Source organism: Papaver somniferum, chromosome 6 (assembly GCF_003573695.1).
Source record: "Papaver somniferum cultivar HN1 chromosome 6, ASM357369v1, whole genome shotgun sequence".
Lineage (NCBI taxonomy): Eukaryota > Viridiplantae > Streptophyta > Magnoliopsida > Ranunculales > Papaveraceae > Papaver > Papaver somniferum.
In genome coordinates, this window is record NC_039363.1 from 44,262,959 (window position 1) to 44,335,047 (window position 72,089).

At 35.8% G+C, this 72,089-nt stretch overlaps 2 protein-coding genes and 1 pseudogene across 3 annotated transcripts; 2 read left to right on the plus strand and 1 right to left on the minus strand.

Moving 5' to 3' along the window:
- Nucleotides 1-12,886: 12,886 nt before the first annotated feature.
- On the plus strand, nt 12,887-21,457 carry LOC113287426 (tobamovirus multiplication protein 1-like). 2 transcript variants are annotated; one of them, XM_026536187.1, is made up of 14 exons: nt 12,888-13,156; nt 13,270-13,323; nt 13,466-13,516; nt 15,741-15,774; nt 16,622-16,708; nt 16,842-16,893; nt 17,955-18,132; nt 18,260-18,355; nt 18,990-19,050; nt 19,931-19,995; nt 20,208-20,282; nt 20,383-20,458; nt 20,697-20,878; nt 21,032-21,457. In XM_026536187.1, the coding sequence occupies exons 4-14, from the start codon at nt 15,753-15,755 to the stop codon at nt 21,053-21,055; spliced, it is 918 nt and encodes a 305-aa protein (XP_026391972.1). In that variant the 5' UTR covers nt 12,888-13,156; nt 13,270-13,323; nt 13,466-13,516; nt 15,741-15,752; the 3' UTR covers nt 21,056-21,457. The 2 variants fall into 2 exon arrangements, with proteins under 2 accessions (XP_026391971.1, XP_026391972.1); XM_026536186.1 differs by lacking the exon at nt 13,270-13,323 and having other exon boundaries at nt 12,887-13,156.
- Nucleotides 21,458-24,428: 2,971 nt separating this feature from the next.
- Nucleotides 24,429-31,714, minus strand: LOC113290773 (annotated as a pseudogene).
- Nucleotides 31,715-47,077: 15,363 nt separating this feature from the next.
- On the plus strand, nt 47,078-53,069 carry LOC113287427 (conserved oligomeric Golgi complex subunit 5-like). The gene is made up of 3 exons (XM_026536188.1): nt 47,078-48,316; nt 50,026-50,499; nt 51,728-53,069. The coding sequence occupies exons 1-3, from the start codon at nt 47,150-47,152 to the stop codon at nt 52,676-52,678; spliced, it is 2,592 nt and encodes an 863-aa protein (XP_026391973.1). The 5' UTR covers nt 47,078-47,149; the 3' UTR covers nt 52,679-53,069.
- The last annotated feature ends 19,020 nt before the right edge of the window (nt 53,070-72,089 follow it).

Here is a 72,089-nt window from a genome sequence, read left to right on the forward strand (position 1 = left end):
CGTGGTGCTGAAGATCTGGAGTAATGGAATGGATGATAACATTTAATCCGTCAGAATTTTGCTTTGCAGCAAGAATCTCAAGATCATCATAATCACCAATATCCTTTGCAACAGTTACACCATCTACTGTAACTAATGGAGGATTATAACCATTAACAATACGAAACCATGATTGAAAATCTCGCGCTTGAATAAAATCACGCACAGTAATTTTCCACCATAAATAGTTCGCGCCATCGAAGGCTGGCGGTACGTTTATAGAGATAACACTTCTGTCCATAGAATCAGATTGCTACAAACACAGACTTATGAGGTCTTAGCGTGTTTGCCTGCTGTGATACCAATTGAAAAAGCGGGGATCTAACAACCACGCCCAATAATTCGTTTGGCAATCTGTATGGACTGACTTCAATATACTTTCAAAAGAACCAACTATACAGTCAGACTCGATCTTGAGAAAAGTATATCAATGAGTTATATCTCAATTTCTCAATTCAATCCGCAATCAAAAAAATAGGAATTTGCGTGCCCGATTGAATATAAGAAATAACTTGGACGGTATCAAAAACCAATATCCAAGTGTCAATCAATTTAATCAACTACCCAAAGGTCGGATTCACAATTGATTGAACTTACGCACAACCTGTGATATTTCAATTATATAAACAAATATAATGCGGAAAAGAAATAACACAGACACCAGAAATTTTGTTAACGAGGAAACCGCAAATGCAGAAAAACCCCGGGACCTAGTCCAGAATAAACACACACTAATTATAAGCTGTTACACCAATTTCCTACTACCTATTCAGACTAGATGTAATACCTGCTTCAGCACTAATAAAACTCTTAGCACAACACCGATTGTCTTTAGGAATTCTTCTCGTAATTCTTCTAGCAGAACCCAAGGCTCTCTTTAGAAGATACAACAACACGATTGGTACGATTCGATCTTTTGTTTGCACAAAACACCGATTTGATTTTCCTTTTAGATGTAAATCAAGGTTTTGGAAATCTTGTGTTTATTTTGATAAAAAAAATTACTAGGTAAAAGTAATATCAAAACAAACTTTTAGATTAGGAATTATTATACTCTTCAATAAAGGAAGACAAATCTAATGATTCTACAACAAGAAAACTAGAATAAATCTAGAGATATATTGTTTAAAACTTCTTAAGGTTTTTTACGAGATACCTTAATCGAAGTTTTCTTTCTAGCTTCCGATTTCGACTAACAAGTGTTGGTATACGATCGGAAACGGAAATCTATCAAAACCTAGGGTTTATGATCAACAACTCTTGAATGGTTTTATATCAGAAGAGGAAACCTTAGAATAGACAAGAGGTGAAAAACCTAAATTATAAGTTGTATAATCAATCACGAAGATTAATCCAACTCGGCTTTGTGATCCCCAATACAAATACTTTTATCCCACTCTTGTTCACGAAGAACAGAAGACATGGAAAACAACCTTATGAAGCTTACACAAATTTTCCAAAAGGGATAAAAACGTGTAGCACTCATGAACCCTTTATTTATAGTGAAAGGTAGATTGAAAGCTAAAGATAGCTATTTTCCTTTTTCAAGACTCTTATAATTTTGGGAGTCTTTCCTAACTTACAACTCTTGCTAAAATAATTAAATAGAAAATATTGTATTTATGTGAATAAATCACATTTTAACTTAGGCAGGAATTAAAAGTTATCACAAACATATGGTAATCAAATATGTTTGGATTAATAGCCATCTTGCCTAGATAAGGAAACGTCACCAACTTGACCAAAAATGCCTTTTAGTCACGTAATTGGTCCCAAGTCCGTGAACCGTTACAAACAGTCCATGGATTGTTTCCTACTAACGAACTGTAACAATTACAGTAACACTTATAATTGTTACTTTAATAAATCACTCATAACTTCATCGTTATAACTCATAATTGAGTGATTCTTGGCTCGTTGAATTCGTAAGCTCATTCACTATAACATGAGATCCTATATAGGGATAAAGGTTATTGTCACCAAGGTCATGAGTCAAAGAAGCTCAAGTATATATACATAAATGTACATTTACCGTCATAGGAATTGTTCCATAAAGTGAGCATTTATCTCGATAGATTAGAAAGGTAGAATTGAACAAGATGAAATCAATCACATACCTTTGTTGATGAAGTACTTGTTGATGTTTTCTTGTAGTCTTCAATCTTCATCCTTTAAGGATAACTTCGATTCAACTTCTTAGACCTAATCTAGTCTGAAATTATCTTTAGTATGCTAAATCAAGAATGCATTTTGGAAATTAAAATTGACAACTAACTTGACATACCAACACTAGTGGGTTCAACCGAGCAATGGTCTAACAGTTTTATTAAAAAGACCAGATTATACCTGCATCACCAAACCATCAAAATGATGAAACCATATGTAAACCACATGTAAACTATAAGCACAAAGAAAATGAAGAAACCATAACCATATGTGTTGATTAATTATGATCAGTTTACCAAATTAAACCTAGATGAAACAGAAAACCTAAACAAAACTGATTTTAATAGCCAAAACAAGAATAAACTAGTAAACTGACCACAATAAACCAACTCGACAAGGGAAGTATGATAAAACCGTTTTTGGTTTCATCAAAACTACCAGAATTAATCAGAGAACCAACAAAGTTTTTGTGGAACCAAATTTGACAAAGTGAAAATAATGCAACCAAAAAAGGTTTCATCAGAATGACTACAATTAACCAACACACCAACAGTTCTGGTGGAACCAAATTTGTCCAAGGGAAAATAATGCAACCATCATAAGAACAACAGGATAGGAACCCCCAATAAGTTAATCATAGATGAACATGATGGAGACCAATTTTGATTTCATCAAAGAAACCACTGAAGAAAATCGATTCCGGAACTAAACCTAACATAAGAAAACAACAGTTTACCAGATTAAACCTAAACCTAACAAATGAAATCTAGACCAAACAGAAAACCCAAAAAATTGAAAGGTTAAACCTAATAATCTTTGTTTTATATTCAATTGAAAAAAAAATGAAGCATAAACCTAATTAATGGCTACGTCATTTCATCAAAAAAAAAACCCAAAAAGATTAACACAATCACCACAGAGTTTAATCGATTCTTACCTTTTGGAGTTTTTTGAACTGTTTTCTTTAACTTTTCATCTTTTTTTTTTCTTATGTTGTTTAGTTTGCTTCTTCACCATTTTGTTGTTTGAGAGGATTTAGGTCAGAAAATTGAAAGGATTTAGGTCAGAATTGGTTTCATTGGTTGAAGTAAGTAAGCATGGAAGAAGAGAAGAAGAGAAAATTGAAAAATCGGAGGATGATTTTCGATTCAGATAAAGACAGGGAAAAAAGAAAAAGAAAAAGAAAAAAAGGGTGTTACTCTTCTTTCCTCTCCTCTCTTATAGAAAAAACCCAAAAAAACTCTTCAAGTAGCCTTCATCTCTTTGCTCAGATCTAGTCCGTTTTGGACTAAATCTGAGCAAAGAATTTGTTTTATTTTCATTAGTATTAGGTTTAAGTGTAGGATTTTAATTTTGGTTTGATTTTGATGTCGTTTGACATTTTTCTTCGCCTTTGGAACGATTATGTCTTCGTTTTTATGCGATTTTATCTTCATCTTTCTGGTGATTTTATCTCCAATTCCAAGGTGACTATTTCTAGGAATTTTGGCTGGTATGTGGTTTGTTATTTTGGATTATTCAAGAACATCAATGATTCAACTCCGCGGCGTTGTGATTTCACCTTCAATCCAAGAGATTTAGGGCATCCGGGTTCGTCTCAACCAATGGTTAGAGCAAATTACTTCTCAATTTCAGAAGCATCTCTTTTTGAAGAAGACAACTATCTTAAATGGTCGGATTTTATTCCGATTTATACCATCCTTCCTCCTCCCTACAAAAATTGGATATTATTGCAGTTCATCGCTCTTTTTCTTCGCGATTTGTTCGTAATTTATATCTTTATTTGTATTTGGATTTTAATTTTCTTGTTTTACGATGTTCTTGATTATCTTCTAAACATCCATGTAACCTCTATTTCTCCATGAAATAAAAAATGTTACATGATATCAAAAGAAAAAAGAAAGGAAAAAAAAAAAGAAAAAGAAGAGAGACCAAGAAAGAGACCATGATGGTGATTGGTAGCTCAAGGAATAAGACCTAAAACTATGGTTATATTTACACCTGCAAGTATACAGGGTCAGATAGTAGATAATGAATAAGCAGGGGAAGTCCACAGGGACAAGGAGGGAGCTGGTGTTGTTTTCTAAATCTTTCTAGTGACAGTGACTAAAAGCACTAGGGCATGTGAATCCACCCAATAATCCTAAGATAAGGCAATGCCTATTCAAATTATGTTCTTGTTCTTTTACAGATAAAACTACAATGAATGATCTCTCAGTTAGTCTCCCTAACTCACCCCTAGTATAAGTTGTCTTCTTACAGCACAACCTATCACAGGCTCATTTGGTTCAATTAGATAACTGTCATTCCTTTATCAATTAAGCACATTTCTTCCTCCAGAGAGGTCTCAAATGGATGACTTATCAACCAACTTCACTAACTCACCCCTAGTATCAACTGTCTTCTTACAGTACAATTGATCACAGGATAATTTGATCCATTAGCTAACTATCATTCCTAAAGCAATGAAGCACAACAAGAACAACAACATGAACATGAATTATCTTAACATATGATTATGGGTTTCATCAAAACCCTAGTTATTAAATTATAACATGATGAACACAATACTGAAAATAAACTACTACAACTTGGTGCACCGGCTACTCCGGGCATAGCTCTACAACAACACCCACAAGTCCTATTTATACCCAATTTACATAATTAGGGTTTACAATTTTCCCCCAAATTCAAAACAGGGCAGTTAGGGTTTCTGATTTCTCACCTAATTAGATGGGACAATTGCTCCATCTCTTCGACCCACTTTTCTTCTGCTCTTCCTGCTCCTCTCCATGCCTTCCAATTACGTCTATAGACTCACCTATTTCATCAATTTCTCACCTAGGGTTTCAGGGAGAGGTGAGGTGAGAAATCGATGAAATAGATGGCTAGAGAAATAGGGTGATGATGGGTTTTAGTGGTTGGAGTGGTTGTGATGTTTCGGTGGAATTTGGTGGCTGGCAGAGACGAGGGTGTGGTGGCGATGGAGTTGGTGGATCTGTTGCAGAGGGATGGGGGAGAAGATGGAGAAGAAGGTGGTCGATGGAAAATTGGGTAAGGTTTGTTTGGCTGACGGGTATAGGTGTTAGGTGCTCGGGTGTTGGGCGGTTGTAGCAAATTGGATGAACAGCGAGGATGAGCCGTGGGATGTGGAGATGATGGATCGATTAAACGACGAGATGGAAGGAAGCGAGGAGCGACCGTTGGATGCGGAAGTACAACGAAACTGACGGCTCAAGATGGAGTTAGGTGCTATAGTGTTTTTCAGGATCTTCAGATTTTGATGCACTATGATGAAGCGACCGTACGATGTTGAGATGATCCAATCCGACGGCTGAATATGAAGGCGGGTATGGATATTGGAAATGGGTTTGGGTGAGGGTTTTGGGCCTTGGGTATGCCAAGCCCATATCTTCTTTAAGAACAATTCTTCCTCTTCAAGCCCAGTTCTAGCCTTTTGGTCTTGCGCACAACATTCTTCGCGGCTTCCTTGTGTGATTCCTCTTGGCTTCCACCACTTTTCTGCTCTTTTTGCTCCGATATTCATCCAAACTTTATTTATTACCTAAAAATGCAAAATTAGTTAATAAAAATATTTATTCTTGAAAACAAAGAAAATATAGAATATGGGATAAAATGTAGAATTAATGCACAAAATATGAGTTAAATGCCAACAAAAAGATATAGAAATATGCACTTTTTAGCACTCATCAAATACCCCCAAACCTGAATTTTACTTGTCCTCAAGTAAAACAAAACTAAGGAAATCCTACCTATACCACTGTCGCTGGTCTCTCGAATGCATTTAGCGTATGCACTAAGCCTTTTAAACCACTAAGTGTCCCTAGTGGACGAGTGAAGTCTCGTGAAGGTTTGCTTAGAACGTACCTACAAAGTTCTAGGACAAAATATAAGCTCAGATTCCATCAAATGTGACATGTGCAAGACAGTAGAAGCTCACAGCAAAATGGAGATGTCAATCTAGCTATCTAAGGCACAATCCTAGCACTGATAACAACTAAAGACACGTGATAAGAGTGTAAAGTGTATCTACACATGTTTATAGAATGACCTGAAGTTATGACTACTAATCACCAAGAGATAGTTTTTAGGCTAAGAACCGAATTCTAAGCCAAGCTAGCTGTCCGGCTTTACGAGAATTGTGAATGTTCACCCAATGAGTTGGTGATATTTCAGTTTACCCGCGTTATACATCGATGGCTGCACCCTCCTTGCTTATTACAAGACTATTTACAACAAAAAGATGACTCTTTACATGACTCTTATTTACATTGATTACTCTCTTTTATTTTTGGAACAAGAGAGAATATTGTCTTTAACATGACAAAACATGGAATAAATAAATACTTGATTTTTTATATTTTTTTTTGATATTTTTTTGATTTTTCTGAATTTTTCTGATTTGATTTTTTTTGAAGAAATAACTTTGATCTTTACAACATAGTGACACTTTTGATACATGAACAAAAAGAAAAACATAATTACATGACTCTTAGCAAGAGGTGGCCCTTATCGAATGCATCCGGTCAAATTCTATGGTTGCTTTTCTTAACGTATCCTCCAACTTCTATCCCAGCCAACCAAAGAACAAGCTAGTCAAGTCTCATTCAGTATTCTAAAGTGATTGGCAATCTAACTTCCTATCAAACACCTTGAAGATCGAGGCTATACATGTATTGGTAGATCGTGCGCGTGCAAGTTTCTTATCACATGAATTGTGCTAGAATCAGGGTGCCTAAATATCTAGACTAAGAATCCTAATTACATATGCACAAGAGTCAACATTTCAAGGTAAATGAGCTCATTTTATTTTTTTTTTTTCATTTTTTTTATTTTTTTGGAATTTTTAAATTTTTTCAAAAAAGGGAGTTCTGTTTTCAATTATAACATGTTATCGTGGTATCTACTCTATACCCCCAAACCTAAACTAAACATTGTCCTCAATGTTTCTAATGATAAACATATTCATAACTTGGACAAATCAGAAGAACATGTTGAGTTTTGAGAGAAAGGAAAGAGATTACCCGATTTGACGAAAGAAAGAACCGAACTCCATTGTTCATGGTTAGAATCCAACATATTTCAGCCGCGATCACCATGGAGTAGCAAAATATAAAGAAAACATAAAATTTCACTAAAATCTACCTACCAGATTATATACAAAAAATTCACTATATACATAAAGTCTAAAGATTTGAGGATCAACCCAAAAGACAAAGTGTTGAAACATAGACAGTTTCAAAACACTAAAATTGGACTGAAATGAGAGCGAGAGTGAAAAACCGGATGAATCACCCCCAAACCTGTAATTTTCAGCAGGTTTACTTTTAAGCGCAAAATCTTTCCATTTTAGGGGTGCAGGATTCACAAGGTCTAACTCAAAAATGGACTTTGTTTGGGATGGACAAACATGCATATTCCAACTGTGGCTCCTTAAAAGTATTGTATTTAGATGCAAAATAGTCCAAGAGGACTTGAGAGGCACACAGTTCCAATCCTAGGTTGGGAATCTTCAGAAAAGTTGGTTTAAAATTTTTGTTACAAACCAAATCTAGGTTGGGTGGAATAATCTCAATCTGTGACTTAGGCAAGAAGGTGACATCTAAGTTTCTCACATGCATGAGATCAAAAGTACCAATATTATCAGTCACATCAGCATTTTCTAAATCATAATCAAGTTGTGTAGCATGCTCATCATCACAACACAATTTCACAAGTCCAAATTCAGAATCATGGTTATCCGAAATATCCAAATTAACATCAAAAGAAGCAATATATTGTGGCTTAGGTATGGAATCAGACACATCAACTATATTTTCATGCATAGGATCATTAGTGTCAACAGAAGATTCAACATTACCTAAGTCATGCTCTTCACAGGATAACTGCACAATATCTAAATCAGTAGCCTCATCACATGTATATGGAATACTAGAAGAAACATCATTCATGAAGGTCGGGGCAGAAAAGCCTAATGTATTTGAACCCAAAGGTTCCATAACATTTTCAGCATAGACATGTTCTTCTAATATAACATCATCATAATCATCATCATCACAAATACATGAAAATCCTACTTTGTCAAAACCATTAGTGTTTTTCGTCCATACATCTGCCTCTAAAATAGGTGAATATGGATTGACATTTTCAGCAATAGGGTATGAAACACTATATCCAGAATTAAGCTTATTGGGAAAATCAACATCTGACTCATGGTGATTACCCATATCATGTGGCATGGTCCTAGTTTCCCTATAGGTTTCCCACTGATGGGTTTTCTCTGCAACTTCAGCTAGAAATAACCATGCATCGTCCACAGTTTTATCAATGAATTCACCATTACACATAGATTCAACCAAGGCTCGAGACTTAAAGTCTAGTCCCTCATAAAGAATGGCGACCAGTCTCCACTTCTCGAGGCCATGATGAGGACACTCAAACAACAAATCATTAAATCGTTCAAAATAATGAAAAAGTGTTTCTCCATCTAACTGGACAAAACAATTAATACTTCGACGAATAGAGATGGTCCTATGATGTGTAAAGAACTTTCCGACAAATTGATTTGTGAGTTGGTCCCAAGTGGTGATTGACTGCGGTCTCAGATTGTAAAACCATGTTTTAGCCCTTTCCTTTAAAGAAAATGTAAACAAGCGCAATTTCAAAGAGTCTTCGGATATATGGTCAGGTTGTAAAGCCCGGACAATTTTTTCAAACTCTCTTACATGGTTATAGGGATTCTCAGAATCGAACCCTCGAAATATAGGAAGTATTTGTATCATGCTTGCGTTTAGTTCAAATGGGCCATCAGTCTGGGGTAAGACGATACATGATAACTGACTTATTATGTTAGGGTACATGTATTCATGGAGACTACGGAGTTTATTCACACACTCGCCCATTTTTTCAAAGAATTTGGTTTTAATGGGTTTTGAAAGGGTTTTGAAAAGAAAATTTTGGTTTTTTAAAGAGGGAGAAAAATTTTGGTTTTTGAAATAAGGAGCAAATTTTCTTTTTTTTTTTTAGCCCAAAATTTAGTTAAGTTTGGTTCACAAAAGAGGCAAGCCCAAAATCCAAAAAGTTAAGTTTAGAGAAAGCCCACTATTAAGAAACTACAAGCCTAACAAACAACTAAATTACAAGCCCAAATAAAGAAAGAAATAAAAATAAAACTAATTATTACAAACCCACAAAAAAAAAAGAAAATAAAAATAAAACTAAAATTATTACAATCCCAAATAAAAAAAAATAAAAGAAATAAAATTAAAATAATTATTACATGCCCAAAAAGATAATTACAATTACAAGCCCAAAAGAGAATAACAATACAAACCAAAAAAATTACAAGCCCAAAAAATTTGGGTTTGGGTTTAGGCTTACCTTTTTGGAGGGAAACCCAGTTGGGCTTTTATCCCTTTTCTTAAGTTGCACAAGCCCAGTTGGGCTTTGGATCTTCCTAAACTTTTGTTGGAGAGGCCCAGTTGGGCTTTGGCTTTACAACAGAAGCCCAATTGGGTCAACCCAACAGCACCAGGCAGCTTGGAGAAGGCAGCACCAGCAAGAATGGCTAGCTGCACCAGGTTCACTCCAACTGCACCAGGGCAGCCTAGCAGGCAGCAGTACAACAACAACAAGCAGCAGCAGGGCTACACAACGCTCAGCAGCAGCTGGTGAGAACAATATGCAAAACAGTAGGAACTAGCAAAGGACTAGCTCAGAAAAGCAATGAAGATGAACAAGCTAAGATGACTTGGTAATGCAAAACAGTATGCAAGAACTTAAGTATGCAAGAACTAAGTATGCAAGACCAGCTAAATGCTTACACTAAATGCACAGAAGCAAGTGAGACTAAGATGCAGTTACACAGTGATGCTTATGCAAATGGATGCAGTGCAAGAAGATATGCAAGATGATGCTTCACAGGGAGGACCAAGGCCCAACAACAAGGTTAAGAAAGGTCTAGCAGCAACAGGCAACAGTTCTGGCACCACAGTGTTTTGTTTAACTCAAGCCCACAGAACTGACTGTGTAGCAACTTCAACAGCTGCAGTCTTTGGTTCTCAGTGCTGCTAGCAACAACTTCTCAAGTCCATTAACAGCTCCTCAGGTACCTGCAACAGATAGAGTTAATTAGTTCTTGCAACAACTCAAAATTGGCTCAACAGAGATAGCCAACATAGCACAGAAACAATGGTTCAGTGCACAACAATGGGAATGAACATATAAATTGCAGAGATTGCAGTTCTTAGGAACCAATTTTAACTGGTGCAAAGTGACTATTGCATAGCCATGAAGAACAAGATTCAGGTGCAGTGCATCTACGTTACACTATGATACAATCTGAGTTGTAACTGAGATGCTGCTGTAAGCAAGAAAAGAAATGGAGAACAGGACAAGATGCAGTGATGCAGTGATGAAAAGTATGCAAGTTATGCAGTGAGAGCAATGAACAAGAGGATGACAATAATGCTTATGACAGTTAGGTAACAGTAATGCAAACTAAGCTAAGATGAAGTACAATAAACTAGCAAACTAACAACAATTAATGATAATGCAGTTAAAGCTACAGGCTTACACTAAGTTACACCAAGAATGCAAGATGCAATGATGCTATGAATATGCAGTATATGCAAGAAGATGCACTAGCTAACAATGCAATATATGCAAGATGACAGTGCAAGAAGGGAATGATGGTTATGGACAGCAAGCAAGAATGCAAGAAAAACAAAGAGACAACACAGCGCCGCTACCGAGTCCCCGGCAGCGGCGCCAAAAACTTGGTAGCTCAAGGAATGAGACCTAAAACTATGGTTATATTTACACCTGCAAGTATACAGGGTCAGATAGTAGATAATGAATAAGCAGGGGAAGTCCACAGGGACAAGGAGGGAGCTGGTGTTGTTTTCTAAATCTTTCTAGTGACAGTGACTAAAAGCACTAGGGCATGTGAATCCACCCAATAATCCTAAGATAAGGCAATGCCTATTCAAATTATGTTCTTGTTCTTTTCCAGATAAAACTACAATGAATGATCTCTCAGTTAGTCTCCCTAACTCACCCCTAGTATAAGCTGTCTTCTTACAGCACAACCTTTCACAGGCTCATTTGATTCAATTAGCTAACTGTCATTCCTTTATCAATTAAGCACATTTCTTCCTCCAGAGGTCTCAATGATGACTTCAACCAACTTCACTAACTCACCCCTAGTATCAACTGTCTTCTTACAGTACAATTGATCACCGGCTAATTTGATCCATTAGCTAACTATCATTCCTAAAGCAATGAAGCACAACAAGAACAACAACATGAACATGAATTATCTTAACATATGATTATGGGTTTCATCAAAACCCTAGTTATTAAATTATAACATGATGGACACAATACTGAAAATAAACTACTACAACTTGGTGCACCGGCTACTCCGGGCATAGCTCTACAACAACACCCACAAGTCCTATTTATACCCAATTTACATAATTAGGGTTTACAATTTCCCCCAAATTCAAAACAGGGCAGTTAGGGTTTCTGATTTCTCACCTAATTAGATGGGACAATTGCTCCATCTCTTCGACCCACTCTTCTTCTGCTCTTCCTGCTCCTCTCCATGCCTTCCAATTACGTCTATAGACTCACCTATTTCATCAATTTCTCACCTAGGGTTTCAGGGAGAGGTGAGGTGAGAAATCGATGAAATAGATGGCTAGAGAAATAGGGTGATGATGGGTTTTAGTGGTTGGAGTGGTTGTGATGTTTCGGTGGAATTTGGTGGCTGGCAGAGACGAGGGTGTGGTGGCGATGGAGTTGGTGGATCTGTTGCAGAGGGATGGGGGAGAAGATGGAGAAGAAGGTGGTCGATGGAAAATTGGGTAAGGTCTGTTTGGCTGACGGGTATAGGTGTTAGGTGCTCGGGTGTTGGGCGGTTGTAGCAAATTGGATGAACAGCGAGGATGAGCCGTGGGATGTGGAGATGATGGATCGATTAAACGACGAGATGGAAGGAAGCGAGGAGCGACCGTTGGATGCGGAAGTACAACGAAACTGACGGCTCAAGATGGAGTTAGGTGCTATAGTGTTTTTCAGGATCTTCAGATTTTGATGCACTATGATGAAGCGACCGTACGATGCTGAGATGATCCAATCCGACGGCTGAATATGAAGGCGGGTATGGATATTGGAAATGGGTTTGGGTGAGGGTTTTGGGCCTTGGGTATGCCAAGCCCATATCTTCTTTAAGAACAATTCTTCCTCTTCAAGCCCAGTTCTAGCCTTTTGGTCTTGCGCACAACATTCTTCGCGGCTTCCTTGTGTGATTCCTCTTGGCTTCCACCACTTTTCTGCTCTTTTTGCTCCGCTATTCATCCAAACTTTATTTATTACCTAAAAATGCAAAATTAGTTAATAAAAATATTTATTCTTGAAAACAAAGAAAATACAGAATATGGGATAAAATGTAGAATTAATGCACAAAATATGAATTAAATGCCAACAAAAAGATATAGAAATATGCACTTTTTAGCACTCGTCAGTGATAGCCCAGGGACTATAACACGCGCGTTATTTTTTATTTTGTAAAAAAAAAAAAAAAAAAAACCAATTTGAAGAAGGTTACATACACCTTCTCTTTCCCTCTTCCGTGTATCCTTACGAATCCAGTGCCAACGAGAGAGAGAATCTGGGTCGCAGATCTGCTTTAGAAAACTAGAAACAAACCGATAACTAAGAAAAAGTAAAGATACATTCTAGGTATCTCCGCTTTGGAACACAGAAAAAAAGAAAAAGCAGAAAGAAAAAAAAGAGGGGGTTTGACGAAACAAAAAAAGATATGTATGTATTAGAAAATGGGGATTGTTTACCACCGGTTTTGGTAGGAGTTAATGTTTTCCTTGCTTCTGTTGATGCTGTTATTGCATTCATTGCATTTTCTCAGGTTTGTTTGTTTATTTATTTATTTGGAGTTCATGGCATTGCATTTGAATCCTGATATAATTGTTTCAGTCGAATTTTGCTTAAAAAGTTTACGTTTATTGCAATTCATTACAGGAGAAATTGGCTTTTTTAAAAATATAATAAAACGGATTGAAGTAAATTGAAAAGGTTTCCCCCCCCTTTTTTTTTCATATGGTTTTAATTAAGGATGTTAAAGATAATGTTTTTAGGTTTATTAGTTCAAATTGAGACATCGATCAGATTGTTCAAAAGTGTTGTGTCCTAACTTGGGCTACTTTGCTTCTATCAGTTGATTAGGATTCACTTGAGGACTAAACAACTTGGTTGGACTCGCCAAAAGGTAATTCTCACACCCCCCTTTTTTTTTTCCATAGTTGACATTGCCTGTGCTTAGATTCCTCTGTTGTTGTTTTTTAGATAGGAGCTGGTTATAGTTTCTTCTAATTGATTAAGCAGCTGTTAGATGAAATTGTCGTCTAATCTTTTTATATATAAATGCATGCTTCAAAAAATAAAAAAAATAGTTAAAATTATTTCATAAATATCTTTTACTCAAAGGCTGAACAAGCCTCATTGAGTCATTAAAAATTTAAATATTGCCACCACCTTAAGAGTATCACAGAAAGTGCTCTCAAGGAAGAAGCTTGCTAGAGAAGTGGAAATGGATGAATTGGAGGTTGAATTGACTTAATGTATGTTATACTTGGACCAAAAATTAGACCCTAAAACTTTGAATAACACCCCTCGGGGGTATTTTTGGAGAATCCTGAAGATGAGGGAATTTTTCTTATTCCCTCATGTTTAAAATAGTGATTTGACGAAATCGATGGGTTCTCTTTTGGAAATGTGTTGGGCATTGATACGTAGTCGCGCAGTGGCGGAGCCAGAAAGTTTCGGCAGGGGGGGACAACTATATATAGTGAAGGATGATACTAGCGTGCTGAATTTTTTTAGATGTTTCCTCCACTTTACAGTCACTTGTCATTGGAAATCAAACAATTAAAGCTCTAATCAAACAACGTTATAAGACTCAAGAAACAATGACACCTCCTCCCTCCTGAATTTGGTAATGGTTTAGGCATCAGTCAGTAGGAATGTATACGAGTTTGGTAATGGTCTAGGCATACAACCCTTCTAGCGATCTTCTCGCAATGCGTTTAACTTTCTTTTTAAACTCACCTCTCTTATCCCTCCATTTTATCGCAGCTTCAGCGTTTGCAAGAGATGCATCGTTCGGGCTTGAAAGCATCGAGATAATACTCAAAACCATGCTTTCAACCGGATGAACTGGCATCCATTGCTCACTCGAAAGCTCATAACCATGCGGGTCATCACCTGGAGCGTGAAGAATAGATATGCAGACTCGTCCATCGGGATAAACGTTAGGAATTAGGATGCCACATATCTGACACAAACTTTACTGTTGGAGGGCTGTTGGGATAATCGGAAAGAAACTTCATGATAGCAATAAAAAACCCTCCATCATCTCGGGAGGTCCAAGAATCATGAAGCTCCATTTGAAAATATTGTCAAAATTTCTTAGACGTTTTCCTTTTAACCTAAATTTTCTTTTATCTACCGTAAAACTAGGGGGGGCAAATATTCTAGCCAACCAAATCATCTCTACTAATTTTTTGTTTGCCAAAAACTAGGGAGGACAACTGTCCTTCCTAGTCCGCCACCGTACTCGCGCTATAGTCCTATAAATACTTACCCTCCTGTAAATAGTCCTGTAGTCCTTTCACAGAATTTACATTGCTATATTTCCAAGCTAGGTCTTTTGAGTTAATTTTTTATTGTTTATCAGAAGACGAAGATCACAGAAGAAGTGGTAATAATAAAGAACTCTCCTCAGTTGAGTTGTCGCCTGTAGAATCACCAATTTCTTGACTCTTAACTTTCGACACTTGTCCACTTTATATTGTATTAGGATTTTTCTTTGAAGGCTTCAGGGGAGAAGCGTGTCAAGGCCTTTCATTTTGGGCTTTAAAGCTCCGTTTCCGATAATACCTTTGAAGCATAAGCATGAAGGCTAAATTTTTTTTGAAGCGCACAAAGGCGCGCTTCAAAATATTGTGCCTAACCACATTGATCGCAAAGTTGTAATTTCATGCTTAAAGCAATTTCGGGTTTGCAAGCGAGCTTACTTGGGAGTCAATTACATAAGCTCAATAGTGCTGATCTATCACTAGTATATTACATAAGATAAAGTCTTATTGCAATCGTGGAAATATTATGGGCTTAAATTATTAGATGTCGCTCTAATCTTCATTTTCTCTGATGTTTAGCAATTAGCGAAGTAAAAATCTCTCTTTCATCTTTGATAAATGTGTACGTACATCGAACATTAGGTGGACCAATATGAGAACATCAGTTCCTCTAGTGTATCCAAGAAAATTGGTGTAATCATACTTGTTTATAACATAAAGAATTAAGGACTTGCTAGGAGAATTTTATGTATAAGTATTTACGTTGTTCACATAGTTAATTGAATTTCTTTCTACATTCTTTCCTGTATTTTAATTGACTTGCTGTTTGTGATGCATATGAATGTCCTGTTTCAGGTTTTCCATCTCATGATTGGATCTTCCAATGTAGGTGAGATTGTTCATCTCTTATTATGAGTTTTTATGTTGTGTACTCATGGGGTAGTTAAATTTGCAATCAAGACTTTGTTTCACTTTAACATTGATGCAACAGCTAATTTACAGTAGTAATTATATAACCGTCTGAGTCATCTTTGGGTTTTAAGGATTTCTGAAGGTTTAATAGTACTGTTCTTTTATATTATTGTCTTTCTACTGGAACCATATGTCCATCCACCTACTAGATGATACGAAAAAGTACAAGATGTTACATCCATCATTAGAGGCAATTTTCACCATGATGTAAGATCAATATTCACTGGCTTGTGGTCCTATACTATGAAAAGTACCAACAGTGTGAGGCTTTGAGCTGTTCCGAAATTTATCTGCGAGAAAACGGTTTTGCAAGATTTTGACGTCGATGTTCAGTGAATCCCATCTAGCACTGCTGCGGAACTTACCGAAGAAGTAGAAATTTCGCGTTGCAATTTCATTCATTAAGTTTGTCCTTGAGAAAGTGACAACAAGAAAAATGTCTTACAGAAGTTTTCCCATTTTATTTTGCATTTAGTGGTTGGTTGACGTTTCTTTTTTCCCTTTGCTTTAACGCTTTTTTAAAAGATTTGCATATAGTAGCTAAAGATAGACAGGCAGAGCCACTGTGATCTATATAGGCCTCCATTTTGTGCATGATTTGCTACTGTTAATTGTATCCTCTCTTCAGGAGTATTATTTTTATTTCAAAAACTAGTTTTTAATTCTATCCTGCTCTCTTCTCTATGAAAAGTGATATATATAAGCTTGAACGATGATCAGTTCACCAGCTTCCTTCTCATTAAGATAACTTCATTACTGTGCAGGTTACTTTGTGTATTTATTATCCACTCTTGTCGCTACTTGTAAGGGTTGGTTGTGCTGGTCAAATGCTTGTGGGTTCATTCTCATGGGTTAGTTCTTTTGCATGACAATGACTTCTTCAATAGTAGCTGCTTCTTTCCAAGAGTCTTTTGCCTTGCCTCTTGCAACCAAATTATTTGAATATATGTTTGCATAGTTTTTCATTATTATATTCTTTTGCAGCCTGTCCTAAGATTTTGTTTCTAGCAGCATTTCTTCTGATTTTATCCTTCTGGTAAGTTCTCTACCATTAATTTTGTTTTTGTAACTTTATCTTGTTGAGATTAATCAAGTTCTTTCCCATTATGTTTGGGTTTGGAGACCTACCCAAAATCTTTTCCTCAGGGGATGTTTTTTGAATTTTTTTTGTTGCCCCCACTAATAATTTAATTCTTAGCCCATCCTACTGTTTAGCCCACTTAGACTTTCAACCCTGCTTCTGTCGCTGCAATTTCTCACTTCGTACGTGAGATAATGATCTTGACATAAGGAATTCCAGGTCCAAATTTACATCTGGACACTTGAATAACATCTACCACTTTCTATTATGTCAGCTAAAACAAAGAGAAACCAACAGATATAATTTATACTCCTGACTGTACTCCATAAATTTTCTGTGAATTGTTTAGCTTCTGTGTATTTGTATAGTTATTTAAACTTAAGAAGATTGAACATTGTTTCTCAAACAACTATTAGAGCAACTGCAGTGGTGCGATCAAAACCAAAGATCAAAAAAAAGACCAAAATTTGGGTTTAGTCTGTGGTGTGACGCAACGGTACATGATTAAAATTTCGTCAGGCGGACTTTAAAAGTCCGCCCCATTAAAATTCCATCAGGCGGACTTTAAAAGTCCGCCCCATCCCTTTTAAATTTTAACAGGCGGACTTTAAAAGTCCGCCTCACTAATATTCCATCGGGCGGACTTTAAAAGTCCGCCTCATTCCTTTTTTTTTTTATTTAATTAAAATTTCATCGGGCGTAATTTAAATCTCCGCCCGTTAACAAGCGTACTTTAAATTTACGCCCAGCATCAAGCGTACTTTAAATTTACGCCCGACTATATCAGAATTTGGGATTTGGTCGCGACCATATTTGGTCTAGAATTTGATCTTTGGTCCAAATTTGATCTTTACTCCGTCCCACTGTGTTAGGATCTCATCCCATAAATTTGGTTATACTCGCCCACTGTGGATGCTCTTAGGCAACTAAAAGTGGTTCACGATGGCTTTGTGAACTTTGAGCAATCACGATGATTTACAAGTCATACTCCTTGATTCTTCTGGGTTATTTTATAGGGTCGACCTTCGTCACCAGACAAATTACGAAGAAGAAGATGATGACGACAATAGCTCTCGAGAACCTCTGTTGGAAAAGAGAATGACTAAACCACATTCGTCTAGCATAGATGATCTTAGAAGATGTTTTCCCTTCCAATCCATTCATGTAGGAAGCCGGCAAAAGTTTGTGATTTTGGTAGGTACTTGACAAAAGATCCTTCTTGACGTATGCTTCCATAGTTTTGATTGCACCTCCGTATACATTGCTTGGACTTATGTATGGTTAAGGAGGAGTGGGACTTATTTTGTGCTTGTTTTATTAGGTGGTTCTGCTAATTTTTGTAATAATGGTGGCATCTGCAATGCTAATCTGGATTGGCATGGGAAAGAATCCTATAGATTCGTCTGTAGTTGCTCGGGTATGGACCTGCTTTGATTGTTGAACCCTCTTAATTAATTTATTATGTTATAGCGCATGTCATATGTTTTCTCATGTTTATAATTACAAATATTCTTCGTTTGTTGATGAGTGTAGACAAAGCCATTAATTAGTGGTTTACTAGATTAGAGGAGCTATTGTAGTGGAATAGCTTTTCTTAGATGTGTTTCCAAACTCAGCTCAAAAATGGATGTCAGAGAAGGGACTTATATGGAAATGTTGTTAGTGGAGCAGCTTTGTTGTATGAGACTCTTTGAGAGGTGGAACTGACACTTGAAATTAATTGAGACTGTTATGCAGCTATTGTCCAACGCCCTTGCTTGTTATCTTTTGACACAGTAATTACATTCTAGGAATATCCTTCTCTTTGTCAACAATGCTAGGTCGCACGTGCAAAAGTTTCTGTTTCATGAAGAAAGCATTTAGACATTTAATAGATACCAAGTACTAAGTTAATAAACTAATAACTCTAACTGGGTCATTGGATTTGATGCTGAGTAATAATTGTTGGTCAAATTTGCGGTTTGCTGATTTAGCTGGTTATTAACTACACATTTAATAAGCATTCTTCACTAACGAATAGAGTATCCTTGGCAATTGCAATCATCACGCAGGTGTACACAGACATGTTTGCAATAGCGGTTATTATATTAGGAGGAGCCTTGGCTACTTATGGTGAGTAACTATCATTCCAAATAGTTTTATTTTCTGTACTTGAGTTTCATAAATTCAAATTTTCAGTCAGCAAATGATAGCAATGTAGCACATCAATTCACCAATCGTGAACAGTTTCTCCTCGATGTATAGCCTGGAGTTTTACACTGCAAATATGAGTCGACTACTTTCTGATCGCCAATCCAGTCACCTGATTCGTCTGATTTTCATTTCATGGTGGATGATTTGTGCCTCGAGGCTACAGTCATGCACCACTGATTTACCTTTTATGAATCATGAAATGGGTTGCTGCTCAAATTTGAGCAGCTATCCGCTTGACCTGAACCCATAGATCATCATTGTCAAAATTCATCCCCAACTGTCGGGAAATTTTTGGTGTTGTTCTTATCATTGATAACCAGTAAACTCTGATGGGGGCAAAAGTTCTGGCATGAGCTGATATTCAGATTTGATGATTGACATGGTGACTATGTTTTTTGGGCGAGGCGTATGGCGCGTCATTGGTATCTATAAGGAACCTCGGAGAGATGAGGCGGAGCCTCGGCATTAGTCGTACAATGTTCTACAACTAAATCTTAAATTAGGTGAATTATTATGCTAAATACAATTAAGTGGTGCTTTAATCTCAGTGAAAGAAGTAATCCTAATATAAACAATGAACCCTAGCTAAAAGGGGACGCCTTGGCTGGGCAAGGCGCCTAGGTTAAAGTAACTCCCACTTCGGCCCTAGGTGGCGCCTTGTACAACATAGCATGGTGAAGAACAACCTCACGGAGAATCAGTCTGTGAATCGTTGTTAGCATATCACAACCCTCTTTCTTTCCTACGTAAGCTATTTATCTTCACACCTCAATCTAAGCTTGTTTGATGTAACATTCAGGTGTGTTGCTGTTCCTGAAAATGAAAAATGTACGATCAGACAAAGCTTCAACTGAAATGTGGAAGGTACATGCTTTACATTCTCTTTGGTTCCTTTAGTTCGTGTTCTCTGGTGCACATTTGCAACACTGCAACTTCTACGCATAAAATCAGAAAACTGCACCAAACAGTCTGTTTTTTCTTTGGCTATGCATGTAGTGTCAATAGTACTCCTGTGTATTGAAATAACTAATCTTTTTTTATTATGTATCTATTGAAATTCTATTATTTTGCTGCAGGTTGCAGGTTTGGCAGTTGTCTCTGTTGTCTGTTTCACAACAAGTGCTGTAGTAGCTCTTGCTTCAAATGTCCCTGTATGTATTTTCTGACCGAGTCCACAAATATCGTGGCATAATTTCTATATGGTTATCGGGGAGACATTTTCTGTATCTCACTGAAAATTTGTGGGTGCAGCTGCTTTATCACTGGCATCCTGTGAATGCAAATGGTGTAATTACTTCAGTTCTTATTATTATATACTATTTTATAGGTAAAGATTTTCTTTAACACGTTTTAATGCACAGGGACAATATAAATAGTGATGAGCCACATAGTATCTGAAAGTGATTTTTTTAATCTTACTGGCCTTTGCCCTTCAATTATGAAGAGTATAAATAAGAGAAATAATCATGCTATTTTGGTGGAACAGTCCGATGTTAGTTACTGAAACATGTGATCAAAATGTTTAATGTCAAATCCATTAAACCATTTTTGTGATATATATTCAGGTTCATCTGTACCGTCAGCTTTTGTATTATGGGTAATGAGAGAAATGCCACCACCGTTTGTGGACAGTAGACACGCACAATCGAGAGTACCACAACTGAGAACAGTGCCTTTCATCGAGGATAGACCAGTAGCAACACATCAAGCTCATCGTTGGACTACTGTCACAAGCTCACAAAATAAGGTTTTACTTTTGTCATCCTCTGAGTTCTCTTTAAATTCTTAGATGATACATTTTATCTTAAATTGTCATAGTATCTATTGCTTAACTAAAAATTTATCAGTTGTGGGTGTTTCTGGAGGTTTTATTGTGTGGCAATGTTACTTCTGATTGCAGGCCTCAAGAGCAAGTCCCATATAACTAACTGCTTATTATACAAAATACACGATATGCTTCCTGTTTTGTTTCTGCCAAATTCATCAAAGGGTGAAATTTGCAGCGTTTTTGCTGGAGTGCTGATAGTTGTTGAGATTTACATGATGAGATTGGGAATACAAAGTTGCAAATCCTCCTTGTCCTCCTTAAACAGGCAGTTGGAGTTTCGCAGACTGCTGCCACAAGGTTGTAATTGATTCAATGTCTGGCTTTGATAATTTAAAAAGATGTAAATATCCACAAATGGAGAAAGTCAGCTTTCTTTTGTTGATTTATTCTTTGGGTCTCAGATCTTGCTGAGAATTGATCTTGTAATGCTAATTGAAAATGCTTATATGCTTTGTCTGGAAATTAACTCGTACATTCCCAACATTATTTCAGTTTTCATGAATTTGTACTTCCAAATAAGAGTTAAATCTAGGCAAAACATCTCTCGATTTTGAATAGATTGTGTGACAGTCTTTTTTTCACCATTGGTTTGCCATTTGCATTCTGGCTATAACGCGCGCGTTACAGCCCCAGAGCAGTCTACGTCGATATAAGTTAGGCTCAACAAAACTAATGAGTTAAAAAAAAAACCCAAAACACCAGAACTATCCGAAATAACCCTTATTTTTTTCAGTCCAGAAAATAAAAGAACAAATAAAAATTGACATTTCCCCGATCTCATCGTCGTTCCTCTTTTTCTTATTTTCTTTCCTCTTCTCAAAAATGAGAAACAGATCTACGAAATCGTTTTTCTTTCGTTTCATCTGATAAACAATCAATTCCCCTTAAACCTAAGAGTAGAAATCAAAATTGAAACAAATTAGATTCTCCTGAAAACTAAGAGTAGAAATCAAAATTGAAACGAACTATGACTTAAAATCAAGAGAGTGGAAACCAAAATCAGAAAAACTGGTAAAAATGGTGAAGAAAAATGATCAACAAGTGAAGAAGAAAGATAAATTACTCTGTAAAACGAAAAAAAATATTCCAAAAGTTAAATTAAATCTTTAGTTTCATGTTCTTCGTAAATTATTAAACGTTTGACTCGCAATGGATCGGCGTTTTATCTGTTTGGTTTCACCATTTTTTTATCTGTTCTTCGTAAACTGATCACTGATGATGATTTGCTCAGTAAAATAAGTAACTCTAGTAAAATTTGGTTGCAGTATCGTCAGATTTTATTTTCACTTTTGGTTACACCAAAACTCTGTTGGTGTGTAGATTATTTTTGGTTGTTTTGATGAAACCAGTGTTGGATTGTTTTCACTTTTGACAAATGTGGTTTCACCAAAAATCTTTTGGTGTGTAGATTAAATTGTTAGTTTCATAAGTTACGTTTCATCAGTGATTTCATACTTAGGATTTTGTTAGTTTCATAACTTAGTTTCACAAATTGTTCTATGATTCACTTATTGCAGTAGTGCTGTTCTTATTTTGGTTTCATCATTTTTCACTTTGTCGAAATTTATTCTACCAGTATTGTGTTGTTGCTTAATTTTGATCATTCTGATGAAACCAAAAATGGTTTCTTAATTTTTCACTTTGTCATATTTGGTTCCACCAGTATTGTGTTGGTGGTGTTGGTTAAATCTGGTCATTCTGATGAAACCGTTTTTGGTTTCATCATTCTCCCCTTTGTCGAATTTGGTCCTAGAAGTGTTGGTTTTGTGGTGTGTTGATTAATTTTGTGGTGTAGATTAATTCTGGTCATCATTTTTCACTTCGTCGAATTTGGTTCCACCAATACTAGTTTGGTGGTGTTGCTTGATTCTGGTCATTCTGATGAAACCAAAAATGGTTTCATCATTCTTCCCTTGTCGAATTTTGTTAAACCAATACTGGTTTGGTGATGTTTATTCTATTTTTGACTAAAATCAGTTTTGTTTTGTAGGGAAAAAACGTGAAGAATTGTTTAGGTGTTCATTGACACATTTGTGTGTAGAGACTCCTAAGATAAAGGCTTTGATATAGAATAAAAAAGAGAACATGAAGGCCCTTAGAGCATGCCCATTTTTGAATTTCTACAGACCATTCTATGATGGTGTAATGAAGGAAGAGGAATTGAAGAAAAAAATGGTAGCCTTGAAGATGGTCTTACAAACATTTGACAAGCAAAGTCCACGTTTGGTACCAAATTGTTTCAAGCTTAAAAGAATGAAGAATATGGCATTGCAGACCATTCCGGAGCAGTTTGCTGTAACTTTTGGTCTACAAATGATGGAGCAAGTAACTCTAGTCAGAGATAAGAATTTGATCAAACAAGTGAACTCGTTTGTGAATGAATACTTTGGTGGAAATAAGAAGATGAAGAAATCTACAATTCTGGAAGCTTTGATGCTAGCTGCAGGGGATGAAGCAAAACCGGATGACTTTGTCAATTTATTTGTTCTATATCTTCTCGTTTCAATATTCGTTCGAAACAAATGAGGACAGAGTCTTACAACGAAGTACTTGTACAATGTATTTGAGATGAATAAGGTATCATGGCCAAAAATTTTCCATGAGTATATAATGGAGTCAATGAGCACAACAGCAGACGTTGAAGATGTGACAGGTTGCGTCCTTTACCCAATGTAAACTTGAATGCTTATAATAGTTTACATAGTTTGAAAAAGGTTTAAATAGCGTATGACTAGTTTCAATTATAGTACTGTCAACTACCTGTAAATTTTTTTTGTAATGGTATCAATTATGTTTAACCGAAACCATATTTGCGGAGAATGTTATGTATGTCTGTTTTTTGATGAAACCAAAAAGGGTTCCAACATATTTTGGTTCCACTGTAGCAATAAAATGATGAAACCAAAAAGGGTTCCACCATATTGCAGGTGAAACCAAAAGGAAAAGGGTCGTATCACGCTTGGTTTATAGGAAATTTTTTGATATATTTCAAGGCATGGACCATGTTCATATTCCAAAGGTAGAAGTCTAATTACATCGAAGTATTAAACTATTACAAAAAACACACGAAGGACAGCTTAGTGATCGACATTCGACACAATGGAAACAAGTCATGTCAATAATTCATAACACATCAAAGTTAAAGGAAAAAAGCCAAGCCAAATACAACATACTTGGAAAACTCAACAATGCACATTTACAAAAGCAGTGATCTAACACAACAAGCCAAGCCAATTCCGACATACTTGGACAACTCAATAGTGAAAAGCAATGATGAAACCAAAAAGGGTCCCAACCTATTTTGGTTCCAAAATAACAGTAGAATTGATGAAATCAAAAAGGGTTCCAACATATTACAGGTGATTATCTTCACTGCCTGTGTCCTCCATTTGAAGCAACTGCAGATGCATCTCAGTCATGAACCAAACAACAACAAGGAGTTCATTCCCTTCATTCTTCAACTGAGTTTTTACCGGCACAAACTCAACCACTGCAGTTGAAGTTTACTAAAATGAAATACTACATTGTTAGCAACCTTAGCTACAGACACATGAATTTGATACCAAGTTCCCGAATAGTGTAAAGTGGCGCTTATGTTCAGAATGGTTCCACTGCCAGATGTGTCCTCCCTTCCTAGACCTCCTTTTTTTTTGATACAAGAAGAAAATTTATTTATAGAGAATGGATAGCAACAGTTGGTTTCTCCATAAGGATTACATCTTCAATATCATGAGGAACCACACCATCATACTCAAAAACAGACATAGTAATTCTGGCTTTTTTGCCAGGAAATCTGCTACACCATTTTTAAATCTCCTAATAAGACTAAAAGACCAGCCAGCATGACTTTCCAAAATAAACTTTATGTCGAGAATTAGACCATAATTTCTCCAATGAACATATGAAGTTTGTTCATTGATAGATTTAACTAAAGCTTCATTATCAGACTCAAACACTACGGATGCTAATCCTTTGCTCACTGCCCAGCGCAACTTCTTTCATCGCAACGCATTTCAGTTGTTCCACTTCATGGTCTTCAATCAACCCTCCATCAAAGCATTTTCCTTTTACTCCTTTGCAATCACCTGTAAAATCTCTCATAACTAGACCAATGCCACCTTTAGAAGTTTCCTTGACAAAAGAGGCATCTATGTTGATCTTGTAGAAATCTCTTACTGGGGGATTCCAAGCTGGTACCTGCAAAACAGATGGGCTAGAAGACACATTACTATTATTAAAAGATAAACAATGACTACTTAGATTGAGTATTCCTTCAATAGAGAGAATCCTATTAGGCTTAACATTTTGAAAAACAAGGCTACACCTATCTTTCCATATAAACCAGATAGTTATCATCAGGTGGTAAAACTTTTCCACAAAATCACCATTCCCACATACCTGCTGCTGAGAAGCAGTATCGAACCAGCTCAGAATCCAATTCAATAAATTATCATGCCTATCTAGAATATTATTCATATTCACATTAATACTTATCCATACGGATTTAGCATAATGACATTCCATAAAGATATGGTTAGATGTTTCAAGGGGAAAATTACAAAATTCACAATGAAGATCAATATCATTTTTATATCTAGAGATCTTACTTCTAGAGGGAACAATGTCTTTCAAACATTTCCAAATAAACAATTTAACCTTATGTGGGAGCTTAGTTCTCCATAAAGCTATCCACACATAACTGGGAATTAGATGATTTCCAACAATTGTATTAGTTCTACTACTAAGGATGTTATATGCACTCTTAACAGAGAAAATTCATTTTTTATATGGAGTCCATATGAGTGTATCAACACCCATCTGAGGGACATGCATATAAATAATTTTAGAATAAGTATCATCAGGAAAAACATTATTGATCAAAACAACATTCCAAGTTCTTGTACCGGCTATAAAAAGGTCTGAAACTACAATAAGAGATTGAGTGATAGCCAAACCTGTAATTGGCATAGGAGGAAATTCTAACCCAACAACCCAACAGTCTAGCCAAATATGGATCTTGGTGCCACATTTAACACACCAAAAACTTTTTTTTTTTTATAATATCTCTGTATCTATGTATACCTTTCCAGATCCAAGAACTTGTGTCGCTAATGTTATCTTGGTTTAGGAAACCAACATCTCTGAAATATTTAGCCTCCATAATTTGAACCCACGGCTCATCTCTTTCAGTACTGAGCTTCCAAGCCAACTTACAAATAAGAGCTTGGTTAAATAATTCTAGATTTCTAAAGCCAAGGACTCCTAAATCCTTAGATTTATACAGATTAGACCAAACAATGAACTTAATTCCCTTATTAGCCCTATGACCCCACTAGAAATTCCTCTGAAGTGAATCCAATTTTTTTATGATAGTAGATGGTATTTTAAAACACCTCATTTGATAAGTTGGCAGGGAGTTAAGGATAAATCTAATCATAGTGGACCTACCAGCCTGGTTTAAAGAAACACTTACCCAATTTTTAAATCTAGCTTCAAAAGATTGGGCAATTGGATCAAAAGACTTCAGTTTAGAGCGACCAAGTAAAATAGGGGCTCCTAAATATTTTTCAGAATCGTTAACAATAGTCATATCAAGTGCTTTAGCTAGATCAACACAATCTTCAGGACTAAGATTACCACTAAAATGCACACAAGATTTATTAAAATTTAATAATTGACCAGAATACTTACCAAAATTATGCAAAATATCCAAAAAACTATCAATATAATTCATACTAGCATCACGAAAAATGAGGATATCATCTGCAAAAAGTAAATGGGTTATAGGAGGAGCTCTCCTGAAAACTTTCACACCTCTAATGACACTATTTCTCTCATCATACATAAAACTTCTAGATAAAATTTCATGGCAATGATGAAAAGATAAGGAGACAAAGGGTCACCTTGTCTTAAACCCCTAGAAGGATTAAACTGTTCACATGGGGAGCCATTTAAAAGAACGCTAACACTAGTGGTGGACACACTGAAAAATGAGGTTGCAAAAGGTTTTACTAAAACCAAAATTTCAAGGACCTTAATAAGAAAGTCCCATTCAAGCCTGTCAAATGCCTTTGATAGATCAAGTTTTAGAGCCATAGTGCCCGAAAATCCCTTCTTACGTTTCATGGTATGAATCATTTCATGAGCAATAATAATATTATCATGAATAGCCCTACCTGGAACAAAAGCAGCTTGAAAAGGAGAAATAAGTTTCTTCAACAGAGGCCTAATCCTGTTAGCTAGAATCTTAGACACAATTTTGTAAGAAACATTACAGAGACCTATTGCTCGAAAATCATATGGCAATTTAGGATCCTTGGTCTTAGGAATGAGAGAAATGTAAGTTTTGTTCAAGATTTTAGGCATAAAACCACATTCAAAGAATTTTTTAACCACATCAATGACATCTCTACCTACCAGATCCCATTGGGTTTGATAGAATCCATCTTGAAACCCATCAGGACCTGGAGAGCTCCAAGCATGCATACTTTTCACAACATTTTCTATTTCATCATCAGTAGGCATTGCAATCAAAAACTCAGTATCTACATCAGCAAGAATAGCAGGAATAATATCAAACGCATCATCAGGTAAGCATGGATTAGAGGTAGTACTAACATTTTTAAAATGTGCAGTGAGAATATTGCTAATATCAGACCTGTCACTATACCAAGTATCAACACAATCACAAATCGTATTTATGTTATTGACATGTAGCCTTTTATTCACAAGAGAGTGAAAATATCTAGTATTGTTATCCAAGTCAGAAATATTCTTATCCCTAGATTTTAATTTGTAAAATACAGTTTCGATACTGTACCAATTTTTCAAGTCATTAGTAAGAGCTTTCACTCTACTAATTTGTTCATTAGAACTCGAATCACTTTGAGCATTCTCTAGCTGAATCTGAATATTTTTGATGTTCTGGTGGATATCACCAAACTCCATCTTGTTCCATTGAGATAAGATTAGCCTTGCACTTTGTTGTTTAAGCTTGAGTTTAAATGCAGGGCTACCATGCACATTCAAATTCCAAGCAGAATCCATAGTATCTCTAAAAGAGTCATGATTAATCCAAGTACTAAAAAACTTGAAAGGTCTCCAAAGATTTCTAGGAATAGGATCAGTAATCAAGAGAATATGACAATGATCAGACCCAATAAAATCCAAGTGTAAAAGCTTAGCTTGAGAAAAATTTACAAACCAGTCATTATTACCTAGATCCAAATCAATTCTGGCTCACTTACTTCCTGTGCCAAAACTATTATTAGTCCAAGTGTAGTATTTTCCTTCAAAACCAATATCCATAATACCTGAATCCCTAACTTTATTATGAACCCAAGAATCAATGCTATTATCATTCCTATCTAAATGAAAATTAAGATCACCTATTACTAACCAAGGCTGAAAAACCTCTTGACTAAGTTCATGCATAAAATTCCATTGTTTTTTCTTTGGGTCAGAATAGGTTAGGTTGATCCACACATAAAAGATATTAAGACTTCAGGCTTACTAGGGTCTAATCTAACTGCAGCATGAATGATGTTATCAACAGCGGAAACGATGTCACAACTAATTCCATCCTTCCACATTAAGATGAGACCACCAGCGTAGCCTACCCTATCTATACAATCATAATTATGAAAATGTAAAGATTGGGCAATAGAGATCATCTTATTTTTATCGATTTTAGTTTCACAAAGAAAAATAAAATCAGGGTTTTGAGTTTTAGCAAGATTTTGCAACTGCTGTTTTGTAAACTTATTAGCACTTCCTTGGACATTCCAAGAGAGGATTTTCATTTTTGCAATTTTTGAATAAACACAATAAGGTTAATTGAAAAGACTGAAACGGATGATGCTAGTACAAAACTAGTGAGCTTGAAAAAAATGCAGTGGGACCGAATAACAAAAGAGAAACTAAAGTAAAAGGTTAAAAGTTGAGAAAGACAATAAAGGGAGAACATGCCCCTGTGTAGCAAAATTATACTAACCAAATTGCGATAGTCCCCTAATCAGCATGCCCACAAACCAAAGAAATATGTTTTCAGGTGCACCAAAATATCTTGAAAAGAAGGGATAATGACAACAATAAAACTTGTAGGATTGTAATCAAAGAAAGAGATCAGCTTACTTTTGGGTTTATCGGGTCAGAGGAGCGGAGGTTTAGATGTGAGGTATATGACTGTCATATATGTGATGAATTTATTTAATTAATTTTAATTTTGCAGATCCAAAATATAAACTAGAGTGGATAAACTAATTATTATTGACTTCTAACGAAAGATCAAACAAGTGAAAAGAGAAAACATGCATTCGAAACCATCTCCACAAAAATATGAATGGTTCTATTTAAACACAAAAGAAAATTAATATGTCAGGATAAATCTCTAATTAGCCCAGAAATGACAAGGAAATCACTTAAAACTTTAAGAAGCCCAAAAAGAGATGGAAAATTGTGAACCAATAACACTAGCAATTAATATAACAAATCGCTTACTAAGAGACTCATATGATCTCCTGAAGTCAACTTTTAGCCTACCAAGATTAACTCCTCCAATATCCTAGAGAAAGTTAGACGAATCAGGATGCTAAGGGTGTTTCAAAACCACTCAGATTAGCAATCATATCCTAAAGATGTTCTTAAAAGACGTAGCCGGGCCTTTAACCACCTAAACCTACAACCAAAGATGAAGATAACCCCACTCAAAGCCTAGACAGTCCAGAGATATTTAATTAACTTGGAGACTATATCATTAACTCCAAAATATACCAAAAGAAAAATATTCAAAGACTTTCTATAAATCAAACTAAACCATCCTCTGAAGCAGAAGACACATCTCATGTAAAAATTATACTATAAGATTTTAAATTTTTTAATTAAATTGAAGGTTGATTCCCTTAAACAAAATGCATATACATTTGTTTCATAAACACACCAAGCCGCAGAAGGATTTTCTTTTTTTTTTTTAATTTTTTTTTGAAAGGAACCGGTGCACATACACCCGAACATCAATAAGAGGCCCCGGGTATTTAAAATCAATAACCACTCATGAAACCCAAAAGACGAATGGGAAGAAGAGTTCTCCGTGTTCAACAACACAAAGAGAGGATTTGAGAAAAAATAAAAATTCTTTTAAGACAAGGGGTTAACTTATGCAGGTTTTTGAAAAGAATATGGACTTAAACAAATCAACCATCACCAAATTCAGAAGGAGTAAAACATAAGAGGACGCATAAGAACCCAATGTAACAATTGGGAGAACATTAATAACGTACAGCTAGATTAGAACTTTCACCAAACAGGTTAAGGGCATCCATAGATAAGCCAAACCCAATCAAAATTGGGTTACCGGGAACAGATAAATGGTTTTCCAAACACAAATCCACAAACCCAATCAGCATCGGGGAACAACCAGCTTGTTATTAATCAATCAAATTCCCGAAATGCAAAAAATTAGATAGAAAATGTAAACATAAGGATACCAGGCCAAGAAAGATCCAAACTTCAAAATCCCCGTTGTTATTGTATCAAGTACAACGATACCAGCAAACAACCTAAAGGGAGAGAAGAAGCTTGAGAGCTCTAAACTTCTATGTCATTCAAAATCTTATCAGAACAAAAAGAGATTTGAAAGAAAAAAAGAGAAAATTCAGATCCCTGTTGTTGTTGTATCTAACACAACAATACCCACAACAACCTAAAAGCGGAGAAAAGAGATTCAAATAAAACCCAAACAAGAGCGACAATCCAAAGTAATACCTGTGTTTGTTGAGAACCACAACTTGCATTCACATCCGGACTGAAGAGAAAATTAAAACTAAAGCGGAAAGGTATAAACAACTTATAGGAAACCTAAAAATTCAACACATTTATGTTCATCAAACCTTCAAATCCGCTCCTCAAAGCTCATGACCCCATTAATCACCCAACGGTTTTCCTAAAGATTACTCTTTCATGATGGAAGAATAGAAAACTTTTGTTCTTCCCTTTGTTATACGTATTCTACTATTCTACTCATTCCTGGACCTCATTTCTTTATATATTTCAACGCTTCATGGCACATTATAAATGTGCCAACAGTATCGATGTCCATAACTACAAAGGACTCCAAACAACTAAAATTAAAAAAACCATGTCACTGCCATGTACCAAATGCGGGTCCAACCATTCAGAAACACATTAAAGAGGAAAACAAAAGAAAATATGAACCTGCTTTGAAGCAATTAGGGGATAAATCCTCAGCAGGCACTAGAAAATTTCCAGTTGCAGCATTAACAAGAATGTTTATCCTCCCAAAATGTTGAAAAGTTGCATTGACAACTTTAGTTGCATCTTCGTTCTTATGATCATCTCCTACAAATCCAATTGCTTGCATTGACAATTCTAGTTGCGTCTTCGTTCTTATGATCATCTCCTACAAAAATTAGGGAATATGGGTTCATAATCATATAAAAATCATTCATTTCATTTATACAAATTTGACATGCAATTAATAACAGTACAGATTGAAGATAAAATTGGAAATCAAAACATTAATTAAGAATTGAGTATGTTTTTCCAGTTTACCTGAATTCCTAAAGAGAGAAGAGAAGGGACGGCAGAATCAAGAACAGATTTGCGTCTACCCATGATAGCAGCGGAAGCTCCATGTCTACCAAACTCCTTAGTAATCTCAAACCCAATTTCTGATCCACCTCCAGTAATCAAAGCTACTTTCTCTTTCACTATATTAACTTTAAATGGAGACTCCATTTCCTTTCCACACTTCTTCTATAAAAACTCAAAAAGTGCTGACCGGCCTCCTAGTTGTTTCAAGTCAAACGAAAACTGCATTCATATATGAGTTGGAGTATAATATAGATAGTTGAAGCTTTTTTCATCTCAGGTGGTTTATTTATTTTATAAAACATATGGGTCAAGTGTTAAAAAACATAAAACAAAATTAGATGAAACCGAAATTGGTTTCTTCATAAATGTACTTTTCAGTGTTTCATAATCGATGAAAGTTGGTCAAACTAGGGCGGTACTCTCCAATCCCTAGCAGGTCCATCACACTTGGAACAATCTTTATGCACGCAAGGAGAATTCCAACAAGGTACTATAAAAAAATGCAATTTATGTAAACTAAAACTAACATGAAACAACATGGAGCGAGTAAACAATCTTTCATAAACATCAAAGTTTCAAAATTAGGTGGTGCAGTCTGCAATGCAGAAGATTTTATACATCAATTTCAACAAATTTCAAAGCATGACTACCAATAAAACAAATCAACCTACCATTTTAGTTGCAAATTGCCGCTTCCTGGTCATCATCTGTAACAACAACAACAACATGAATCAAATAAAATATCAAATCTCTTTTCCCCAAGTTTAATTTTCATCATAAGCCCTAAAAAAATTCAACTGAAACATTAAAAACTGATTGGTAAGGTTATAAATCGAAAACAACAACTTATATATTCACGTTCATACACAAATGATTTTGTAAGGATTAAGGATCGCTTCTCGTTTGCAGGAAATGAATTGAAAAACAAATAAAATTTTATGTGACAACATATAATTGTCGTTTAAGCCTGTAAAATTGCAGGAAATTAATTGAAAAACAAATAAAAATTCATCTCATCTCATCAAATCATCTCAAAAATAAATTTTTGAATATGTTTAAGCCTGTAATTAGAATACCAAAGGAAAACTTGATTTACTCATCGTTTGATACCAGTTCTTCATTACCCTAGACCTAGTTTATCAAATCGACGACCCAATTGACATTTGAGACCATTTTTTTTTTTGACATCCAACTTGAAAATAGATAGATTGAGAAGAAAAACCACATCAATCTTACACCAAAAAATCAAATCTCTAGATTTAGTTCGATTTTCACTTTTTTATTTTCCTCACTTCTCATTCTCGATCTGTATGCATTTATGTTGGTACGGGAGTATGAGGTGTCGCTTTCGGTGATGGGAGATGAAGTAGAAAAGGAGACGATGTTGGTGGAGAATTAGGAGAATACCGTGGTTCTGATGGTGGTGCGGGAAGAACTGGAGGAGGTTCTGTTGGTGGTGGCGGTGTGAGTGAAGACTGAAGAGAGAGAATATAGATCTCGTATGGAGAAGAAGAAATGGACGGTAGGATAGTCTGGGTATTTCTTGAAAATGAAATGGATGTAATTCACCCATATTTACAGATTTGGGGTTTTTTGTTTCATTTTTACTAGATATGGTTTTCATTTAGCCCAAATAATATGGATGGTGTAAGTGTAACTCAAAGAGTATCATCTTGGTTTTTTAGAGCTTAATATGTTCTGGCTAAGTTTAAATTATTAGGATTCTATTGTGCCAACGCGCGGGAGCTGAGATGAAAGGAAAGAAGTCAGACGAGGTGTGGCTGTGTGAATCCTAAAGCACTAACTTCTGATATTAGCTCCTGATCTGAATAGAAGTTTGTATTATTGGGCTAGTTTGTATAAGGGAACTGTCTGGAAGTTTGCTTTTTTCGGTGTAGTATTACTAAAAGATTAAGAGCAGTTCTTATGGACTTTTGATCCCACTATAGACTCAACAAACATGAAAAACGGATGAACAAACTAGCAAATTTGTTGGTTTATTGAGTGATATGGAAGAACAGATGCGCTATATGGATGGTCGGGAGATCGTGGCACAGCCACTGGCGTTTGATCCAAAATCGCCCGTGTTTACTTTTCACGCCAGCGTTTCTGGTGAACTCGGCGCGGTTTTCCCCAAACCTCCAACGACTACTTTCATGCAAGGACTGTTACTCCTTTTTGTTTCTCTATAAATTCAGTTCATCTCCAAACTTAAAACTCACACCTTATTCATCTCTACCTCAAAATTTCACAATTTTATACCATCTCAATACTCATTTTTCTTTTATTTCAAACAAAACTATTCATATCAACTCAATCTACCACAAAAATCTCATCTCTATAAATTTCATTCCTAACAAATATGGCATCCTCATCGCACCGATCACAACAACGATCACAACAACAAACACCACAACATAAATCATAACAAGAAACACACAAAATACACAACAAAATACACCGCAATCACAACCAAGAAATTATGTCAAGTATACGATGGATGAAGACGAGTCAATTTGTAGAAATTATGTATTATATATATTAGATGAAATCAATGGTATTTATCAAGAAAAAAAACTTTTTATGAAAATATTTTACAAAAATTTTGTGAATAAACCGGTAACTTCAATAGACGTGATGCCGACGGGTTGTCTCATCGTTTTCACAAAAAATTTTAGCATCCGTTATTGAATATGTATCTTTGATCATTCAAATGTGGCGCAACAAAAAAGTGGTGATGGAGAACCGCAAGTGGAACAAAGTTGTCGGGAAGAGTGCCAAAGATCCCACAAATCGGGCTTATAATGAGGTTCAAACGAGTTTAACTATGCTGAGAACAAGGAATTCGAGTTGAAGATAGAAGCAGATAGAGCCAGGGACCGTGGCATTGCTATAAAGCAACAACGAAAAAAATTGTATTTCGTGAGAAAAATACTATAGGGATTGTAAGCTAAACAAGCTACTTTCCTTGAACACTTAAACAATGAATGAACGACAAATTGTTGCATGGACTAAGGAAATGGATGCAGCCGAATAACAACAAGTCCCTCAACAAACTGGCCAGTATGAGAATGTGGAAGAAGATGAAGATGATGCCTCGGAAGAAAAAGAAAATGAATACAGTCTTGATAACTGATTTTAGTAGTTAAGTTTAATTTAATTATACTCGTTTATTTAAAATTACTTTTAATATAATTGTCTTAATTTTAATTTTAAGTGTAGTCGTTTAAACAAACAACTTTAAATTAAAAATAACATATTAATTAAGATAAACAATACTAAATTGAAAATAACATCTATCTGCCTCTCCCTCTGCCTCGCCCCCGCGCATCATCTCTTGCTCCTTTTAAATCCCAAAGGTGCTTAGTTAGATCTCGTATTAGTTGTCCATAGATTCCCCGGTTTTGGAGTATGCAATTATATATTATTTTTCCAGACGCCCATGCTCCACCATAAGATTCGGCCTCAAATCTTCATCTGGAAAACTAGTCCAGGTTAGGTTATGTTTGGTTTCTTCAATGACCATGTTATGCAGAATGATACAAGTCAACATAATTTTGTACATTTCTTGAAGATCAAAAAAGCTTTACGGCCCAGCTATGATGGAAAACTTCCTTTTCAGTATGCCAAAAGCGTGTTCAACATCCTTTTTGCATTTCATTTGTTGGGTGTTAAAGTACTTAATATCCTTCGAAGTCGTCGGTCCAACACCTACCTGACTATAAGCTCGAACCGTAGTTGACCATTATGGATAGATTCCGTCTGCTAGATAATACTTGAGTGTAGCGATGACCGTTGATGGTGAAATTACAATGCGGCGCGATCCCATTCTTAAGATCTTCAAACAATAGTGACTTATATAAAACGTTAAGATCGTTATTTGAACCCGGGAGTCCAGAAAAATCATGCCAAAATCCAACAATCATAAGTAGCCGAAGCTTCCAAAATTACAGTTGGTTTTGGATAATGACCCTTATATTGTCCTGCCCATTCAACCGGACACGCATGCCACGTCAAGTGAATGCATTCAAGACTACCTAGCATTCCTGGAAAACCCTTTACGGTGTTTTCTGCAGTTATTCATTGGACATCTTCCTGAGTAGGCTTTCTTAAAAAGGTTGTACCAGAATGCTCGGCTATTGTTTCGCAAAACAATTTGAGATACCTAAAGTCGGTTGTTTTCTCAATACTGATGTAATCATCCATGGAATCCGCTGGTATCCCGTAACATAGTATACAGAGAGCCGCAGTGACCTTTTGTTCGATATTAAGGCCTCGTACATGTCGTGCATCATACTAATAATTAAATAAAGGTTGTACCTGACAAAGCTCGGCAATAATCATTTGCGTCAAGTGGCGGGCCATGCGGACTTGTCGCTGAAAATCCTCATCAGAATATACACAATCATAATTAAAATAATCATGCATCATCTTGTCGTGGTAAAAATATCGATATCGTCAAGTTCATCTTCTAGTCGTAACTTCATATGGCTCTAAAGGCTTTGGTATGATCCCGGTTTGTAATTACAACATAAAATTTCGCCTTCTTCTATCTTGAATTGCATCTTCATCCATTTGACGTAAAAACTCCATACACATTTCTTCCTCTTCTTCATACAACATTTCATCCATCTCCATATCTTCCTCAGAAGAATCAAAATCAGGATTCATGGTTGAAAATCGAAAGCAATTGAAATTAAGAAAATGTTGATTGGATAAAAGATTGTTGAGAATTTGTGAGATCAAACTCGAGTTGTATTTATGGAGGTAGAAACTAACCCTTCCGGTGACCGTTTAAAAGTAGCCGTTGGCGGTCTTGGTTTAAACCCAGCGGTTATACCACGCGCGCCAGTGTTTGTCCTTCAAACGCCAGCGGCAGCACTTCGTCCAGGCGCTTGACGGTCAACCGTCCACTTCTTTCCCATAGTCCAAAAACCTATTTGACCATCCACCTGGCTCAGCAGAAATTTAATTTTGTACATTGCCAAGGAATTTTCCCTAAGTATTTGACTCTCTCCTCATTATGGATAATAGTTGCACTCTCTTATATGAATATCCTTGTGTGTAATTAGATCATTATATTCAATAAATTATATCTTTTTTTTGGTATAATTGTCAAACCAACTTAAATAGAACATATCTTATAAATCATGTACGAATTTGAGAAGTTTTATATAGTCGAAAAGCTTGCTGAATAGCCTACCCGACAAGCGTAAATATGAATACAGTAAAAACTCCATATATTAATACACTTGGGACCTAACAAAATAATTAATATATAGAGGTTATTAATATACGGAGGTAATTTATATATGATTTTACAAGTTGGGACCAAATTTTTTGTTAATATATAGAGGTTATTAATATATGGAATTTTTACTGTATTATATTATCGTTATTTTAGAACTGTATTTTTCTTAGTTTTCTTCGTATTTTTATAGAGTGCAACCTATGTTATATTAGGCGCTAGGCAAGGCGAGGAAAAATTAAAAATCAACAAAAAAGCTCATGATTTGGCGCCTTTTTTTTTTCTAGGGGACGCCTTGGCGAGCGCCCAGGGCGCCTTTTAAAACATAGAGTGTAGCTAGTATCCATGGAAAATTTTAAAATGTAGCTATTCATAATTTTTTTCCAGAATGCAGCTATTATCCACAATATTTTTTTAGATTGCATCTATTATCCACAATGTTAATTAACCCTCTATAATTGTTTATTATATAATATGTATTAGGAAGGATCCCCTCACAATGTTATTTCACATTATCTCACACGTTAGGAGATATTTTTCTTAATCAAAATTTAACGGTTACATATTTTAAGCTAATATTTTGGGGATATGTTCGTCTTATAATGATCTACGTACCCACACAAAATGAGCTCATTACGAAATAGATAACTCCACCATCCGCTATTTTGAAAATTGATTGTCGAAAATCGACTAATTTTCAACCGTTAAAATTAAGATCGGTAGATGGTGAAGTTTGGTATTTAGGAATGAGTTCATTTTTTTTTTGGTATGTAGAGCTTTGTAAGACGAGCGTATCCCCAAAATATTAGATTGAATCACGTTACCGTTTGGTTTTGATTAAGAAAATGTCTCCCAACATGTGAGATAGTGTGAAAATAAGAGTGTGAGGGGATCCTTCCTCAATATGTATCATTATAGGAGCTAAAAACTCTCTTTTGATTCTTGAAATGCTTTTTAAAGATAATTATTAGTGCTTGTATACCATATAGGAGCCAAAAACTCTCTTTTGATTCTTGAAATGCTTTTTAAAGATAATTATTAGTGCTTGTATACCATAAATGACCATACAAAAACTGTACATCATCGTTTACATAATTTTTGATATGGATAATACATGCACTAAAAAATGGTTTTGGGAAAGGGTAATGTCTTGTTATTAGGAGGGAAAGAATGGATTTAAGGAGTGAAACAAATTAGTTAAATTGTCGTCAATTATAAGTCAAAATAAAAAAAATGATAAGAGGGAATTGGTTTCGAAATGCCAACTATACCTTTATTAACTTAACCATATTGGATGAAATTTTTGTACAAATTCGCAATGAATGAAATCGCTTCATCCTTTTACAGCCAAATCTGCACCTATTAATTCAACTTTTTTCTTAACCAACGATAATCGATGTTTTCTACTTGTTAAGGTCATATGAAAATTCAATCTCGAACATGATCTCTCAACTAACCATATAAGATATTTCGACTAACTAAGGTTGTAATACAAAACCTAACATACATGATCCTCAAACATCAAATTATGAAAGAGATAAGAGAAAAACTCTATATACATATTGTTCAAGGATCATTAACTTAGATCTACTTGCAATTTTATTAAGTTTTATCCATACAGGTTGCCCAACATAAAAGTTGGTGGTGTACTTGGTACCATATCCTTTTCAACTTGTTCATCACTATTCCATATCAATTTTCCATGTTCCATTCACTTTATTTAGTTGAAAAACGGATTATAATGAAAGATTTTGCATGTGCCATTTCTCTTGTTGCATTGTACCGGCCTTGGACCAGTACATAGGCCAACTCTTGGAAAATTCCATGTTCTTGCACCATCCTTGAGTTGGGTTAACTCAATTACTCGAACATGCATCAATACAACATCGCACGCTGCATTTGTCATTTGGCATTGTCTCACCTTTAGCTATGAAGGTTCATTTTCTCAGCCAATGCGATTCATTGTATGCCACTGACTATCCAATGATGCACCATCAGTGTGCATCATTAACTAGGTCGTTCATTTACTTCCTTCACCCGCTATGTTCAACGTCCTTGTTGAACGCAACCATGTAGTAAGCCTGCTAGCTTGTTCCAGGTTTTGTTGTATAAATCAACAACACTCGGTCAGGACCTCCTAACCTTGGCTTCGTATGCTTCCGAAATTAAACAACTTTTCTGGCTTTTGCAAACATCATTCCACTGTTATGATTTCTCATCAAAGCCACTTAGCTTAAGTGCCTTTCCATTGATCGTATTGATTTGATACTTTATTGTTGCGTCGCAACCGCTTTCAACTACATTGCAAATCATATATCAACATCCAAGTGCAAATTGAATTCCTCTTACCAATTCCCTGAATTAGGATTGAATTTCACTTGAATCATTTTTGCCTAAGTGTACACAAGTAATGATTCCTCCCAACTGATGTCACTGATCCTTGTTATAGTCTCTTTCCCTCCAACTTCGACTTTTGTTGTGTTTGTACCGTCAATAAATTTGACGGGAAGCCCGCTAGTCAAAGCCCGTTATGCCTGTCAATCAGTCAAGCCAGTCTGCCAGCAGGTCATGCCATCCAAAGCTCAGTCAACATCATGCATGCAGGGAAATTTAATATGATTTATGGAAGGAGGCATGCAGGGAAATTTAATATATGTTACGGTATGGAGGCATGCAAGGAAACTAAATAGAGTTTATGGCCAGGAGGCATGCAGGGGAACTTAATGCAATTTATGTTTACCTCGTAATGAGGGTGAGACTCTAATTGGGAATTGTATAAATAAAGGGAATTGTAATCCTAGAGAGGAGGAGAAATAGGGAGGAGGCTAGCTAATACATAAAAATTCCATTGTAATTCATAAATCAATAAAACATCACTACCCAAGGGGATTCATCTGTGGATGTAGGCACAATTTTCCGAACCACGTTAATTCTGTGTTTCTTCAATTGTTCTTCAATTCATTTCCTAACCCTAACTACACCTCAAATTATCGATTCAATCGTGTTTCGTGCCCAAAAGTAATTTTGGGTACAAACATTGGCGCCGACTAAGAGGATTCGAGTGAAAGAATCGTGTTCTTTCCATCGAGAAAGTGTGGTACAAAACAACAATATCATGCACGAGATTCTGTTCAAAAATCAGCAGCAAAAAAAAGGGGTTGAAGAAACCGTTATGAGGTTGAAGAAACCGTTGCGAGGCTGAAGAAACCATTACGAAGGATGAAGAAACCGTTGCGAGGATGAAGAAATTGTTGCGAAACACATAAAGAAACTGTTGCGAAACAGTTGAAAAAACTGTGACCAAAACAGCAGCATAAACAATATCTTAAACCAAAAGAAATAGGTGTTGCATACGTGACAAAAACACCTTCTCCCAAGCTAAGCATCTCCAAGCCGAGCCTAGCTGTTCGAGCCGCTCCGAGATGAGCCAAGATGTACGAGTCAAGCCGCCGCGTCGAGCCAAACCGTTCCAAGCTGAGCCGTTCGGGCCGTCAAGGAAAATAAGCCGAGCCGTGAGCCAAGCCAAACTAGCTTCAATGTTTCAGCCCCAAATACAGACACCTTCGGATTTTTCCTCCCCATTGTTTGGGCTTGGGCTTGATCTTCAATTTTGTTTCTTTGATAACTTCTTCGTTTTAAGTCCGAATTGAGTGATTTTTGGCTCGTTGTAATCGTCTTTAAATTCCCTACAACATGGAAGGAAAATTTACTCTGTTCAAGAAACTTTTATGTGCACTTGGAGCAGCATTATTATCGAGTTCGAGGTTCGTGGATGGCGATATGATCGAGTTCAAGACGAGGATTGCTTAGACCCTTCAATGTTTAGACTTGCATCACATCGCAAGCACCTAAAGCCTCACCTTGCATGTGAGCACACACGTATTGATCTTATCGCAAGCATAAAATCTCGTCTTGCACGCGAGAATGAAAGACTTGCAACTTGGCAAGCATAAAGTCTCGTCTCAACCACGAGCCCAATGCCCGATATTGGTCCAAAGACTCGTACCCAACACAAGAAATACAACCAGCCTGCCCTAGCAGCGAGCGCTACAGCCTTGTTATGTTGCGAGCAAAAAGCCTTGCCCTAGACGCAACCACACTACATTCGGCTCAAGTCTCGACTAGCTCTCGAGCATCATAAGTCCACCACGTGGAAAAAAGTCTCGTCTAGCACGTGAGCAAATTTTTTGCAGGTAATTATAATTGGGGGCGTCTTTGTAATATTTCTACAAATGCTTGGGGGCGAGTTATGTCATCAACGGTCAACACATAAGGAAAAATAAAAATTCTTAACCACCAATAACTTGAAGGTTAAGAGGGGCGATGTTTGTACCGTCAATAAATTTGACGGGAAGCCCGCCAGTCAAAGCCCGTTATGCCTGTCAATCAGTCAAGCCAGTCTGCCAGCAGGTCATGCCGTCCAAAGCTCAGTCAACATCATGCGTGTAGGGAAATTTAATATGATTTATGGCAGGAGGCATGCAGGAAAATTTAATATAATTTATAGTATGGAGGCATGCAAGGAAACTAAATACAGTTTATGGTCAGGAGGCATGCAGGGAACTTAATACAATTTATTTTTACCTCATAATGAGGGTAAGAATCTAATTGGGAATTGTATAAATAAAGGGAATTGTAATCCTAAAGAGAAGGGGAAAGAGGGAGGAGGCTAGATAATACATAAAAATTCCATTGTAATTCATAATAAAACATCACTCCCCAAGGGGATTCATCCGTGGATGTAGGCACAATTTGCCGAACCACGTTAATTCTCTGTTTCTTCTATTGTTGTTCAATTCATTTCCTAACCCTAACTACACCTCAAATTATCGATTCAATCGTGTTTCGTGCCCAAAAGTAATTTTGGGTACAAACATGCTGCGTTATAGAAACCAACAAGACTTATGCAAGACTCGTCCTTACTCTTCAATCACATTGCGCCATCAAAAGTTTGTTGTATTTTCTCTCTAGAATCAACAACCATACTTTTGCCAAATCATGCCAAGCTTTAAGGTATGCATGTTATGATTTCATACCACTCTGGTATGTGCCACAACCCATATCCTTTGTTGCACTCAGTAACACAACATGACTTACATTATATTTAACTTCCAAATCATATTGCAAACTTTACCCTCTTGGACATGCATCATTTACGTGCCAAAGAACCAACACCTTGTTTTTCTTTGCTTACATTATCGCAACATTGTGATTTAAATGCATAAATTTTGTACATTCATGACTTAGGACACCTGGGACATCCCATTTCACTCGAATGTGTCTTCTTCACGCGCCTTCAATACTAGCATGCCTCACTTGCTCTTTTAAACCGTTTCCCTTTAATGTGTCGGAAAACATCATCTTCTTCCAATGAATGATTCAATCTTAATTCAATTATCTTGATGGTCTTACTTCTACATTCTAGCTGCGTTAATCCATGTTGTTGTTGTCAATATGTTTTTGCATTTCAACGTAACTCTGAACAACAAACTCATTCACGCCACCAACTTTATTTGCTTCTTTCACTTCCAATGTCTTCTACTTCATATTTTATCTCAATATGATATGTAACATCTTCCCACGTGACTAGCTTTACTTTCAATGAAAGAGACATGGGATTTCATCTAAAATACCCATATTTACTAGTACCTTACATAGAGAGACATTTCTTACATCAAGGTCCATATGGCCCAAAACTGAAAGTATCCTCAAACAAGAAAATACGTGCACCTACTGATCGTAAACTTGTAAGACCCCCATAAGTCTTGCAATACTAACTTCACCTTTGCAATTAAGCAACAAACAAGAACATGAGACAATACCTACTGTCTCCAATGTTGCAGTTGATTTCTCCGCATTCATTCTTATAACTACCAACGTTCTTATGCTCCTCCCATAATGAAGCACAATATAATAGAAACTTAGTTTAATACTTCTTCAAACTGAGGCATTCATGTTGCTTTAGCTTTTATGAAGATTTCTACAAGAATGACCTCATGACATTCTTATGCGTCACCTATACTTTGTCCTTCCTTTTTAATGCATCAACAATTCGCCTAACTTTCAATTTTAGACGCATCATGCATGTTGGCCGTGCTCAAATCCCATTTGGTGCATGCTAATGTTGCGTATTTGTCCTAAATTTTGGCATAATATTGTGCATCTTTGAGAAATTGGGTTGGACTAACTTGGTGATTTTGAGAATCACCATAATGCTCAGTAATTCATATTACTCAATGACTATTGCAGAAAAAATACCTTCCTTGGACCAAACAAGGCCAATAATCCTTGAAAATGAGACACTCATTGCATATGTTCCTTGAAGCAAGAATATATACTTAGACATCACATTCTTTTTCAAACTGAAAACTCATTTTATTATCCATGCAAATTTGGATTTTCTTGTATTTCCCTTCTCCAAAATCAACTTAGTAGCAATAATTTTTGTTTTGCAGTCGACAAGAACGGCTGTTGTGGTTATGGTCGAATAAAGGCATGTAAACACCCTTGTCCTAACATATTGATCACACTCTTATAAAAATCACACCCCTAGTGCACATCTAGCATCAATGAAGAACACTTTGCAAACGTAAGATCATGGTGTATTTTTTTTTCCTTAAATTGCGTTCTTTCTTCAGCCTTTCTGTAAGCTTTACGCTAGATGATAATTGACCATTTAATTCTTCTTTCATGGCATCAAATTTCACGAAAATGATGGTTCACATTCAGGCTTTGCATTACCACCATGGTATAAGCATTCGAGACAAAATTTTAATCTTCCATCAAACTGGAATTATAAGGCACCCTCTTACCTATCTCGCATAGGAGGTTCTCCATCTTCCTTGCCACCACATAGGCCAATAACATCTTCGAGTTCACGAATTTAAGCAAGATTCCGGCAACTGGTATTACAAGTTGTAATGTACTCGGTACTGGTAACACTACGAAGATCATTATTCTTATGCTTAATCTTCGCATACTTGTGAGAAACATAAATGTAAACATCTGAATTTACCTTTGAAGTCAGCATACTCCTTAATTATGTCATGCAACCAACTGAATACCTTATCTTCAATGGTTTTAGCGTGTTCATTTAACACTTTGGGCTGGAATTTTGAGGTTGCAATCATGAACTTTGTTAGCCTGTTGCTACCTCAAGCTTCAAAGTTCATTTCAATTAATATTCTCACACAAGACCAAATTTTATTCTAATCTGAATACGAATGAAACTCAAACAATTCATTGATGAATTCGGCAAAAAAATGACACCAACATGAGAAAAAGAGAGAACAATCACGAACTATTCGCCAAACACAGCTCTGATACCAGCTGTCATACGCCCAATTTGCGACTTTCATTTTTCTTAGGACATGACCGGCAATACACTATGGTTCAGTGAATCAACTTCATCCACAAGTACTCAGCCTTGCACACTTGCATTAAAGTATGCAATACCTTCAATCTTAAGGCATTTCTAAATGAAAGTCGTTATTCTTTTCTCTCCACCTCTCAATGAATCCGACCACATTAGAGGTTTACCATGCATCAATCCAAGTGACATTACTCATAAAATCAGCAACATAAGGAACACAAAAAACAACGCAACATTCTATTTTATTGCATTAAAGAAAGATAAATAAAACCCACCCATACCCGGACTACAATTTCCTTACCAATGAGGACTTAACTCTCTCTAGACTTATCCTTTGCTATTCTAACATATCCCACTGATTTATAATGTCTCTCACACTATTTATACAATAGTTACATGACAAAAATCTTGCATAATCGAATGCACGAGCCTTGGACATCCAAGTGTTCAAGAAGTAGTTTTCATAACCAATTAGAGTGGTGCGTAACTGACCAGCATTATCTGATTCGTTTAAGAGATGCCATACCTATACAAAGTAGTTGAGGAAGTTCCATTGCAGCTATAAATTACTTTTTATCTTTCCCAACTCGTCCCGTCCTTAAGCCATATGTAAAGCCTTCAAATATGGATAACCGCTTCGTAACCACCACTTTAGAGCCATTCTTGGACAACCTTCTGCCAGACTTGTCTTGTCCATGACCTTCACTCAAATTGACGCTTAACATTGGGTAAAGTCATGTTAAACTTGTTCGTCATTGTTGTATTTCAATGCTCCATATGTCATTCTCTTTACTTAGCTGAATAACATACTATAATGACACGTTTGGCATGCGTCATTGTTCTTGCTGCACTGTCCAGGATCTGGTCATGCCTTTCCTTGGACCAGTACATAGGCCTAACTCTTGGACGATTTCATGTTCTTGCATCATCCTTAGAGCTGCACTTGGGTCGGGCGGGTCGGGTTTTAGCTAATACCAACTACCAACCCAACTATAACGAGTTTTTATTTTCATAACCAACACCGCACCCACAAACATCGGGCGGGTTTTTGACCCGCCCGCTACGGGTCGGTCGAGTTCGGGTTTAAACCCACTTCAGATTGTGGTTCAATATTTTCTGCAAGTTTTTCACCTCTAGTGTTTATATCTGTACCTGCTTTATATTCAATAATCATTCACACACACCCATGTTTTAAAGTTTAAACTACTTCTTACTTAAGTTCTTAATTACTTAAAAAATCAAACCATAAACAAAGCCATCATCGTTAAGCTAAAAGTACACTAGTACTTCCAATAAAAACAAGTTTAAACAGTACTACTGTTTCAAAGTTAAGATTAAAAACTTAAACAATAAAATTTTGCAAATCAACAATAAGTGACTCATGTCTCTTCTATCATCTTCAAGTCTCTTCTCCTAGCAATTAGTTTTATCAATGGTGTATATTTAAAGGTTTTTCGGGCGGGTTCAGGCGGGTTTTAGCTAATACCAACTACCAACCCAACTATAGCGGGTTTTTATTTTCATAATCCCACATCCACAATAGGCGGGTTCGGATTAAAAACCCACATATTTAGCGGGCATGGGTAGGTTCAGATAAGTTGGGCGGGTCTTGTGCAGCTCTTAAGTAAAGTGTTCTCGAACATATATCAATACGGCATCGTACTCCGAGTTTTTCATTTGGTCATATTTTGTCTTTAGTTATACAACTTCATCTTTGGCCCATGTGCTTCATTGCTGCGCCACCAACTATCCAATGTTGCACTCCCATACTAGGCCTGTCATAGATGAGCTGCTAGATTGGCCAAAAAATGTTGCAATTCAAAAAAAAAAGTGGTCTAAAAATTAACACTAGTGCTGGCTAGTTCTTTCTTCTAACATGTGCTCGCAGTTCAACTAGCAACGAAATTGAAACGGTGAATGATTCATCGCTCAAAAAGTGAAAATTACGCCGAGCGCTAGAGGAATATTCTAAGGGATCCGCAAAGAAACGCTGAACCATACGACGACAACATTTTCACCTTGTATAAATTTTGCGCTGTCACTTCAATTCTCTTCTCTCCTATATAAAAATGGTGTTGTCAGCCTCTCACTTTTCTTTCTCTTATAAAAAAATGCTATGTAAAACTAAATTAATTGATGCATGTCATGTCCTCTGATGAGAGGAAAAAAATTTGTTGGATGGAGAGAAATGATGAAACGTGTAGGGGTGGGGTGGATTGCAGAATTTTATGTTTTTTTTTCTTATAATTTTGTACCATCTGTGCAATAATATCTCGACACGTTTTTATGTTTTTTGGGGTAAATTTTTGAGCGCTTGTTCGGTTCAGCGTCGGGCGCTTTTCTATTGAGCGACTATATGTTCGATTAGTCATCCCGTAAGATTTAGGAGGTTGCCCTAGTTGACGTGGATTGCTAATCTAGCTCCTAATTCCTATGGTATGCTAATCTAGCAGCTAGATTAGCAGTCCACGTCATCTGGAACCACTGTCCAGCGTTTAAAATTTCAGCCGTCAGATCAATTTTTGTGATCCGTGTGATTTTTGTGAGTGTTGAACTATTCAGCGTTGGGACCACTTTTTGAGCGCTGAACCATTCAGCGCTTTAAATTTCAGCCATCATATTAAATTTTATGATTTTTGTGATCCGTGTGATTTTTGTGAGCACTGAACCATTCATCGTTGGGACTAATTTTTGAACGCTGAATCTTTCAGCGTTTCAATCTTGCTGCTAGTTGAACTGGGAGCACTTGTTAGGAGAGAGAAGTAGACATAAGTAGTGTTAACTTTTTTCTTGATTTGCAACACTTTTTGGCCAATCTATCAACTCAAACTAGCCCATAGAGGTTAGCCTCAGCCTTAAAAAAACATTAGAGAGTCGAAACATTATGTTGTGTAACGTTTAGTTTCTAACTTCTATTAATAATGAAACAGATGCCCCGATCGAAGAAAAAAGAGAAACAATGGCTTCCCCAGTAATACAACAAAGAACATCAGTTCCATCATCTGCCCCATTACATAGACTATCAACATTTAAAGATAGATCATCCCAATCACCGTTATCATCAACAACACCAAACATTTCATCTTCTTCTGCAACTTTTTCTTCGTCTACACCATTTACATCAAATTCCACTACCACTACTGTTACATCTTCTCCTCTTGATTCATTCTCTACAGATCCTGTTTTTTCTGTTTTTCTATCACAAGATTTTGATTCTGCTCGTTTCTCATCACAAGCCCTAAGTTCAGGTTCAGCAGCTGCTCGTGCTGAGAAATTAGAAGAAGGGATTCGTCTTCTTGAGAAACAACTAAGATCTGAAGTTCTATCTCGTCATCATGATCTTCTTTCTCAATTATCATCACTTAAAGATGCTGAATCTGCTCTTTCCGTTGTTCGGTCTGGTATTTCTACTCTTCAATCTTCTGTTCGACGAATTCGTCAAGAAATTGCAGATCCTCATCGTCAGATTAAGGTTAAAACTATTCAACTCTCTAATATTCATCAAACCGCTGAATTTCTACAATTTACAGTTAGAGTACTTAGATTATCAAAGAAATTAAGAGATTTGATGGCAAATTCCAGTTCCGAACCAGAGAAATTAGATCTCTCTAAAGCTGCACAGTTTCATCATGAGTTTCATAGTTTATGCGAAGAGAATTCACTTTCTGGAATTACAGTTATCGATGAAGAATTGGTCTGGCTTTCTGAGATTGGAAATAAGGTTAGATCAGAGGGAATGAAGATCTTAGAAAGAGGAATGGAAGGATTGAATCAAGCTGAGGTTGGTAGTGGTTTACAAGTTTTCTATAATTTAGGCGAACTGAGAACAACTACAGATTCATTGATTAATAAGTATAAGAATCAAGGTGTGAAGAGTATAAGTGCGGCCCTAGATATGAAAGCTATATCAGCCTCAGGAGGTAATTTTGGTCCTGGAGGGATTCAGAGAAGTGGTACTCCTCAGATTGGTGGTGGAGGTAAAGCTAAAGAAGCACTTTGGAAGAGAATGAGCACTTGTATGGATCAAATTCATTCTATTGTTGTTGCAGTTTGGCATTTGCAGAGAGTTCTGTCTAAGAAAAGAGATCCATTTACTCATGTTTTGCTCCTTGATGAGGTTATGCAGGTGAGTCTTTTCCTTTCTCAAAGTGTTGAGTTGCATAGGCATAATAATTTGTTTTTTTTTGTTTTGGTAAAATTATGAAGCTCAGTATTACATTCGTTCTGGGTAATTTGTTGATTGAATTGCTCCTGGAAGTTATATTTGGCATAGTTGGTCTGATAACTGATTCTTAGTGAATCCCACAGCTGCCAAAATACAACCTATTTGATTACCCTAGTATTTTTTGGTTGTGTTGGATGTAGTCTATATGAAACCAATTTTGTTTGAAACCTAAGATGAAATTGCTTATTTGTAGAAGAACCGTCTCCACGTTATGACTTTCGAGAGAGAGAGAGAGAGAGAGAGAGATGTTACAGTGTAAAACCATAAAAAGGTCGTTAATGTATGTTTTAATTACCAAATGCTCCAATTGAACCTTCATTGATACCTATTGAATAATTGAAGTAACTATTGTTCTTGTTGATGGAAGTATCATTGTTCGAATTATGACACTGGGTTGAGGTGTAGCAAAATTATGGAAGTAGGATCAGACAGTTGCACACGTTGTGGCATTAGGTTCATAATATACTATAAATTTAGGTACATTACATCTGGTATCTATATCTGCTGTTTCTTTGTGCTTTGATGCTTGAATGGAGAATGTCTTTTTCTTAAACTTTTGATGGATATTTGTAATGTTTTTCATTATGCTTCTTTTTTCTTCAATAAGTTGTACCACCTCATCAGAAAAGCAATCGCAAGTTGTAACATCATCAATATTTGCATAGTGAAACAAGAAAATTCTGTTTTGAAACTTGTACAAATAGACCGGAGGCAGGTTGCTTTTCAGCTATTGTTATACAGTTTATGTGTCTTGTGTCAGCTTATCTGACGAACATGATCTGGAATATTTTATACAGTAAGAAGTGTACAGACATGTCAAAGTACAAATGATTTTGAGCATCTGAGACTGACATATGCATTTGTGTTTGGTTCTTTATTTACATCTTCTTCTTAATGCGAAAGCCCTTTCTTTTCTTTCCTTTCATAAGTCTATTTCTTAAATTAATTTTTATGATCTTCTTTCTCCCACCATCTCGTAAGGAGTCTAGAACATGATAAGAACTTGATCTATTGTTTGTGCTGTGCTTTTCGAGCTCTTTTCAGTCAATAGAATAGTGCAATCACAGTGTGGGACTCATGTGTAACTTGAAATTTAAAATTGCCATCACCCTAGAAATTCTGAGTCTCGAGGTACTCATTTTTCGGCTTCGAAGACCAAGCCATCCCAATTAAACAACTAAGATGTCTCAATTAAGACTATCAAGATGTGCTAACTAGGAATTTTCAATTGGGCTGTGTAACATAAACCAAGAGAAGAAAAATCAAATTCATAAGTTGTTCCAGTCACCATTTATGAACGGAGATATCTTTGCCAACTTGCAAGAGATTACCTCAATTAAAGAAAATCTAGAATGAGAATATCCTGTCCTGATTTGATAAATATCCGCCTACCTTTAAAAAGCCTCCTGTTTTTGTATTATGAGACCAATCATACCTTTCAACTATTTAAGATCTGTTTCTTAATCGAGTGGCTGCATTTTCCTGAGCTTTGGGTTCACCAAAGCTACATAGACCATTTTAAAGTCGTGAAGTATACAATTGCGACCTCAGTTACGCCTTCTAGACATTAGTGTGTTTTATTTTGCTAAATTGAACTGAATTTTGTTCAGGAGGGTGATCCAATTCTCACAGATCGAGTTTGGGAGGCACTTGTAAAGTCTTTTGCAAACCAAATGAAGGCTGCTTTTACTGCGTCAAGCTTTGTCAAAGAGATATTTACTGCTGGATACCCAAAACTCTATACAATGTTAGAAAATCTTCTTGAAAGAATTTCACGCGACACAGATGTCAAAGGTGTTCTACCGGCTATTAGTTCAGAAGGAAAAGATCAAATGGTTTCTGCCATTGACTTATTTCAGACGAATTTCTTGGCTCTCTGCTTGAGTCGTCTCTCAGATCAAGTTAATAGTATATTTCCTGTTTCCAATAGGGGAAGTGTTCCCTCTAAAGATCAAATTTCAAAAATTGCACTAAGAATTCAGGAGGAGATTGAAGCTGTTAAACTAGATGGGCGCCTGACTCTACTTGTCTTGCGCGAAATTGGCAAGGTCCTGCGTCTGCTAGCACAAAGAGCTGAATACCAGGTACTGCAACCTAATGACAGATATTATTACTTGCTTTTGTTGTTTATCTTAGTGAAAGTGCTCCAACTGTTTATAAAGTCATTAAATTTAGGAAATGAGACAAATCAACAACAACACAAGGGTAATGCAAACTATAACAGCATAAAGAATGCAATGCCAAGATTGGTACATATTCCTCAAAACCTGTCTTACGCAAGGTTACATTTGGTAGTACCTGTCTTCAAAAGGAAGATACCGGAACATCCTTGACTATGGTCAGTTGCTTAGGAGCAGCACATGCTCTTTCACGACACTTATAATATCCTCTTCTAGATAGTGTTTGTTGAAGTTTTAATAGATAACATCCTAATAAACAAAATGCTTCCATGCTCTCTACGGTAGGTAAGACTTTCATAGTGCGTTTTTTTTTCTTCCTATTCTAATAAGTTGTCATATCATGCCCACTTTTGCTAATCACTACATCTTTCGTATTTGTCGTAGAACTGGTATCTAATAAAACTAATCTCCTCATTTAGCGTGACATGTGATGCTTGAGATACTGCATGATTTAAACATTAACCACCGCATCTTACTTTGTGAGGGTTGGCATATTCGTACACTAAATTTTTGCAGGCAACAGAAAGAACAGTTTAAGTTAGCAATCACAACCTTTTTAGTTTACCCGGTAGCACACCAGATCTCTCTCTTTAGTGCACCAGAATGTTTCAAACTTTTTCCAGTGATTATTGTCCAAGTTTTCAGTAAAATTTATCAAATTTGTATGATGCCCGGTGCATGATTGCATGATCTACCAGAGGTTATTAGAAGGCATTGGTTTAGCCTCGTAAATGTTCATTTGTTAATTATATTTGATAGTTTCATTTTCTTAATGAAAAATATCCACTTATCTAGGCTAATTGTGATCTCCTTAAATTCAATATATTCAAGGTACGAGTTCTGTAGTTGTTGCCTAGTTTAAGTTCTCATGATTGTATAATGTTAATCAACACTTTCTGTATGTTGCATTGTCATAACTTATCTTTGGTTGCTAGAGCAACACACAGTAAGACGGATTCAAACTAATCTCGTGCTAGACCTTCACCTAGCATCAAAAGGTGGTATACTTTAGTTACTTTAATGCTAAATCATAGGAGATTTACATTGTTATTAGCCAACATCTTTCAGGTCTGATCCTTCTAATATTTGATCTTTTCTGTATATGCGCTAAAAACTGTTCTTGTAATGACAGATATCAACTGGTCCTGAGGCTCGTCAAGTAACAGGGCCGGCAACTTCCGCCCAACTCAGAAACTTCACTATCTGTCAACATCTACAGGAAATTCATATGCGCATATCATCAACAATGTTGACCCTACCATCTATTGCATCAGAGGTTTTATCTGACTCTTTAGGTGCCATATACGGGGTTGCATGTGATTCAGTGACGTCCTTATTCCAAGCAATGCTCGATCGTCTTGAGGCATGCATCTTACAAATTCATGACCAAAACTTTGGTGTCCATGGCATGGATGCTGTTATGGACAATAGTGCATCCCCATACATGGAAGAACTACAGAGAAATGTTCTTCACTTCCGCAGTGAATTCCTGGTCAGATTATTATCTCCATCATCTTCAACAAATTCTCTTTCTTCAAACACAGAGACTATATGCACTAGGCTCGTTAGGACAATGGCCTCAAGGGTTTTAATATTCTTCATCAGACATGCTGCTTTAGTAAGACCCCTATCAGAGTCTGGTAAACTGAGAATGGCAAGGGACATGGCTGAATTAGAGTTAGCCGTAGGGCAAAATCTGTTTCCGGTAGAACAACTTGGTGTCCCATATCGTGCCCTTCGTGCATTTCGCCCTGTGATTTTCTTGGAGACATCTCAATTGGGTGCTTCCCCACTCCTTCAAGATTTGCCACCAAGTGTTGTACTTCATCACCTTTACTCCCGAGGACCAGATGAGTTGCAATCACCGCTTCAGAGGAACAAACTCACACCTCTGCAGTACTCATTATGGATGGATTCTCAGGGTGAAGATCAGATCTGGAAAGGCATCAAAGCAACTCTTGATGATTATGCTGCAAATATTAGGGTTAGAGGAGACAAGGAATTCAGCCATGTTTATCCTCTTATGCTTCGAGTTGGATCGTTATTAACCGAAAATGCTTCCTTCTTACAAAAACCTCGATGAGCAAAACAAATGTCATTCATCCATGAGTTTTTTTTCTTTGAAGTATCCGTTACTTCACTGTCCTAACAATTTTGCACTAGAAAGATACTGGTGCATTATCGAAAACTTCATTAGAAAAAATGGACCAACTACCTTTGGCCAATTTTCCATTGCGCGCCTGAAAGAGGTATGTGTTTCCAATGTATTTTGCCCGTCCTACTTCTATATATATTAATTTCTTCATTTTATTAAATCAATCTAGGTTCATATTTCAGTTTTTGTATCGTATGCAATGGAGGATTTTACCTGCGTGATTGTGTTGCTCTTTTGATTTCTCATGTGTTTCATGTCACTTTTACAGCATTTCTTGTTCAAATGTAGTTCTTTCCTATATAAAAGATACTTATTTCCATAGCAACCTAGAAATACACTACACTGTGAAAATTGAAGCATCCCCGTCTGTTTGCTTATTGTTTATCAAGGATTACGACTTATTTTGAAACTTCTTTTTTTTTGCTCGGTAAAAAGAACTTTTATTTTGAAACTTCTCAAAAGGTTGTTCTCTGGCTTGCTCCCATAGTCCCATGTAAAGTTTCAAGTCAATATCATTTGTGGTTAGTTCAACGTCTCAAGTGGTTTGTGTCTGACTTCAGTTATTCTCTAGTGTTACAAAATCCTATCTTCTACTTCCTCATTGAATTCTTGTCAGAGTACAAGGGTTAGTTTAAAAAAAATATAGAAAGAAAACGGCCAAAGGTTCCATAGTTATTTGTTTTTGGTGGCAAAATTACATCAAGCATTCAAGCTTACAAGAGATAGTTAAACGTAAATTCGGAGGGTTTTTAGAGATTTTTAGGTGATTTTTGAAATTTTCCGGAAATCTACAAATTTCAAGCGATTCTATGAGAATGTTTTAGAGAGTCTATGTGATCAATAAAAACTAAAATAAGGGATTTTTAGGGATTCTTCGAGATTTATGGAGACTATAAATATGATCATAGTGGGCTTATTTTAATTGGGCCAACCGACCGGAGTGGAGGAAGTCTCTTTTATAGCCATTCTTTTTTTTTTTTATAAAATGGATCCTAATGCAAATGTTGATAAAAAAAGATTGGGAAATTTTGTCGCATTTTCATTGGACTTTCTTTTGTATTTTATGTATCCTATTTTTCAAAGGGTATAATTGGAAAGCAAACTTGAATATAACATATTTACAAATTCGTGTCTTGAACTTTACAAATTTTATCTCGCTGGAAAGATTTTAAAGAAATCTACGTAACGAGTACAAACAACAATATTAAATTTAAAGGTTTTACGAAAAATTCGGAGGTGTTTCTGCTTTTGGACACAATTTTCGAAAATTAAATGCTGGGCATTATGCAAACCACCACAAAGGATGCATAACACATTATGCAACTATATTTTGGTTTATGCATCGACTAATTTTCCGTTTCAGGAAAAGTGATACTTTCACCTTTTCAATTTTCCTCAGTTTTTAGGAAAAATGATACTTTCCCTTTTTTAATTTGACTTATTTTTAGGCAAAAAAAAAACTGTAAAATATCACTTTTCCTGAAACGGAAGTAGTATATGCCTTTCTGGCGAGAATGATTATTTGTTTTGTTTTTCTTCGGTCGGCCCTCCCCACAGTGGTTGCGGTCTAGTTATATTTCTAAAGGTAAAAACCAGTTATTGATAGATGGAGCAATCCAAGAAATCACAGATGAATTGTTGAAGCCCGTGTTAGACTATCATCCTAGACGTACAACTCAGTTTGAAACTTTGAATGATTACATTAATCGTGTACGTACAACCCAGTTTGAATCATTCCATGCAGTAACCAAATTCTAAGAGCTGCAAATAAATAATACTCTCTCAATCCCAGTTTACTTGCCAAATTAGAATTAATTTTTTAGCAAAAGTATTACCAATTTTTTTTTTATATTTTCCACTAATATTTTCTAATTATCAAGAAAGAAATAAAAACAGGGATGTGAATATTGGTATATTAAGCAAGTAATTTGGAAGATTGATGGTGTTTGTAAAAGTAATTTGAATTTATTTCAAGTTTTTGTAATATCATATTTTGACAAGTAAACTAGGACGAAGCTAGTGGAATGATTTGTTCGTTCCTCTTCACGTGGCCTATTCTGTTGGGACCACCGAAAATATTACAACACATGCATGTGCATATAAAATTACCCAAATCACATAATCACCGAAAAAGTTAGAAAAGATTTACATGATATGTAGCAGTTCGGATTCCTTATAAATCTGCGCAATCTAGATTCCTTAAGAAAAATCATCTCTTTTTCTAATAGCTCGTCGTATATATAGTTAAGTCAATTATACGTAATTACAAATGACTGGTATGTTAATGTACATACAAATGATTTATTTGAGGATACATAACGCAACTTGATAGTCATTAGTTTAAAAGTTCGATACAAGACAGGTAAAAAATGCACTTGCAAAAATAAAATTAAGTCAACACTAGATTCAAAGTTTCCAAAAATATTACTTATTTTGGAGAGACTTTTACCATGCCTATTTTCGTATGAAACTCTCATCAAGTCTCTCAAAATTACAAATCCATGACTTTGAAGTCTTTCACCAATAACATGAGCATTTAAAAGACTTTCTAGAAATCCCTAACCAATAACAAAAAGTTTTTAACAATTTCAGAAACTTAAATAAAGTCTTTATGCACTAACCAATAATCGGGTTGGTCGTGTTTGATGTGATTTATAAGAGGAGAAGACGAGAATAATAACTTTATACTCAAAGAGTACATCCCAAACTTTCCTATTTCATTGACAAACCTTCAACTGCATAAAAGAAACAGTAACTAGATAAATACCAAACAAGGAAAACAGTCATTTTGAGAACAAGCTAGCTTAGATCGAGATTGATTACCTAGACGAGGTTCAATCAATTCTTATGGGTGTGATCAACCTCCGAGATAAATAAATAATCCTTACCTTGCAGAGCCTCGACACTTTGTTGAGTTTGTTACCTTGTTTAGCCTCGTTACGTTACAGAGTTTCCTTACGAAGCTTAATTACCTTGTGGAACCTCATTACCTTGTTGAGCATCACTACCATACTGAGCTGTATCACCATGTTGAGTCTCATGTGGATGGTGAACCTATCATAATTATATATTCCACCGTTATATTTCTTTGAAATTCATACAGAATGTCCTTCATATTGTTATAATTGCTTGGTGAAAATTTCGCAATGATCAGACTAGTATACATGATGTATTTGATAGGTATAACAGAGTTATACATATGTGCTTGCGGGGTAAATTATTGAATTGACCTAGTATGTGATTGAAGTTTGAATTGAGTTGTGTGTATACCTTTGGAATTTACTACGTGTTGAATTTCAAGATGATCTAAATGATCTTGTATGTGTTGGAGTATTTTTGAGATATAAATCCTTATTTGGCGGTTCGTTATACTTGGATACTAATTATTTTTTATCCACTTGCTAAGAGGTCAGGTCTGAAAAGCTGTCATACTTGCGATAACCGGTGAGCATTAGACGTGTATGTGGATATGGGTATGTTGAAGTTTATATGTTGAGATCAAGTATCATAATAGCTATTGCGCTTATGAGTACATGTATGGCCACAATAGCTATCAAGCTTGTGAGCGTGCACCAGATAAGGGGTTGTCATTGAGTTTTCCGAGTTCAGGGACATCACTATTCAAATAATGAGTGTCGCAGTGAGAAGTAGATGCAATTTCTTAATGTGTGTGTGTGTGTGTGATTCTGATTGGTGAACGACTCATCAAAAGCCTTGTATTATTTTATTTTGAAACTTAGATCCTGGGCTTTCTATTTTCATAGTTAAGATGTTTATTATTACTTGATACTTTTGTTGCTTATATGCATATCAGTGTATATGATGGATTAAGAGTGAACTTGTGGTTCAAGGCTCTGACCTTGTGTTGATTTTTCCCTTTCAGGTAGCAGAATAAGTAAGTGGAATTGTTAGATCATTGCTCGGTCGAACTCGCAACCGTTGCTATCTCAAGCTTGTTTGTCAAGTTTAGTTACCAAAACTATATGTCTTGATTTCTAGTCTACTTATAGCTAAGTCTCGGATTAGGATAGTAAGTGTAGTTGAACTCTAGACTCCACGATGTTCATCGATTGAAGACGAATAACTACTCAAGGAGCTTATGGAACTTCATCGACAAAAGGTATTTGGATACTTGAACTTATCTATCACTCAAAAGTCTATCTATTCTATCTCTTATTTTGAGACAAAAGTCGTATTGCTATACAGACTTCGATTATACAAATTTGCTATTTCGAGCCGAGATTATCTCGCTTATCTTTTTATCGAAATATGTGTTGGTAAGCTTTCACTTTGGCCAAGTTCATCTTTACTCGTGACGAAAGTCATGTTATTTATTTCAATAACTTGAAAATCGCTTTGATGAAAAATAGTTTGTAAATAATAACTATATAACATCCTCTAAGAAAGTTTCAATGATTGAAATGAGAGTTTATAACATGTAACCATCTTTGGATATAAACATAGTGTGTTCTCACATTTGTGTGAAAGTCCAAAACCGGGAACCCAAAGTATGCGTACCCGTACGCGTACTGGCGGTTGTTGGAAATCCGGGTGAATAGTTCACGTCAGTGAATTTATGCTGGAGTTTGAAACTGAAAAACAAACTCAATCCGGTTACTTAATTACGCAAACCCGTTTGCATACTTAAGTAGGTTACTTTCTAAAATCGGTTTGTTCATGAACTAAAACATTTATATAATAAGGAATGCAATCTTTGCAAACCGTGGCTATAATGTTCATGAACCAATTCGAGTGAATCAAAACCGATTTTGCTTCAGTTGTGTCTTGTATACTTCTATAAGATCTAAGAAATTGAACAACTCTGTAACTAGTTCATTTGAGTCATTTGAATTAGTTATAGTGAAGATGAATAAGGTTGATATGAAAGTGCTCGTATGGATAACCATTGGTTAACTATTGTTGAACCAACTAAGTGTACACGTTTAGGTACGGGTACTCAAACCTAAACGAAGTTACATTTCATTTGTGTATAACAAGCTAAGTTCGATCTAACGGTTGAAAGATATTAGACTGGATCTAATCAGGTTTTCATCTAACGGTGAATATTGAATGTTTTGTTACCAAGGTAACCTAGATTGCAAACCCCTGATTTGAAATCTATATAAAGGAGAACTCTAGCAATTGGGAAACCTAATCCCCACACCTCATGTGTGATACTAGTTGTATAAGCTAGAGTCAGTTCTCCTTTAACCTTAGGTTTTTCACAAAACCCTGTAGGTTAACGACTTGAAGACTTAATTGAGATTGTGAAGCCAGACCCAACTATTTTCTCTGTAGTTGTATGATCTGATCTTGTCATTTTTATCGTGTTTGAGTGCAATCGTAAGATTGGCTTGAGATTTATATCTCCGATAGGCAAGATAGAAATGTAGTCACAAGTCCCTTCGTCTCATCGTTTGTGATTCCACAATATCTTGTTTCATTAATCGATTAAGATTATTGCGAGGTGATTGATATTTCTAGGCTGTTCTTGGGGAATATAAGTCTGGTATATCAATTGGTTCCTGTTCACCTTGATTTATCAAAAGACGGAACAAAACTCGTAGGTATTTGTATGGGAGACAGATTTATCTATAACTATAGACTTTTCTGTGTGAGACCGATTTGTTTATCAAGTCTTTTATTTTGGGTCGTAGCAACTCTTAGTTGTGGGTGAGATCATCTAAGGGAATCAAGTGTGTAGTATCATGATGGGATCAGAGACGTAAGGAACGCACCTGTACCTTGAATCAGTGTGAGATTGATTAGGGTTCAACTACAGTCCAGACCGAAGTTAGTTTATAGTAGGCTAGTGTCTGTACCGGCTTAAATACAGTGTTGTGTTCAATGTGGACTAGGTCCCGGGGTTTTTCTGCATTTGCGGTTTCCTCGTTAACAAAACTTCTGGTGTTTGTGTTATTTCTTTTCCGCATTATATTTTGTTATATAATTGAAATATCACAGGTTGTGCGTTGAATCGATCAATTGGTAAATCCAACCTGTGGTTGTTGATTGAAATTGATTGATCCTTGAACATTGGTCTTTGGTAAGTTCAAGTTATCTCTCTTATATTAAATCGGGCTCGCAAATTATTATTTGTTTGATTGCGGATTGAATTGATAGATTGAGATATAACTCCTTGATATACTTTTCTTAAGATTGAGTCTGACTGTCTAATTGATTCTCTTGAAAGTATATTGGAGTTAGTCCATACAGATTGGTATGCAAAATATTGGGTGAGGTTGTTAGACCCCCACTTTTTCAATTGGTATCAGGGAAGGCAAACACGTTTAAAGACCTCATAAGTCTGTGTTTGTAGTGATGTGACTCTATGGACAGAAATTCTATCTCCATAAACGTACCACCAGTCTTCGATGACTCAAACTACTTGTGGTGGAAAATCGTTATGCGTGCTTTTCTTCAAGCTCGTGATTTTCAAACATGGGTACGTGTTGTTAATGGCTATGATCCTCCGGTCAATACAGAAGGCGATGTATCTGTACCTATGGATATTGGTATATATAGTCCAGAATAAATCCTTGCTACAAAACAAAATTCTGACGGCTTAAATGTTATCATACATGCCATTACCCCAGATCTTCAGCATCATGTGACTACTTGAACAAAGTCTAAAGAAGCTTGGGATATCTTGGAAACCGTATTTGAAGGAATACCTATGAAAAAGAAGCTAGGCTTAAAAACCTAAATTTTGATTGGGAAAACCTTCGTATGGCAGATAAGGATTCATTTGATGAGTTTAATAAAAAAGTGTCTGAAATTGTTAATGCATCTTTTGCATTGGTTAGGGCTATTCTTGAAAAGGACATTGTGATGAAGATTCTCAGATCTCTGCCATATAAATACGATTCTAAGAAGCATGCCATCATTGAAGGAAATAACCTGGATGTGCTTTCCAGAAATACTCTTGTGGAAAACTAAAGATTTTTGATCTTGAACTAAAACAAAGAGAATTAAGTCACATATCGTGCAAACTTGTTGCTAAACAAAATTGATTGATACAAAGTATGAGAATTGCTTTAATTCAACTGTCACTGTTTGTACAACAATTAAAGAAAATTTTTAGACGGAGGAAAAGAAAGTCTCAAATGAAATCCTCTTCGATCAATATAAAGGATAAAAAGGTTCAAAAACACTATGATAATAGAACTTGTTCCAAGTGCTATAAGAGTGTTCATGTTTTTTCTGATAATCCTGATAGGAAGGTGAGTGAGTTAACCAAAGCATGGATGGCTACTCTAGACTATTGTCCTGAGGAAGATGTCTGCGAAAGTTCTCTCAACTACTTTGCTGATATTCACACCTGTTCTTCTATCATTTCTGATGTTTCCATAATTAATGATCCTACTTCTCCAGAAAACATATATAAACTAGAGAATGACTTTTGGATTAAAAGGATTAAATGTTTGGAATGTCAACTGAATGAATTAAAACAAGAAATTTCTACTCTTCGCAATTGTGATTCTAAGAAGAAAAATCGAGTATCGTCGATAAACTCTTTTAATCAGCATATTACTCCTGAAAAGATGTCATATTCTTGTAATGAGGATGACATAGTAGAATATAAAGACACAACAAATTATTTTTTTTGTCTTGTATAAACAACAGGGTGAACCAGAAATCATGCTCTCAAAGGTTCTTAAAAAATCCTCTTCTAACTTTCCTCGTCAAAAGAAGAAAAGAAAATCTCCTAAGAAAGCCTTTCCAAAAGAGATTTTCTGAACCACTCATATTCTGCAAAAATCGATAAACAAGATATTCAAAACTATACTGGAAAGGAAGAATTCTACTCTAGATTCTTCATCCATAAATAGAAATAAGAAACAAGGGATTATGAAATTTTCATCCTCTCATGAGAAGTCACCCGGTCATGTACTGGATGGTGATTGTTACAAATTGTAACAAGATATAAGATGGTTTTTGTTTATCCCTTGAGAAAGAACCATGGTCTTCAAAAGGGATGTAAAGAAAAATTTTGATTGGTTTATCTTCTATCTTGGTTGTGATTTCTCTTCTCATGTTCTGTTTTTTACTGTGAGTTAAGAACCGTTCCTCTACATAAACGGTTTTCCTAGCCCTTTTTGGGATATCCAAAATTCTGTTAGGGTTCTGTCAAAGGTAGATTTGGAAATTTATCTCATATCTTCTTCCTTTTAAGTTGAAGATCTCTCTCCTTGGAGAAATCATTTCATTTACCTCTGCTTTCATGTCCTCATCAAGTCTTTCTAGTAAAGAATATGATGTCTGGACTGTTCTTTTTCCCTCTAAGAAAGTCCGTTTCGATTCTTCTGATAATGAGATGTGTCATGACAAACGTGATTCCTCCTATGATGTGAATCCTACTGTCTCTCATTTTTATAAACTCTCGTTAACTATGAATCGTTGTTAGAGCATTGCTCGGTCAAACTCGCATGCGTTGATATCTCAAGCATGTTTGTCGATATTAGTGATCAAAACTGTATATGTCTTGATATCTAGTTTACTTATGACTAAGTCTCGGTCTAGGATAGTCAAGTGTAGTTGAAGCTCCAGACTCCATGGCGATCATCTTACGAAGACGAAGAACTACTCGAGGAACCGGTGGAACTTCATCCGACTAAAAGGTATGTTGAGAGTTGAACTTATCTATCACTCAAAAGTTTATTATATCTCCTACTATTGAGACTAAGTCGTATAAGTATGACTGCTTTCATACATACACATTTGTTATTTCGAGCCGAGTTTACTCGCCTATCTTTTTCTCGAAATATTTGTTGGTAAGCTTTCGCTTTAACTATTTTCATATTTACCCGTGACGAAAGTCATGCTGACGTTTGAATCTTGAAAATAGCTTTGAGGACGATAGCCGTGAATAACGATTGTTATAACATTATAGAAGAATGTTTCAATGATTGAAATGTAGAGTTGAGATTACCATCTATGGTTATAAGCATGTATAGTGTGTTCGCACATTAGTGTATAAATCCATGTGCCGGAAGCCAAGTGCGTGCATGCGGTATTGGTGAAGGAGACAGGTTGAGTACGCGTACCCACGGAAGTTTGCATACTGAAAATTTCTGCTGGAGTTTGTAAGTTTGCAAACTAGTAAACCAGTCACCTTAGGTACGCGTACTCAAAGAAGTTTTCGAACCGAAAATTTCTGCTGAGTTTGTAAACTCAAATCCGGTAGCTAAGGTACGCATACCCGTACGCGTACTCAAGCTGGTGATATCTCAAATCGGTAGTTCATGAACTTAAAACAATAAATTATAAGGAATGCAATCTTTTTAAACCGTGGATATATTGTTCATAAATTGATTCAAGTGGATTAAACCGATTTTGTTTCAATTGTGTCTATGAATAAAGACCTAAGCAATTGAACAAATCTTCAACTAGTTCTTATGAGTCATTTGAACTAGTTATGAGAAAGATGAATATGGTTAATATGAAACTGCTCATATGGATAACCATTGCTTAACTATTTGTGAACCAACTAAGTGTACACGTTTAGGTACGGTTACTCAAACCTAAATGGATACATTTCATTTGTGTGTGTGACAAGCTAAGTTTCGATCCAACGGTTGAAAGATATTAGCTATGTTGAATCAGGTTTTTCATCTAACGGTGAATATTGAATGTTTTTTTACCAAGGTAACTTATATTGCAAATCCTGATTTGAAAACTATATAAAGGAGATATCTAGCATCTGGAAAAATTAATCCCCACACTTCCTGTGTGATACTAGTTGGTTTGCTAGAGTCGGTTCTCCTTTAACCTTAGGTTTCTTCTCGAGACCCTGTAGGTTAACGACTGAAAGACTTCATTATGATTGTGAAGCTAGGCGAAACTACTTTTCTTGTAGTTGAGCGATCTGATCTTGCCATTTTCTATCGTACGAGTTCAATCGAATAATTGGCTTGAGATTATATCTCCGACAGGACAAGATAAAAAGAAATCACAAACATCTCCGTCTCATCGTTTGTGATTCCACAATATCTAGTTTCGCTACCATACGATTTAGATTATTGTGAGGTGATTGAGAATACTACGATGTTCTTCGGGGATATAAGTTCGGTTTATCAATTAGTTCCTGTTCACCTTGATTTATCAAAAGATGGAACAAAAACTCTTGGGTATTTCTGTGGGAGACAGATTTATTCAATTCTATAGACTTTTCTGTGTGAGACAGATTTTTTTATCAAGTCTTCGACTTTGGGTCGTAGCAACTCTTAGTTGTGGGTGATATCAGCTAAAGGAATCAAGTGCCTAGTATCCTGCTGGGATCAGAGACATAAGGAGCGAAATTGTACCTTGAATCAGTGTGAGATTTATTAGGGTTCAACTACAGTCCAGACCGAAGTTAGTTTGTAGTAGGCTAGTGTCTGTAGCGGCTTAATACAGTGTGGTGTTCAATCTGGACTAGGTCCCGGTTTTTTTTTGCATTTGTGGTTTCCTCGTTACGAAAATTTCTGGTGTCTGTGTTATTTCTATTCCGCATTATATTTTGTTATATAATTGAAATATCACAGGTTGTGCGTTAAGATCAATCAATTAGAATATCCAATCTTTGGTTGTTTATTTAAATTGATTGACACTTGGATATTGGTCTTTGGTACCATCCAAGTTTTTATCCTTGTATTGATAAAGACTCGCATATTTCTATTTGCTTGAGTAAAGATCAAATCAAGAGATTGAGATATTAAGTCCTCGATATACTTTTCTCTAGATTGAGTCTGAATGTCTAGTTGATTCTCTAGAAAGTATATTGGTGTTAGTCCATACAGATTGCTAATCTAAATATTGGGCGTGGTTGTTATACCCCCGCTTTTTCAATCATGTCTTGGAACAAGTACGTGCTTTGAAGAGTGAACTCGAATCTTCAACCAAAATACATGAAGACAAGATGGATAATCTTGAATCCAGGATTGATTTAATCGAATATGAGCTTGATGATTATAGGGAATACAAGAAGAGTCTTCAAAGTAAGTGAAATGATTTTTTTTTGTTTAAATAATTGTCTAGGAAACTTCTTATGAGAATTTATTCTTGTGTTTTTAAGAAGGATAACTAGGGTTTGGAATATCCATTACTGTGAGTACACATAGCTATTTCCAACTATTTTCATCTTGAAATGTATTTAGATTTATTTATTTAAAGTTTAAAGTTTATTTGGAAGATGATTTTGCAGTATTAATCTTTAAGGTTTTATATATTGCAATTTGTTATGGGATATGTGTGTTTGCATCCATGAACTATGATTATCCCATACATGGTCAAAAGTTAAGTCTTTCATATGTCAATATGCAAGTATTGATAAAATATTGAATGAACTTTTGACAAACAAAATATAAGCCAATTACGTCATTATGCAAATATTGATGGAAGATAGGATGAGCTTTTGTTTACAAAGATTAAGTCTATTATATGTCATTGTGCAAATAGTGATGAATAATAGAATGAATCTTTGTTTATTCCGCAGTATTGATTTTCTCATATCCATATATTTATGTAAATATTGTGAGGCTCCGTAACTTTTTTTTTGTGTGAGCATTTCCGATTAAATTAATCATTGACTCTCTTGTGGTTAATTTAATTGAGTTTATTTGGATGCAAATTCATATTCTTATGTGATTTGTTAATGTCCAAAGAAATCCTTCTTTTCTTGTGAAAGTAATGTCGCTTTTGTTGTTCTTTCGGGAATGACATTTTATGGAGGAGAGTTCTTAATTGAACTTGTACTTAATTGCCAAATCTTTGTGGGGAGTGTGGTGATGGAATATTATAGGGATTATCTTGTATCTTTATAAACTCCTTGATGAATGAATTTAGTTTCGGCTATATGATTGGATCTAAAAAGGTAGATATGTGCTTTATTTTGGTCATGAAGTATCTCTATGGAACTTTCATTAGGATCCCACTAATTTTCGTACCTTTGCCAATTTCATTGACAAAAATGGGGAGAATTAATGTGTAGTTCACACTACAAATACATATGGTTTTCGGATCATTATGTAAGAGGGAGGTTTCATGTGAGATGAAGTATTGACTAAGGGGGAGTGATACATATCACCATAGTATTGTTTTCGAAGTTGTGATACAATTGAACTTTGATATTGTGTAATAATACTAGGACAATGTAGAACAATGATTGAGAGCTATTGTTTTCTCATTGTTATGGCTACAGATCTTCAACAACGATGATGCTGAACTTAACATATTTAGAATCATTGGAGTACTTGAAAGTGACGAAGAATTCGAGTAATGTTGAAGAACCAAGGAGATCAAGCATTTGGATGATAAGATACAAAGTTTATTTATCTTGTATTCCATATGTATTGATAGTTTTGTCACCAAAATTGATAAAGGGTAAGATTGTTAGAGCACTGCTCGTTCGAACTCGCAAGCGTTGCTATCCCAAGCTTGTTTGTCAAATTTAGTTGTCAAAAATATAAGTCTTGATTTCTAGTCTACTTATAGCTAAGTCTCGGATTAGGATAGTAAGTGTAGTTGACCTCTAGACTCCACGGCGTTCATCGATTGAAGACGAAGAACCACTCAAGGAACTTGTGGAACTTCATCGACAAAATGTATGTGGAGACTTGAAGTTATCTATCACTCAAAAGTCTATCTATTTTATCTCTTATTTTGAGACAAAAGACATATTGCTATATAGACTTCGATTATACACATTTGTTATTTCAAGCCGAGTTTATCTTGCTTATCTATTTCTCGAGATATGTATTGGTAAGCGTTCACTTTGGCCAAGTTCATCTTTACTCGTGACGAAAGTCATGTTGATTATTTCAATAACTAGAAAATCGCTTTGATGAAAAATAGTTTGTGAATAACAACTATATAACATCCTCTAAGAAAGTTTCAATGATTGAAATGAGAGTTTAGAACATGTAACCATCTTTGGATATAAACATAGTGTGTCCTCACATTTGTGTAAAAGTCCAAAACCGGGAACCCAAAGTACGCGTACGGGCTGGCGATTGTTGGAAATTCGGGTGAGTATGCGTACTCGTATGCATACTGGCGGAAAGTTCACGTCCGTGAATTTCTGCTGCAGTTTCAAAGTGAAAAACAAACTCAATCCGTATACTTAATTACGTGTACCCGTTTTCATACTTAAGTTTACTTTCTAAAATTGGTTTATTCATGAACTAAGACATTTATATAATAAGGAATGCAATCTTTGCAAACCCTGGCTATGATGTTCAGGAATCGATTCGAGTAAATCAAAACCGATTTTGCTTCAATTGTGTCTTGTACACTTCTATAAGATCTAAGCAATTGAACAACTCTATAACTGGTTCATTTGAGTCATTTGAACTAGTTATGGTGAAGATGAATAAGGTAGATATGAAAGTGCTCATATGGCTAACCATTAGTTAACTACTGTTGAACAAACTAAGTGTACATGTTTAGGTACGGTTACTCAAACCTAAATGAAGTTACATTTCATTTGTGTATAACAAGCTAAGTTCGATCTAACGGTTGAAAGATATTATCTTGAATCTAATCAGATTTTCATCTAACGATGAATATTGAATGCTTTGTTATCAAGGTAACTTAGATTGCAAACCCTGATTTGAAATCTATACAAAGGAGAACTCTAGCAACTGGGAAACCTAATCCCCACACCTCCTGTGTGATACTAGTTATATAAGATAGAGTCGACTCTCCTTTAACCTCAGGTTTTTCACGAAACCCTGTAGGTTAACGACTTGAAGACTTCATTGGGATTGTGAAGCCATACCCAACTATTTTCTCTGTAGTTGCGTGATCTGATCTTGTCGTTTCTATCGTGTTTGAGTGCAATCGTAAGATTGTCTTGATATTTATATCTCCGATAGGCAAGATAGAAAAGTAGTCACAAATACCTTCGTCTCATCGCTTGTGATTCCACAATATCTTGTTTCCTTAATCGATTAAGATTATTGTGAGGTGATTGATATTTCTAGGTTGTTCTTGGGGAATATAAGTCTTGTATATCAATTGGTTCCTATTCACCTTGATTTATCAAAAGACGGAACAAAACTCGTAGGTATTTATGTGGGAGACAGATTTATCTATTCCTATAGACTTTTCTGTGTGAGACAGATTTGTTTATCAAGTCTTCGACTTTGGGTCGTAGCAACTCTTAGTTGTGGGTGAGATCAGCTAAGGGGATCAAGTGCGTAGTATCGTGTTGGGATCAGAGACGTAAGGATCGAAACTGTACCTTGAATCAGTGTGAGACTTATTAGGGTTCAACTACAGTCCAGACCGAAGTTAGTTTGTAGTAGGCTAGTGTATGTAACGGCTTAATACAGTGTAGTGTTCAATCTGGACTAGGTCCCGTGTGGTTTCTGCATTTGTGGTTTCCTCGTTAATAATTGTATGTGTTGTTTCTTTTCCGTATTATATTTTGTTATATAATTTAAATATCACAGGTTGTGCGTTGAATCGATCAATTGGTAAATCCAACCTTTGGTTGTTGATTGAAATTGAGTGATCCTTGAACATTGGTCTTTGGTACCGTTCAAGTTATCTCTCTTATATTCAATCAGGCTCGCAAATTATTATTTGTTTGATTGTGGATTGAATTGAGAGATTGAGATATAACTCCTTGATATACTTTTTTTAAGATTGAGTCTGACAGTCTAGTTTATTCTCTTGAAAGTATATTGGAGTTAGTCCATACAGATTGCTAAGTGAAATATTGGGTGAGGTTGTTAGGCCCCCACTTTTTCAGGGGTAGTCGTGGTGTTTTCTTTAGTTTCCATTGTAGTATCTGGGAAGAAATGGAACCTCTTCCTTGATACAGTTTTCTCTTGGATTTGTTTTCCCTTAATCTCAACAAGGTTATTACATAATTATTTACTTCAATTGTTTGATTTTTTAAATTTTGAATTATAACCATTTAAAGTGTTTTGATAAATATTATTTATCTATTTAATAATATTCATTCAATTTTTTTACGTAGTTCTAAATTATTTTTATCTTAAAAAGAAAAAATTGGACCTACGATAATGGCACCGCGGGATTCTGGACCCAGTTTTAGTGCTAAAATTAGCGGGATGTTACAGCCAAGCGATTTTCTATGAGAGATGAGTTATGATCAATGAGATGTGAGCGATGAGCTTTAATTAGTGAGTTATGAGCAATGAGCTCCAGTGATGCCAGCAGCCGGCATTTGAATAAGCTGGGTACTTAGTTATATGAACTACTAATACTGGTGTTATAGGTGATCTAAACTGAGAGACTCACTTCTAAAATATTTACGGCTCGAGACATCAATCTAATATCTCATGGCGCGGGCGATGCATATGGAATTGGCTTTGCACCAAGTCACGGTTAGGAGTAGTGTTAATGTTAGCAGTGACTAGCACCATAAGATAAGGTTGCTCAACGGAGTGCAGGGTACTAGAAAAGAGGGTCGCTGGCATTAGGCCAGCGACGGACTCTGGATGAGTTGGTATTTTTTATTGCTAGCACTATGGGGAAGATGGACTAGCAGTGGCAATAACCAGTGCCGAGAGAGAGCTAGCTAGTGCTATAGAGCTAGTTGGCACTGGAAAGATCCAGCGCCGTGATTGTAAGGTTAACATGATGGAGCTGTCGCTGGTATAAGCCAGCATCGTGGGACAGCAATGCTGACGCCTTTTGACCCCATCAACAAGAGAATGTACGGCGATGGATGTTTCCAGCATCGTAGGAAGCTAGGGATAGTTCTTGGTGCACAATGAAAATGTAATTATTAATGTATATATAGATAGAAATATATACCCTTTATTTCTGATACATGACTAGAAATAATAATATACTTCCTCTGTTTCTTAAAAGAGATACTTTCACTTTTTTAATTTGACATATTTTTAAGCTAAAATGAAAAGGTGAAAATATCTCCTTTTAAGAAACGGAGGTAAAGATTTTTGTATTTCTGCTATATGGAAAAGGCGATTTTACGGTGTTCTTCTCTGTCAAAAATCCACCGTCAACATCGGAAAACTTTAAAAATAGGTCATACTTGACCTCAGGAAAGCTTGTGCTTTTATCATGACACACGCATCTATATATAACAATCATCCTTGATCTATCTACACGACTCAGGATTGTCTCCATATGCAAACATGAGCAATGTTCCTTCCAAGTTACAACAATGTGGGAGAATACTACCATATCATGTGACACGTCACACACAAAGGATGATTACGTCATAAATAGGATGATAAACTTAGGGTTTTGGTCGAGGGTCTACGATACATGTAAGTATCAACCTACTCACACATAAAGAGGATAGTCAGTCACAAAAATCGGGTGCGAAGGATAGACTCAATTCTTGATCTATCTTTAGCTATTAATGGGATTAAGACTAGGTGATTATCTCACTCCTCATCCTTATGTCACCTGAGGATTTATTTTTTTTTGATGCGAAAGAAGAAATTTTATTAACTTGAATTCAAGGGAAAGTCTGACAATAAATACGACTCGATAACCTCAGGGGGACTATCTAACCAGACCCTAGAGATATTATGTTGTCTGCTATATTTAGCAAGTTTATCAGCTGTTTTATTACATTCTCTACGGACAAAAGAGCATTTCCAACTATGAAAAGAACTTAGTTTTTCTATCGCATCAAGCAGAATAGGTTCAGTCTCCCAAGAAATAACTACAACAACATTGTTGATGAATCTTTCGGTTGCCAGCAAATCAGTCTCAACAATTACTTGAGAAATATGTAATTCCTCCCCCCAGCTAACTGCATCTAAGAAGGCTAAACATGCTGCTTCTTCAGAGCTTTTTGCTCATGCATAGCACTTTGAGAGTCCACCCCTCCAATGACCTGCATCATCACGAAGAATGAGAACAATACCTGTTATCCCACTATTTATATCATAAGAGGCATCACAATTGATTTTCATTAGAGGAGAATCTGGTGGTTTCCATGAGTGTTCTATGGGGTTTGCAGGCTGAACTATCAAGTTATGGTGCAGCTGTTGACTATACATGTTTTCTAAATATCTGGAAAAACTCAAATCCTTTTTAGCAACAGTTTGCGGTTTAATCTTTAGGTTTTGGAAATGGACATCACATCTGGTATTCCATATAGTCCAAGTTACCACCATAGCCGTATTCAACCATTCACCAGGAAGAAGATGTTGATTATCCCTCCGCATCCAGTCTTCAAAAACTTCAGCAACATTGTTATTCACACCTGAGAGAACTAAAGAACCGCCAGTAACAAGCATCCAAACATCCCTAGAGAAGGGGCAAGAGAATAAGACGTGCATCGCAGTTTCGTCATATTGATTGCATAGAGGGCATTGTAGATTAATGTAGTGACATGCCCTAGACAATCTTTCTTTTGTGGGAAAAATATCAATAAAACACTTCTGAATCACCTGAGGATTATGTATATGTGTAAATAGTTGTATACCATTGTCGCATCTCATTGATATATTGCATGTTTTTTGGGTATGGATATTAGGTTTTCTAGGTTTTTGTAGATGTTTACATAGTTGTACACCATTGTATCGTCTCATTATATATATTGTTTGTTTTGTGAGTATGGATGTTGGATTTGCTAGGTTTTTGTAGATGTGTACATAGTTGTACACCAGTGTAATTCCCATGAGAAAAATGATCGCATAAGGTTATGAAAATTTTGTGCATATGAACTTTTTTGTACAATGAGATCAAGCAAAAATTAAAAAAAAAATTGAAATGAAAAATATATAGTCATACAGGTAATATTTTTGTAGATCCCGGAAAGATCTTTCTGAAAATATAAAGCTTGCAAGTTTTATACGAACGGTTTGAAAGATAAATTATTTTTGAAGTAAATTGTTGACATCATGGTAAGTCACTTTGGACTAAACTATAAATAAATATTTGTGTATTATTATATACTTTTAATATTTCAAATAAATAAAGAATCCTATTATCGGGGTTGTACCTTGGATGGGTTTTTTGGGGCTTCATTACATCATTAATAGTAATTTTTATAACCCCTTATCCAACTATTTTCAGTATGGCTAAAGTACCTCTAACTTAATTAGTGTTAATTATGATGATGAACTAAATTAATGACCATTAATGTATATATTAAGATTAATCACTCTACTAATTTTCTTGAAAATAAAAATAAAAATTTCATCAATTTTTTTTTCTTTTTTTCGATTCAGTAAGATGATTTTGATTTTTTTTTTTTCAATTTTTTTAAAACACTCAAAAGAGTCTCGTATTTGATTCCCAATAACAATTTCGTTGATTCAATACCGAGAAAAATCGGTTTTTTTGAAGTTACGGTTACGTTTTCCAAGACGAAAGCTAAGGTTACGGTTAGGAAACCTAGTCGAAATAAAAATTACGGCTGGGAGATCCTAACCGAAACCAAACCTTTGTTTTTTTTTTTGTTTTTTTTTTTTGTGATTATCGGAATCATTTACGGTTAGGAATTCCTAACCGTAAATAATAGCATCTTACGACTGTAAATTTTAATTTCCCCAGTCATAAACCGAATTTAAAGCTAGGATCTCTTATTCTCTCAGATGTAATATGTGACTTATGAAACTAAGAACTCCCAACCGGAAACACTTTCAGATTTTTTTTTCTTTCTTAACTCTAGTTTAACCGAATCGAGTTTTATTGACTATCAAAAACAAAAATTGATAATGGGTTTTCTTAGTTTTTTTTATTTTTATGATCATCACTTTCATCGCGATGCGGTGGAGAAGAAGAAAAGAGGAAGAAGAATAATAAATTTAGGTTTTGTTTAGGATCATCATCTTCATCACGATGTGATGCAGAACAAGAAGAAGAAAGATAAGAAGAATAGATTTAAGTTTTTTTAATGATCATCGTTTTCATCGTGATGAAATAAAGGAGAAGGGAAGAAGAGGAAGTGAAGAAAAGATTAGTTTTCTGTTTTTTTTCCTATTCTCTCGGAAACTAGTTGAATTCATGATAAATTCCATGAGTGGGTTTGAAAGCCTGACATGGTGAACCATTCAACAAAATTTGAATCTCAGAGGTACTGATGCATTCATAAATAAGATTGTACCACTTATTATTAAAACCAAGCCGCTTCATTATAGCATCTAGATAAGGCCATTCAACTTGATCGAAAGCCTTCGACATATCGAATTTTAATGCCATATATCTTTTCTTCGTCTTTTTCCTCTTTATACAATATATTATTTCCTAAGCAAGTGTAATATTGTCCCTGATTTGTCTCGAGGTACATAGGTTGTCTGCATTGGAGAGATGAATTTATCGAGGTGAAGCTTTAGACGAGTGGCAAGAATCTTTGTAACCAACTTATAAGTAGTATTGCACAGTGCGATCGGCCTAT

Bases quoted from the DNA above. Each gene is read 5' to 3' on its own strand.
- LOC113287426 (XM_026536186.1), top strand. From the start codon at position 13,052: ATGTATGTATTAGAAAATGGGGATTGTTTACCACCGGTTTTGGTAGGA. The intron at 13,517-15,740 runs GTAATTCTCACA...GTCCTGTTTCAG, and splicing joins TTGGTTGGACTCGCCAAAAG to GTTTTCCATCTCATGATTGG. The intron at 16,709-16,841 runs GTTAGTTCTTTT...ATTCTTTTGCAG, and splicing joins TTGTGGGTTCATTCTCATGG to CCTGTCCTAAGATTTTGTTT.
- LOC113287427 (XM_026536188.1), top strand. From the start codon at position 47,150: ATGGCTTCCCCAGTAATACAACAAAGAACATCAGTTCCATCATCTGCC. The intron at 48,317-50,025 runs GTGAGTCTTTTC...AATTTTGTTCAG, and splicing joins TCCTTGATGAGGTTATGCAG to GAGGGTGATCCAATTCTCAC. The intron at 50,500-51,727 runs GTACTGCAACCT...TTGTAATGACAG, and splicing joins CACAAAGAGCTGAATACCAG to ATATCAACTGGTCCTGAGGC.